This window comes from Choloepus didactylus, chromosome X (genome assembly GCF_015220235.1).
Source record: "Choloepus didactylus isolate mChoDid1 chromosome X, mChoDid1.pri, whole genome shotgun sequence".
NCBI lineage: Eukaryota > Metazoa > Chordata > Mammalia > Pilosa > Megalonychidae > Choloepus > Choloepus didactylus.
This window is the reverse complement of record NC_051334.1, coordinates 193,004,147-193,076,235: the sequence shown is the minus strand read 5'-3', so window position 1 is coordinate 193,076,235 and position 72,089 is coordinate 193,004,147. Positions and strand designations below refer to the sequence as shown.

Below are 72,089 nucleotides of genomic sequence, written 5' to 3'. Positions count from 1 at the left end.
ATTATGGGGTATGTACTTGGAAGATCTGAGAGCAGAGACATGAATGGACATTTGCACACTGGTGTTCATGGAGGCAGTATTCATGATTTGCAATGCATGGAGGTGGCCTAAGGGTACACCAACTGAGGAACAGAATGGTGAACTGTGGTTTATGCATACAATGGAATATTGAGCCACCACGAGAATGAGTGAAGCTATGAGACATGCAATGAGGTGCATGGATCCTGTAGATAGCATTTTGAGTGAAGTACACCAGAAATGAAGGCAAACACTATAAAGTCTCACCAATATGGACTAACTCCTATGTGTAAGCTCAGAATTGAATCTTAGAGCACAGCCTAACAGGGAAATGCTTATTGCAATGGTCCCTAGATTGTAAGCTCTTACAGCAGTCAAATCCATTCCTGAATTGTAATGGCTATCTCCAAACTCTGAGATGCTGACCCCTTTGTGTATAATCTGATTGATCTCTGGAACATTGGGCAACTGTGTGACACCTGAAACGCAGAGCTAGAGCTTGGCAGATATGAATGCCAGTATTAACGCACACAGCAACTGTTAAAAAAGCTGAAAAAGAGCCCAGACTTCAATCAGAGCTATGAATGAAGCAGATCTGGTTAAGACTAGGGCAAATCAGGCCAAAGGGTAAAGGTTGAAACTGTGTGTTAAAACTTTAAGTTCCATGTGAGACCAAGGGAAGAGATGTATATTTGGTGTAGGATCTATAGTTTCTAAACAATATAACTTCTACAGTCAGTTTGTTCAAACACCACAATTACACAGAACTTTGAATAGGAAGTGAGATATGGTAGGTTTGTATACGTTAGAGTGAAATAGCAACACATCCCAATGTAATTTGGGTGGAGAATAAAAATATATATGCAGAGTCCCCCTGAGGAGCTGGGGGAACATGCAGAGGTCTTGGGCTTCCTCATCTGGATTGTTGCTGATGTTCTCAAAAACATTGAGGACTGGTGGTTTGATGTGCCATACCCTCTGTCACGGGACTTGCCCTTATGAAGCTCATTACAGCAAAGGACAGGCTAAACCTGCTTATAATTTTGCCTAAGAGTCTCCCTCCAAGTACCTCTTTGTTATACAGATGTGGCCATCTCTCTCTAGCTAAGCCACCTAGGTGGGTGATCTCTCTGCCCCCCAATCCCCTACATGGGACATGACTCCCAAGGGCATAAATCTCCCTGGCAATGCAGGATATGACTCCCAGGGATGAACCTGGACCCAGCATCATGGGATTGAGAACATCTTCTTGACCAAAAGGGGGATGTGAAATGAAACAAAATAAAGCTTCAGTGGCTGAGAGATTTCCAATGGCATCGAGAGGTCATGCTGGTGGACACTCTTATGCACTACATAAATAACACTTTTTAGGTTTTAATGTATTGGAATAGCTAGAAGTAAATACCTGAAATTATCATACTCCAACCCAGTAGCCTTGACTCTTGAAGATGACTGTATAACAGTGTAGCTTACAAGGGGTGACAGTGTGATTGTGAAAACCTTGTGGATCTCACTCCCTTTATCCATTGTATGGATGGATGAGTAGAAGAATGGGGACAAAGACTGAATGAAAAATAGAGTGGGATGGGGGTCTGATTTGAGTGTTCTTTTTTACTTTTATTTCTTATTCTGATTCTGATTGTTTCTGGTATAAGGCAAGTGTTCAAAAATAGATTGGGGTGTTGAATGCATAAGTATATGATGGTACTGTGAACAGTTGATTGTACACCATAGATGATTGTATGGTATGTGAATATATCCCAATAAAACTGAATAAAAATGATGGAGACTTTAAAATATTTTCAGACAAACAGATACTGAGACAGTTGTGAACAACAGCCTGCTTTACAAGAAATACTAAAGAGAGTGCTACAGGCTGAAAAGAAAAGACAAGAGAGGTTTAGAGAAAAGTGTAGAAATGAAGACTATCCAGAAGGGTAAAAGGAGAGAGAGAAAAAAATAAGATATGACATGGAAAAAACAAAAGACAAAATGACAGAATAATGTAATGCACTTACAGTAATAATACTAAATGGTAATGGATTAAACTCCCCAATAAAAAGACCTAGACTGTCAGAATGGATTTAAAAACAGGACCCATCTATATGCTGTCTACAAGTGACTCACTTTAGACACAGGGACAAAAATAGGTTGAAAGTGAAAACCTACAAAAAGATATTTCATGCAAACAATAACCAGAGAAGACTGGGGGTAGCAGTACTATATTAGACAAATTAGACTTCAAACATAAAGCAATTAAAAGAGACAAAGAAGCACACTATATATTAATAAAAGGAACAATTCATCCAGAAGGCATAATAATCATAAATATTTATGAACTGAGCCAGAATGCCCCCAAATACATGTGGCACACATTGACAGCACTTAAGGAGGAAATAGACACCTCTACAGTAACAGCTGGAGACTTCAATACACCACTCCCATCAATGGATAGAACATATAGACAGGATCAATAAGGAAACAGAAATGTTGAATTGTACAATAAATATACTAGACTTAACTGGGATTTATAAAACACTACACCCCACAACAGCAGAATAAACCTTTTCCTCAAGTGCTCATGGAACATTCTCTAGGATAGACCACACATTGTGACACAATGGGAGTCTCAATAAATTTAAAAATATAGATATTACACAAAAACTTTCTTAGATCATAATGGAATGAAGTTGGATTTCAAAAACAGGCAGAAGCCTGGAAAATCCACAAATATATGGAGGCTGAGCAGCACATTCTTAAACACCTAGTGGGTCAGGGAAGAAATTATAAGAGAAATTGGTAAATATCTCAAGGCAAATGACAATGAAAACACAATATATCAAAACCTGTGGGGAAGAGGGTGGAGTGGTGACGTCTAGGTTGTAGTTACTCCTTCACGGCAGTTGGTAGAAAGCCAGGAACTGCTGAGAGCAGACACTGGAAAATCTGGGAGCAGTCAGCCCAGCAGAGGGGAGATAGGGCTAGCAAAACAGCAAAAAAAAAAAAAAAAAATAGAAAACAAAATAAAAACAGAGACTTATTGGAGTCAGGTGAACATCATATGGAGAAGAGCAGGGCTCAAACAGAATCAGACACATGTGCAAATCCAGGTAGGGAGAGCCCTTGTCTGAAAAGCCAGCTTTTCTGCTTTCTTGATTGCTCTGTAATCACCCTCAACTTCTGGTCTTTTAGCATTTCAATAGCCTATTAGATCTTCAAAGACTGTAGATAGCCTATACTGGGCCCTTCCTTTTTTCTCTCTCTCTCTTTTTTTAAAACAATTATTCTAAGGAGCCCACTACAGAAAGCCTCAAAGACTTGCAATTTGGGGCAAGGCAAGAGCAGAGCTAAGATAGCTCTGAGAGACAAAGCAATAAGTCTAGTGGCAGAGAAAATTCAGTAACCATTATAACTTCCCAGCCCTTTTGGGAACTGAGATCCCAGGGGCTGGAATTCACTAACTAGCTTCAGTCAGCCATGTCCCTGACAGGGACAGAGTCACCTGGAGAACTAAAGGCTTACACTGGTGGGGGAGCTGTGGGCTGGCAAGCGCCACCTGCTGGACAGCATAGGCGATGCACAGAGTCTAAAGGCCTCACAGGAGGGTCTCATTTTCAAGGAAACTCCATACCCTCCTCCAGAGACCTGGGCCTCTCTGGACTAGGAATACCTGACTGGGGCTGACAATATCTGAGGAGATCACCATACAAAAAGGCTACATAGAGGCAGGGCAAGAAACAGAAAAACAAGAGGTGAAAACTCTGATCAACTAAACAGAATCTAAGTTAAAGGTCTAGAATAAGATGAACTAAACACCAAAGGTTACAGAACAAAGCCAACCAACAAGAAAATCCTAGGTAAAAGAGTGAAGACAAGCTCCAGAATAAACTAATCAAGAAAGTCAGATGCCTAGACAGCTTAAGATCATAAGCCATACTAGGAAACATGAAAATATTGATCAGCCAAAGAAACAAACTAATAGTTCAACTGAGATACAGGTGTTGAAGCAATTATTGCTAAATCAATTCAATGAGCTGAAGGAAGAACTAATTGGAGATGTTCAAACAAATGTAAATCAATTCAAAAATCAAGTCAATGATCCAAGGGAAGATAAAGCAAAAGAGATGAAGGATATAAGAAGGACACTGGATGACCACAGGAAAGAATTCATAAACTTGAAAAAACAAATGACAGAACTTATGGGAATGAAGGGCATAACGGAGCAGATGAAAAAGACAATGGAGGGATACAACAGTAGATTTGAACAGGCAGAAGAAAGGATCAGTAAATTGGAAGACCAGACATCTGAATTCACACACATGAAAGGACAGATGGTGAAAAGAATGGAAAAATATGAGCACGGTCTTAGGGAGCTGAGTGACAAAATGAAACACACAAACATAGGTGTTATGGGTGTCCCAGAGGGAGAAGAGAGGGCAAAAGGGGCAGAAAGAATAATAGAAGAAATAATCACTGAAAATTTCCCAACTCTTATGAAAGACAGAAAATGAGGGATTCAAGAAGTACAGTGCACCCCAAACAGAATGGACCCCAATAGACATACTCCAAGACACTTACTGATCAGATTGTCCAATGTCAAAGACAAAGAGAGAATTCTGAAAGCAGCAAGAGAAAAGCAATCCATCACATACAAGGGATGCTCAGTAAGACTATGCACAGATTTATCCGCAGAAACCATGGAGGCAAGAAGATAGTGGTATGATCTATTTAACACACTGAAAGTGAAGAACTGCCAACCAGGAATTCTATATCCAGCAAAACTGTCCTTCAAAAATGAGGGAGAGATTAAAATTTTCAGACAAACAGACACTGAGAGAATTCATGCTACAAGAAATACTAAAGGGAGTGCTACAGGCTGATAGGAAAAGACAAGAGAAAGAGGTTTGGAGAAGAGTGTAGAAATGAAGATTATCAGGAAGGGTAAAAAGAGAGAGAAGAAGAAATAAGACATGACATATAAAATCCAAAAGACAAAATGACACAAGAAGGTACTGCCCTTACAGTAATAACACTAAATGTTAATGGATTAAACTCCCCAATAAAAAGACACAGACTGGCAGAATGGATTAAAAAAACAGGACCCATCTATATGTTGTCTACAAGAAACTCACCTTAGACACAAGGACAAAAATAGGCTGAAAGTGAAAGGTTGGAAAAAGATATTTCATGCAAACAGCAACCAGAAAAAAGTGGGAGTAGCTATATTAATACCAGACAAATTAGACTTCCAAAGTAAAACAATTAAAAGAGGCAAAGAAGGACACTATATATTAATAAAAGGGTCTATTCATCAAGAAAACATAACAATCATAAATATTTATGCATCAAGCCAGAATGCCCCAAAATTCATGAGGCAGACACTGAGAACACTGAAAGGAGAAGTAGATAACGCCACAATAATAGTTGGAGACTTCAATACACTGCTCTCATCAATGGATAGAACATCTAGACAGAGGATCAACAAGGAAATGATGTTGAATTGTGTGATAAATGAACTAGACTTGACAGACATTAATAGAACACTACACCCCACAACAGCAGGATACACATTCTTCTCAAGTGCTCATGGAAGATTTTCTAGGATAGACCACATGCTGGGTCACAAAGCAAGCCTCATCAAATTTAAAAATATTGATATTATAAAAAACACTATCTCAGATCATAACGGAATGAAGTTGGAAATAAATAACAAGCAGAAGATTGAAAAATTCACAAATATATGGAGAGTAAACAATGCACTCTTATAAAACCCATGGGTAAAGGTAGAAACTGCAAGAGAAATTAATAAATACCTCGAGGCAAATGACAATGAAAACACAACATATCAAAACTTATGGGATGCAATAAAGGCAGTGTTGAGAGCAAAACTTATTGCCTTAAATGCCTATATTAAAAGAGAAGAGAGAGCAAAAATTGAGGAATTAACTGTCCACCTGGAAGAACTAGAGAAAGAACAGCAAATAAACCCCAAAGCAAACAGAAGGAAAGATATAACAAAGATCAGGGCAGAAATAAATGAAACTGAGAAGAGGAAAACAATAGAGAGAATCAACAAAACCAGAAGCTAGTTCTTTGAGAAAATCAATAAAATTGATGGACCCTCAGCTAGGCTAACAAAAAGAAAAGTGAGGACACAAATAAAAAAAGTCAGAAATTGGAAATGGGACATAACAAAGGACTCTCCAGAAATAAAGGAGATAATGAAAGGATACTATGAGCAGTTATATACTAATAAACTAGACAATTTACATGAAATGGACAACATCCTAGAAAAGCAAGAACAACCAACATTGACAGGAGAGGAAATAGATGACTTCAACAAACCCATCACAAGTAAAGAGATTAAATCAGTCATCAAAATGCCCCCTCCCCCCAAAAAAAAAGTCCAGGACATGATGTCTTCACCTATGAATTCTACCAAGCATTCAAGAAAGAATTAGCACCAATCCTGCTCAAATTCTTCAAAAAAATTGAAGAGGAGGGAAAGCTACTGCACCAGTTTGTATGTATTATGTACCCCAAAATGCCATGTTCTTTGATGCAATCTTGTGGAGGCAAATGTATTAGTGTTGATTAGATTGGAATCCTTTGATTGAGTGTTTCCATGTAGATGTGACTCAATCAAATGTGAATGAAACGTTTCATTGCATAATTTCCATGGAGGTGTTACCCTGCCCATTCAGGGTGGGTGTTAATTGGATCACTGGAGTTGTATAAAGGAGTTCACAGACAGAAGGAACAGAGCAACTGAGAATGACATTTTGGAGAGAAGCTGCAGCTGGGAGACACATTTTGAAGATGGCCATTGGAAGCTGACACTGACATTTTGGAGCCAGTTTGAAGCCAGAATGAAGCCAGTTTGAAGCCAGAATGCTGAAGCAGACACCAGCCATGTGCCTTCCCAGCTAAGAGAGGTTTTCTGGACGCCATTGACCATCCTTCTGTGAAGGTACCTGATTGTTGATGCCTTACCTTGGACACCTATGGCCTTCAGATTGTAACTGTGTAACCAAATAAACCCCTTTTTTAAAAGCCATTTCTGGTATTTTGCATAATAACAGCATTAGTAAACCTGAACAGCTACCTAACTCATTATAAGAAGCCAACATCACCCTAAGAACCAAAGCCAGACAAAGATACTGCAAGAAAAGAAAATTAGAGACCAATCTATTGAATATAGATGCAAAAAAATCCTCAACAAAATACTCTGAAATTGAATCCAGCAGCAGATTAAAAGAATTATATCCCATGACCAAGTGGGATTTATACCAGGTATGGAAGCCTGGTTCAATGCAGGAAAATAAATTAATGTAATACACCACATCGATATATCAAAGAAGAAAAACAACATGATTGTCCCAATTGATACAGAAAAGTCATTTGACAAAATTCAACATCCTTTCTTGATAAAATACCCAAAAGGATAGGAATAGAAGGGGCCTTCCTCAGTATGATAAAGGCATATATGAAAAACCCACAGCCAACATAATACTCAATGGGGAGAGACTGAAAGCTTTCCCTCTAAGATCAGGAACAAGATAGGAATGCCCACTGTCACCACTGTTATTCAACAGTGTGCTGGATGTACTAGCAAGAGCAATAGGGCAAGAAAAAGATATAAAAGGCATCCAAATCAGAGAGGAAGAAATAAAACTTTCACTGTTTGCAGATGACGTGATCCTAGATGTAGAAAATTGGGAAAAATCTTCAGGAAAGCTACTAGAGCTAATAAATGAATACAGCAAAGTGGCAGGGTAAAAGTTCAACACGCAAAAATCAGTAGTGTTTCTATGCACAAGTAATGTGCAACAAGAGGAGGAAATCAAGAAAAAAATTCCATTTACATTAGCAACCAAAAGAATCAAGTATTTAAGAATAAACTTAACCAAGACCACAAAAGACCTATACACAGAAAACTACCAGAAACTGCTAAAAGAAATTGAACAGGACCAAAAAAAATGGAAGAACATACGTGTTCATGGATTGGAAGACCAAATATAGTCAAGATGACAATTCTACCTAAATTGATTTATAGATTCAATGCAATACCAATTAACATCCCAACAACTTACTTTGCAGAAATAGAAAAACCAATAACCAAATTTATTTGGAAGAGCAAGGTGCCCCGAATAGCCAAAAATATCTTGAGAAAGAGGAATGAAGTGAGACGTCTCACACTACCTGATTTTGAAACATATTACAAAGCTACAGTGCTCAAAACAGCATGGTACTGGCATAAGGACAGATATACCAACCAATGGAATCGAATTGAGTGTTCAGAAATAGACCCTTGCATCTATGGACAATTGAGCTTTGATAAGGCAGTCAAGCCAAAGCAAGTGGGACAGAGCAGCCTCTTCAATAATAGTGTTTGGAGAACTGGATGGCCATGTCCAAAAGAATCAAAGAGGACTGCTATCTCACAAATTATACAAAAATTAGCTCAAAACGGATCAAAGACCTAAACATGAGAGCTAAGACCATAAAACTTTTAGAAGAAAATGTAGGGAAATATCTTAAAGATCTTGTGATGGGGGTGGTTTCCTAGCCCTTACACCCAAAGTGCAAGTAGTGAAAGAAGAGATAGATAAATGGGATCACCTCAAAATTGAACAATTTTGTGCATCAAAGGACATTGACAGACAAGGAAAATGGAAGCCTACACAATGGGAGAAAATATGTGGAATCTACATATCAGATAAGAGTTTAATATCCAGAATATATAAAGGGACCCTACAACTGAACAACAAAAAGACAAACAACTCAATTTTAAAAAAATGGGCAAAAGACATGGACAGACACTTTTCTGAAGAGAAATTACAAATGGCTCGAAACCATATGAAAAGATGCTCAACTTCACTGGCTATTAGGGGAATGCAAATCAAAACCACAATGAGATATCATCTCACACCTACTAGGATGGCCATTATCAGAAAAATAGAAAATTACAAGTGCTGGAAAGAATGCACAGAAAGAGGCACACATTCACTTTTGGTGGGAATATAGAATAGTGAAATTACACAGGAAGGGTATACAAAAGAAAAAATTTTTAAAAAGGAAAAAATATGAAAAATAAAAAAGCAGGAGAAAAAGTAAAATAAAATGAAGTAAAATCAGACCATAACAACACCCCCAAGAAACCCATAGCCCTCCCTAATATCCCCTCTTATAGACATTTAGCATTGGTATATTGTCTTTGTTACTATTAGTGGAGGCATATGCAATGTTACTGCTAACTATAGCAGTGTGGTGGTTCCTCAGGAAGCTAAGAGTAGAATTGTTGTATGATCCAGCAATCCCCTTACTAGTTATATACTCAGAGGAACTGAAGGCAGGGACATGAATGGACATTTGCACACCAAGGTTTATAGCAGCATTATTCATGATTGCCAAGAGACGGAAACAACCCAAATGTCCATCAACAGGAGAGTGGATAAACAAACTGGTATATACACACGATGGAATATTACACAGCTGTAAGACAGAATAGTCAGGAAGCATATAACAATGTGGATGAACCTTGAAGATGTTATGTTGAGCGAAATCAGCCAGAAACAAAAGGACAAATACTGTATGGTCTCACTGATATGAACTAACATTCATGAGCAAACTTTGAGAGTTGCAGTTGAGAACACAGGTTATCAGGCGATAGAAAGAGGGTAGAGATTGGGCATTTGATGCTGAAGGGGTATAGAATGTTCAACAGGATTGATTGTATAGATCCAGAAATGGATAGCACAATACTGTGTGATGTTAGCACAATATTGTAAGTACACTTAACAAAGATGAGTGTGAGAATGGTTGAAAGAGGAAGGCTACAGGCATGTATGACACCAGAAGGAAAGATAGAAGATAAAGACTGGGAGTGTAAAACTTAGTGAAACCTAGAATGGTCAATGATGTTGATTAAATGTACAAATACAAGAATGTTTTTACATGAGGAAGAATAAATGAGTATCAGCTTGGTAAGGTGTTGAGGATGGGATGGTATTGGGGAAAAATACAATCAAGGCAAACTAGAGTCTATAGTTAGCAGTAACATTGCAATATGCCTCCACTAATAGTAACAAAGGCAATATGCCAAAGCTAAATGTCTATAAGAGGGGGATATTAGGGAGGGCTATGGGTTTCTTGGGGGTGTCATTATGGTCTGATTTTACTTCATTTTATTTTACTTTTTCTCCCACTTTTTTATTTTTCATGTTTTTCCCTTTTTTAAAAATTTTTCTTTGTCTACTCTTCTTCTTTCTTTGTAGAAGAAATGGAAATGTCCTCACATAGATTGTGGTAGTGAATGCATAACTATGTGATTATACCGGAAACCACTGAGTGTTTACATAGGATAGAATATTTAAAAAATAAACAGAGGCATACAAGTGCTGGAGAAAATGTGGAGAGAGGGCTGTATGTACCTAACCACTGTTGGTGCAAAAGTAGAATGGCACAGCCCATCTGGAGGGCAGTGTGCTGGTTCCACAGGAAACTGAGTATGGGGTTGCCATATGGTCCTGCAGCCCCGTTATTAGGTATATACTTGGAAGAACTGAGAGCAGGGACATGAATGGACATTTGCACACTGGTGCTTATCTCAGCTGTATTCACAATTTGCAATGGATGGAGGTGGTCTAAGGGTACATTGACTAATTAATAGAATGGTGAACTGTGGTGCATATTGAGTGGCTGCAAGAAGGAATGAAGTTGTGAGGCATGCAACTAGTGACTGGATCTTGAGGCCAGTAGGTTGAGTGAAATAAGCCAGAAATGAAATGACAGGCATTATACCTCTTCACTAATATGGACTAACTATAATGTGCAAACTCTGAGAATTGAATCTGAGAGCGTGGGTTATCAGGGGAAGGCTTATTGTAAAGGTTCCTAGATTGTAAGCTCTTACAGCAGTCACATCTATTCATGGGTTGTAATGGTTATCTCTAAATTCTGAGATGCTGAGCTCTTTGTGTATAACCTGCTCTGTCCCTGGAACTTTGGGTATTTGTGTGACACCTGAGACTCAGAACCAGAATTTTGCAGCTATGAAAGTCAACATTACCCCCATGAAGCAAATGTTAAAGAAGCTGAAAAAGAGATCAGACTTCACTTAGAGATATGAGCAAAATGGACTGGGTTAGGACTAAGGTAAATCAGACTACAGGATAAAGGATGATATTGACTTTTAAAATGTCAAGTTCTGTGTGAGACCAAAGGAAGAGATGTTTATTTGGTGCAAAAATCTATATTTTCTGCAGCACACTATATAATTTAACTTGTATGGTCAGTTTATTCAAACACCATAATTACATGGAACATTGAATAGGGAGAGAAATCTGGTTGGGTTTGTACAGGTTAGTGTGAAACCCCAAGATATCCCAGAGTAATTTGGACAGAGAATAAAAATGTGTTTGCAAAGCCCCCTTGAGGGACTGGGGGAAAATGTGGAAATATTAAACTTCCCCACCAGGGGAATTCCTGATAGTCTCACAAACATTGAGGACTAACAATTTGGTAGGATGAGCCTTCAATCTTGGGGCTTGCCCTTATGAAGCTTGTTACTGCAAAGGAGAGGCTAAGTCTACTTATAATTGTGCCTAATTATCACTCCCAGAGAACCTCTTTTGTTGCTCAGATTTGGCCTCTCTCTTTAAGCCAACTCTGCAGATACACTCACTTCCCTTCCCTCTATGTGGAACATGACTCCCAAGGGGAGGAAATCTCCCTGGCAATGTCGGACTTGACTCCCAGGGATGAATCTGGATTCAGTATCGTGGGATTGAGAAAGTATTCTTGACCAAAATTGGGGAAGTGAAATGAAAACAAAATAAAGTTTCAGTGGCTGAAAGATTTCAAATAAAGTCAAGAGGTCATTCTAGAGGTTATTCTTATGCCTTATATAGATATCCATTTTTAGTTTTTAGTGTATTGTAATAGCTAGAAGGAAATACCTGAAACTGTTGAATTGCAGCCCCATAGCCTTGAATCTTGAAGATGATTGTATAACTATATAGCTTATTTGGTGTGACCATATGAGTGTGAAATCCTTATGGCTCACAGTCCCTTTATCCAGTGTATGGACAGATGAGTATAAAAATGGGGACAAAGAAGTAAATGAATAATAGGGGGGATGAGGGAAATGGGATGTTTTTGGTGTTTTTTTTTCACTTTTATTTTTATTATTTTTTGGAGTAATGAAAATGTTCAAAAATAGATTGTTGTGATGAATGCACAACCATATGATGGTACTGTGAACAGTTGATTGTACACTATGGATGATTGCATGGTATGTGTTCTAGTTTGCTAATGCTGTGGAATGCAAAACACCAGAGATGGATTGGCTTTTATAAAAAGGGGGTTTATTTGGCTACACAGTTACAGTCTTAAGGCCATAAAGTGTCCAAGGTAACACATCAGTAATCAGGTACCTTCACTGGAGGATGGCCAATGGCATCCGGAAAACCTCTGTTAGCTGGGAAGGCACGTGGCTGGCGTCTGCTCCAAAGTTCTGGTTTCAAAATGGCTTTCTCCCAGGACGTTCCTCTCTAGCAAGCTTGCTCCTCTTCAAAACGTCACTCACAGCTGCACCGAGTTCCTTCTCTTTGAGTCAGCCCATTTATACGGCTCCACTGATCAAGGCCCACCCTGAATGGATGGGGCCATGCCTCTATGGGAATATCTCATCAGAGTCATCACCCACAGCTGGGTGGGGCACATTCCAAGCAAATCTAATCAGCACCAAAACATCTGCCCCACAAGACTACATCAAAGATAATGGCGTTTGGGGGACACAATACATTCAAACTGGCACAGTATGTGATTATATCTCAATAAAATTGCAGGAAAAATAAATCAAACATAAACAGCAAAGCCAAAAAAATGGAGAAATTAAGAAATTTACAGATAAAGAAAAGATTAAAGAGTTCATTACCAGAAGTCCTGCCCTACAAAAAAATGCTAAAGGTAGTCCTTCAGGCTGAAATAAAAGGACACTGGGCAGTAATTTGAAGCCATAAGAAGAAATAAAGAACATTGGTAAAGGTAACTATACAGGTTAATATAAAATCCTGAACTATTGTGCTTTTTATATTTAATTGCTTTTCCTCCCATATGACTTAACAGGCAAAAGAGTAAAATAACAGTATAAATATACATTAATGGGCAAAGTTTAAAGATGAAATCTGAGGCAATAACAATTTAATGGGGGAGGGATTGAGATATTTAGGAATAGAGAGTTTGTATGCTACTGAAACTAGGCTGGTACTACTTGAACTATGTTGATATGAGTTTGTGATGTTCATGGAAATTACAAATGTAGCCATTAAGAAAGCAAAAATATACAGAAAAAGAAAGAAGAAGGGATTCAAAATGGCACACTATGAAAAATAACTAAATTTTTACAAAGGCAGTAATGGAGTCATTGAGGAATAAAATACTAATGAAACATACAAAAGTTGCTTGTCCTTTTACCCTGCCCATCTCACAGAGTAGGCAATCACTGTCTTTGGAGTGAAGGAATAAATGAATGTAGTAAAACTACAGCCACACAAAGCATTCACCAGTTCCCAACAAACCAAAGGCAGTCCTAAGCTTGCCATCAAAGTCCAGCTCAGCAGATGTCCAACACAAATTCTCAGTCACTTTTAGGACCACTTGGGAAATCATCAGGTCTCAAGTCCTGAAGAACACCCAACTTCATACTGGCCACTCCTGGCAGGCAGGGTTTTGCAAGAGCCTCTTGTCCTGTAAATCTTTACATCAGGGCAATGGCAGGTACATGTATATCACTCATGAGCATGGGAGATGTTTGGTGGTGTTGTAGAAAGAGGGTCTTGGAGGTGCCCAACTGATGACCTCTGTTCAGTTTGGCTCCAAACAGGAAGTGTCTCTGCCCACCCAAGAGGTTTATTAATCCAGGCCCCTCCCTCCCCAGTCCTAGCAGGCAGAAAATACAACTGCTGGAAACACTGTGCTGGAAACACCGATATCTGCCATTTCCAGGGTTGAGAAGCAGAAATATAGAACTAACATGTGGTTCCTGATACAGACACTAAATAAGGAAGTGATCGGTTCCAGTTCACAAATCCCAGAAATAAAGAAGTAAGTGGGGCATGCAAAAGAAACCTCCAGATTCAACCACTCCAGCTAACACTCCCTGGTTATAGAAGAGAACTGAAATTTGCAACTTAGAAGGGAAATGTGACTGTGTGAGATTTAGAATTGGGGGTGGAGACATTCATTGAAGTACACTTTTTCCCCTCTTTTGACAGAATCATTTGATAAACATCCTTTTCAATGATAAAACTTAAGTCATTTCTGGTCTTTTTCCTGGAAGAGTTTTTTGCTGCTGTCAGTTTATAGGAACAGCAATAAGAGGTTCTTTTCTGGGCATGGAGCCCAGGAATTGAAGGGAGGCTCCAGAGAACATCTGGTTTGCTTGATATATAGAAGCCAGCACTGCATGTGTGTGTTTGTGTGTGTATGTGTTTCTCTGATGCTGACTCATGGCATTGAAACCTCTCTGGAAACACCCCCACCCATCTAGCTAGGCAGTTTACACACACCCCTTCGACTCCTCCTTGATTCAAACGTTAGGTCAAGAGGAAGAAGGAAAACGAATTCAAGAGCTGCTCTCAAGTGTCTAGAATTCTCTGTGTTCCACCCCTTGAGAAGAGAGACTGGCCCCAGCTCTGACTCAGTCCACTATAAACTGGACTTCTCTTAAAGCACCAACATTACTTCAGCCTTTGTATAAAACCAGAAGAAAAGAGTCTAGGAGCATTGTGTAGTGTGAAGGAAGCAGGAGGCTGACAACTGGCAGTAAAGACAAAAGATGGCAGGCCTGAGAACCAGCACTCAAGAAGACCCTGAAATTGAGCTTTTTGTGAAGGTAAGTTTTTCAGCCATAATAATGGTCTATGGACTATAGTATTTCTTGAAACTGGACTTCATCTTCTTAAAAAGGTCAACATTTGGGCTAATAATATAGGAAAGATTTTAAATTATTTTCCTACTCTGAGTTCTAGAAGGGTGTTTGGCTGCTCTGAGGTGACAACAGACAAAAATAAGTTGATATGATGGAAAGAGCATTAGGCAGATTGATAGAACACCTAATTGTATTTTCAGTGGCTTCCTTTTTAATCTTGGACAAATCCCTCCCTCTCTCTGAACCTTTATTTCTCCATCTGTATAATGAAGGTCTGACAAGGTAATCTAGTTTTTTTATGAAATAGGTCTTGAAATGCCTGGTTAGGTGAAGGGGAGAGCCAAGAATGACTTGAGAGCCCCCCTTTCCCACATCATAGCCCAGAAAGAACTTTCTATAATTCTACAATGGACAAATATCACAAGCAGCATCACACGGACACTATGGGAGAGAAAAGGCCAGGAGTCTGTGTGTCTGTTATGTGAAGAGGAGGCATTTTAGAATGCTGCTGCTTCCTCTTTATTGTTTGCCTTGGACTTTTTTTTCAGTATGTCTTAACTTTTCAGAAAAGCCCTTTGGAAAACCCCCAAAGCAGGAGAAAGGAGCACGTGTTTCTGAGTTCATCAAGAAAAAAGTTTTGTATGGGTTTTTCCAACTAGAAATTATGTATTTTCCTAAATCCATATTTATATTAACTTTATTTTTCCCTGTATTTTCATTGACTATTAGAAGTACTAACGATAATAATAATAACAAACTCTTATATTGTGCCTGGCCCTTTTCTAAACACACTCCTACAACTTAGGAGGTAGACTAATTATTATTATGATGTTGCCATGGTGGTAATATTATTTTAATCATTTTCTAGATAAGTAAAGTAAGGCAGATAAAGTTTAAGTAATTGCCTGTATAACTGTATAGTCTCTTGGTGGCTTACAAAGACATAAAATAAGGTATGCTTACCAAACATTAGGTTAGACACCTGTTGGCCAAAGTGATACTTTTACAGCCATTCAAAATTATTTAGCAACTGGCCACATATATATACCAAAGACATTATCAATCTGCCTTTCCAAAATAACAAGAGAGACACTGTCACATTCCTTTAGTATTTCTTTATAGCACAGTAAGCCAAATAAGTGTTTGCTGGACTATGGGACATAAGAGCTTCTTCTCTTATCTCTGGATTACAGCAAAACATGTGGCTGCTCAGACAGTATATAAATGAGCTTTCATCTCCTAAGGTGCCTTTTACATCTTCCAATTCCAAACCAGAGGTAATTCTATACATAAGGTAACTAAAGTTTGTTCATTCAATTCAATCAACTCCTCCAACCAGTTGTTGACATTGATTTGTTTGTTTATCTTGATAGACTTCCTATATTTGAGTGGTAATCTGGAAGGGAGAAGTTAGCAAATCACACAATGGGTGAGGAAATGTTGAATTAAAACAACTTTCAGTTAAAATAGTTAATCATTTATTGATATGGAAGGTACTGTGCTAAATGGTTTATTAATTGATCCATTTTGTAGATATAGAAACTAAAGCAAAGAGCAGTTAAAGTAACTTTGTCCAAGGTCACATAACTAGTGAATGGCAGAGTTAGGATTCCAATCCTTTAAATAACTGTCTAATTTTATGCAATTTTTTTTTCAATTGGGTGAACTTTTCATTAAAATTTCCATTCAGATGGAATCCTTTAGATATAAGTTTATCTAATGACATTGATACAGATTACATATTTTCTGGAAGAACCTTGAGTATCATCCTGTACAGGTTTTTGTTTTGCTTTGCTCTAATATGTGTTCTACAGATCTCTAGAAGTTTCATCGGAGATGCTTGGGGGAGGGGCATATGGGTTGAAAAGGTTGAAAAATGCTAATGAGTAGGTTACAGAAGCACTTCTCTTTACCAATGGTGTCTCTTTTATATACAATGTGATACCTTTCCAAAGATTAAATGAGTCTGTGATTTCCCTCAGCTTTCTCTGGCTGTGCCTCAAAAACTCTCCCACAACTTCTTCACCATACCACTGATGGGATCCCTACAAGAGATTAAGCACTTTCCTGTGACAATTAATCTATATAACTACATATAGCCAGTGAAAACATTGATTTTCAGCTCTGAATGATTTGGGCAATATTTATACCCAGTAACTAAGAACAAAGGATTTCATAACACACATTTTCTTTTATCTAAATGCAGAATTCATCTTATTGGTTTTTTGTTCATTATGAAATGGAATGATTAAGTTTTCTACCAAATACTCTACAATTAAGTTTTAGTCTATTCATATTACGGAATCTAACACTACAGACTCTCACATTTGGGCCAAAAATTCTGAATGTAAAATTTTGTCAAAAATTCTGTCTGTGTTTGAAAGATGGAAGAGATGGTACCCTTCTCTGAATGTTCAGACCATTTTCAAGCTCTCTTAGAACTATCATATAGAGTGTAATAAAAAAAAATCCAACAAAACTATTAGCTGGGAGAAAGCAGTGTTTAAGAGTATGGGTTCTCCGGTAGGCAGTCCATTGTATACTGAGAAGAGTATGTTTATCATCAACTCTACCACTGACTGAGTGTACTTGAGCAAATCACCAAGTCTCTCTAAGCCTCAGTTTCCTCATCTGTTAAACAAGGGTAATAATAGAACCTACCACATAGGATCATTGTGAGGATTAAATGAGACACTGTATGTAAAGCACAGTAGTTGGTAACATAGTAAACACTCAATAAATGTTAGATGTTATTATTTTTCATGTTTAGAAATTTAGATCACAAACACAAAGAGAAAAAAAAGTTGGTTTGTTGATGACCACATCCTGTCTTTGCAGCTAAAGATACTTAAGAGGTAGGTAATTAATCACTCAGGCTAGGGAATTTACATCCTAAAATTTTATGTGATGGCACTTTAAATGAACGTAACATAAATAAACAAAAAGCCTTCAGTTTTCCTGTAAAACTTTACTACATCCCCCCTCACTGTTTTGCCTTTCCTTTTGCCAAAGGCGATCCACCCTTCCTGCTGTATCTATTATCAGACTCCATTCTTCTTCCTGCCTCCCACCCCTAACTGTGTTTCCACCCACTAACCACAGTTCTGATTGGATCCCTAGCCTCACTTCAGTGCACAACTCTTATAAAAGAAACCTAACTGCCAAAGTTGGTTGCTTCGTCTCATACCTCTTCACTCCCTGACACCACAAAAAGGCAACAATAAAGAAACATTATTTCTTCTTACACCCACTGCCTGAGAAAGGAAAATTTGCCCCAAAATTTCTATTATGCCCAGGGTTTCTGGGATTTTAATATTGCCACAAATAACAGTCAGAGCAGCTATATGATGAGGTATCTTTTATTTCCTTCTACAGGAGTGGAAGTTAGTGGTTAAATGACTAAGGCATCAGATAAACATTGAATGAATGACCTAATAGCCATAGTAAAGGAGAGAAACAAACTTATTTGGAAGATATTTAGTAGGAAAAACTGACAAGGATTGGTGTTGGATTGAGTTTGGGGATTAGTCAGAGGAACGATTCCAAGTTTTCTAGCTTAGGCAACCGGGTGGATGGCAATGCCATTCACAGGATTGGGATCCCTAAAGAAAAAGCAGGTCAGTGTGCTGAGTAAAGACAAGGGGAGGAATTCACTTTGGGATATGTTAAGACTGAGGTGTTTAAAACCTGGATCTCTCATGAGGATACTACGTCAGCCATAGCCCTTTTCTTCCTCATTCTTCTTACCACTGAGCCTGGAGGTGGGTAGGTGTCCTTTAGGTGTCCTTGCTCCTCATGGCTATTTCCAGACCAATTTCTCTCCCCCATCCAGAGAAATACCTAGCTTGAGCTTTATAAAAGCAGACTAAAGCACCCACTACCTCTCCTTGTTACAGCAATCTTCCAAACCCCAGATCACTCTCCCTATTCCTTGAGGATTTTAGCTCCTGGATCACTGTTACTCCCTCCAATACTACTGCTGTCATAATGCTTGGTGATTTCAATATCTTACACTGATTACCTCTACAACACTCTGGACTTTCAGATCCTTGGCTTCCTCTCCTCCAGTGATCTTGTTCTCCACCGTCTCAGCCACCTCCTTCTAAAGTCATACTCTCATAACTCTCATTCCAACATCTGCAACCCTTGCATAATATCACAACATTTTGTTTTGCTCTGTTCTCCTTTTTAACCTGTTCTATTTTAATCAACTATATAATTATAATTATATAACTTATAATTTTATAATTTACATAAAATAAAATGCAACCATTTTAAGTGCATTGTTCAATGACTTTTAACAAATGTATGCATGCATTTAACCACCACCTCAACCAAATTATAGAATATTTCCATCACCTCAGAAAGTTCCCTTGTATCTCTTTGCAGTCAATCTTCCCCAACCCACCTCACTAACCTCCATGCACAGGCAACCACTGGTCCACTTTCTGCCATGATAGATTAATTTGTATTTTCTAGAATTTTCTATAGATGGACTCATACAGTATGCACACTTATTTATCTGGCTTCTTTCACTCAGCATCGTTATGTTGAGATTTGCCTATCTTTTGCGTAACAATAGCTCATCCTTTTTTATTGCTGAAGTACTCCCTTGTGTGGATGTACACTGTTTTTTTAATCCATTTACCATCCAAAGGACATTTGGATTGTTTCCAGTTTGGGGCTACCATGAATAAAGTTTCTATAAATACTCATGTTCAAGTCTTTGTATGGCCATATGCTTTCATTTCTCTAGGGCTGGAATTGCTGGGTCATAGGATAGATATGTTTAACTTTGTCAAACTTTCTTCCAAATCAGTTGTACCATTTTACACTCTCAAGAGCAGTGTTATGAGAGTTCCAGTTTCTCCACATTCCAGCCAACACTTGGTATGGTCGGTCTTTTTAATTCCAGCTATTCTAAGATGTGTGAAGTGGTATCTCATTGTGGTTTTGATTTGCATTTTCCAAATAAGTAATGAGGTTGAGCATTTTTTCATGTCCTTATTTACAATCTGTATATTTTCCTTTGTGGAGTACTTGTTCAAATCTTTTGCCTATTTTTAAAGTTGGGTAATTGGTTTTGTTATTGAGTTGTAAGTGTTCTTTATTTATATGTTTTACTTATTTGGGACCCAAGACCTTTTTCATTTTCTTAACAGTTCTTTTGAAAGCAGATTTTCACTTTGATATAGCACTATTCATCAAAAATTGTACTTCTCTCCCTCAATCCCTGAATCCCGGTCACATCAGCCTTCTTTCAGTTCCTTATACATGCCATGCACAAGCCTGTTGTTGCAAGGCATTTGCTATTCCTTCTGTTTAGAATTCCCTCTTAATCCCATTCACCTAGTTAATTTACTCATCCCTTGAATTTGGTTCAAATGCCATTTCCTTGGGAAAGGCTTTCCCTGTCCAACCCCACACAGATTAGTTTCCTCTTTGCACACTCTCATAACATACACTTCCTTCCTTCAAAGAATTTATCTTGGTTTAAAGCTGTAAGTTTATTTGAGGGAATAATTTTTTTATTTTAATATTGGGTTTTGTTCACTACCCTATTCCTAGTGCCTAACAAAATAAATGCCTAGTATATGCTAAACACTTAATAATTTTTCAGTAAAAATTTATTACATGAATGAATGGAGAGTCCACAAATGATAAACTCAAGTATATATAAAATTTCAAAGTGGAAAACTGTGTTGTTTTCAGTCAATGGGAGAAAGATGGATTTGTTTCAATTAATGGTGTTAAGACAACTACTAACTACTTGTAAAAAAAAAAGATATTAAAGGTGGAGTCCCAATACACCTCTTACACCAAAATAAATTCCACATAGTCTAAACAAATGCAAAAAATTAACCCATAAAGGTACTAGAAAAAAAACATGAGATTTTTATAATAAAGCAAAATAAGAAATTAGAATCAGAAATAAGTTTTTGTAATCTTGATGCTATAGGGCCTTTCTAAACATACCACGAAAACTAGACTGCATAGGGACAAAGAGTGGTAGATTTTATGTAAAATTTAAATTTTACACGACATGTTTTTAAAATTACATGGAATATGTATCACAAAGAGTTAATGTCTTCAATATACAAACAAGTTTTTCAAATCAATAAGGAAAAAATCAGCACCTTAATAGAAAAATGGAAAATTGACTTAAACAAACAATTCACAAAATAAGGAAATCAAATAGTCAATGAACATACAGAAAGATGCTCAACTTTCAGGAAGGAAATTTGGCAAGACTTATTAAAATAGTAAATGTACATACTCTTAGCATTCTCATTTCAAATAATAACCCTAAAGATATAATCTCAAAAGTGGGGTGAGTTACATGCCCAGAAATGTTTGTTGCAGATGTATTTACAGTGTTAAAAATTTTGGAATAACCTAAATGTCCATCAACTGGTAATATAAAGTCTGGTAATATATAAAATTAATTATTATTATGTACTCATCACCCTTGCAATTTTTCATATAATGAAATTATTTGATTCATTATCTCTTTCTGGTAGATGGTAGAATCCGTGAGAATAAGGATGTCCCACTGTGTCCCTAGTGACTAGTTCAGTTACCAGTAGGCACTCAATGCACAGTTGTTGAATGAATGAATGAACTAATGCATTTCTTTTTCTTAATAGGCTGGGAGTGATGGGGAGAGTATTGGAAACTGTCCCTTTTGCCAACGCCTTTTCATGGTCCTCTGGCTTAAAGGAGTTAAATTCAATGTTACTACTGTTGACATGACCAGGTAAGAGAAATCGGGAGACGTTTAATTCTGGAGATTGAGATCACTAGACACCAATACAATCTTGGTGTTTGCATAATGTATAGCTATCTATAGGCCTAACTTTGCCTATTTTCATTAATTACAGAAAGCCTGAAGAGCTGAAGGACTTAGCCCCAGGTACCAATCCTCCCTTCCTGGTGTATAACAAGGAGTTGAAAACAGACTTCATCAAAATTGAGGAGTTTCTAGAGCAGACACTGGCTCCTCCAAGGTATGGCATTTTACAGGATTCTATTGTACTTGAGATCATCTATTTTATTGGCCTGTTCATTGCAGATGGAGGATTCTTCCTTCTAGGCATCTAACAGCATTTTCACTACCAGACATCTCTTTTTCTATCTTTCTAAATAAGTTTTGCAAAGATCTCCCTTGATCACTCCAATTATGATTAGAAAACTTTACCACCAAATTATTTATTTAATTTAGTTATGTAATATACTAGAAAATGGCCAGGATGGACTTGGAAACCTGAGAAAGGCAGATAAATTTGGGCCACATTTAAATTCAACCCCATACTCTGATCCATAATGAAGTTTGGGGATATTTATACTGATAGAAATCAGACTTACTTTACTGTAGAACCCTCAGAAGGTCTTCAACTTCAAAAGAGCCTTTAATTCAGTCTGATGTCTTAGGTATGCTGGTTGGGAAACATAATTTTAAAGTGCTTTGAGATTTCTGGGCTCACATGTCAAAGCACATGTATAAATCTCCCCTTTCAACTTCAAATACACAAAAAATATAGGTAAAATATTTCAAATTATTTTTTACATAGCATTCTTTAAAACAAGAAAGTAAATTTTCTGTGGTCTAGACACGGAGAGGGAATCCACAGTGGGGTGGGAGTGAGTGGGGAATTCCTTATATTCTCACAAACACTGGGGACTGCCAATTTAGTAGGCCAAGCCCTCGATCTTGGAGTTTACCCTTAGGAAGCTTGTTTCTGCAAAGGAGAGGCCAAGCCTACTTATAACTGTGCCTAAGAGTCACCTCCAGGGAACCTCTTTTGTTGCTCAGATGCGGCCTCTCTCTCTAAGCCAAGTCTGCAGGTGAACTCACTACCCTCCCCCATTACATGGGAGAATTTGACCAAACATTCCAAGAAGACTTAACTTGAATTCTGCTCAAACTCTTCCCAAAAATTGAGGAGGAGGAAACACTCCCCAACTCATTCTATGAGGCCAACATCACCCTCATTTCCAGCCAGATAAATGTACCACAAGAAGAGAAAACTAGAGACCAACATCTCTTATGAATATAGATGCAAAAATCTTCAACATATTACTAGCAAACCAATCCAATGGCATATTAAAAAAATTATACACCATGATCAAGTGGGATTTATCCCTGATATGCAAGGTTGGTTCAACATAAGAAAATCAATTAAATGTAATATACCAAAATAACAGAATGAAGGAAAAAACTATTGACCATCTCCATTAACACAGAAAAGGCATTTGACAAGTACGGCACCCTGTCTTGATAAAAACACTTAGAACATGAGGAATAGACGGAAATTTCCTCAACATGATAAAGGGCATTTTTTTTTAATTTTCACATACCACACATTCAAAGTGTACAATCAATTTTTCACAGTATCATCATATAGTTGTGCATTCATCACCGCAAATCAATTTTTTGAATATTTTCATGACTGTAAGAAATAAAAATGAAAATAAAAATAAAAATAAAAATAAAAGTGAAAAAGAACACCCAAAATATCTCATATTCCTTCCTCCCCCATTATTCATTTACTTTTTGTCCCCCTTTTTTCTACTCATCTGTCCATACACTGGATAAAGTGAATGTGTCATAAGGTTTGCACAATCACACAGTCACACCATATAAGCTATATAGTTATACAATCATCTTCAAGAATCAAGGATACTGGAATGCAGTTCAACAGTTTCAGATATTTTGTTTTAGCTATTCTAATACACTAATAACTAAAAAGGGATAAATATATAATGCATAAGAATAACCTCCAGAATGACCTCTCGACCCAATTTGAAATCTCTCAGCCACTGAAACTTTATTTTGTTTGATTTCTCTTCTTCCTTTTAGTCAAGAAGTCTTTCTCAATCCCAGCATGCTGGGTCCAGGTTTATCCCTGGTAGTCATATCCCACATTTCCAGACAGGTTTACACCCCTGGGAGTCATGTCCCACACAGTGGGGAGGGCAGCAAGTTTACCTACAGAGTTGGCTTAGAGAGAGAGGCCACATCTGAGCAATGAAAGAGGTTCTCTGGGGGTGACTCTTAGGCACAATTATAAGTATGCTTAGCCTCTCCTTTGCAGTAACAAGCTTCATAAGGGCAAGCCCCAAGATTGAGGCTCAGCCTTCAAAATAGGTAGTCCCCAGTGCTTGTGAGAAAATCAGGAATTCTCCAAGTGGAGAAGTTTAATATTTCCACATTTCCCCCCAGTCCCTCGAGGGGGCTTTGCAAATATATTTTTATTCTCTACCCAAATTACTCTGAGATGTATTGGGGCTTCGCTCTAACCCATCAAACCAACCAGATTTCACTTCCTATTCAAAGTTCCATGTAATTATGGTGTTTGAAAAAACTGATCATACAAGTTAAATTATATAGTTTGCTACAGTAAATATAGATTTTCCACCAAATAAACATCTCTTCCTTTGTTCTCACATAGAAGTTGAAGTTTTAAAACACAGACAATATCATCTTTTTCCCTTTAGTCTGGTTTACCTTAGTTCTAACCAAGTCCATTTTGTTCATATCTCTAATTGAAGTCTGATCTCTTTTTCAGCTTCTTTAACATTTGCTGTATGGGGTAATGCTGACATTCATAGCTGCCAAACTCTGGCTCTGAGTCTCAGGTGTTCCACAGATACCCAAAGTTCCAGGGACTAATCATGTTATACACAAAGAGCTCAAAATTTAGAGATAACCATTACAACTCAGGAATAGATGTGACTGCTCTATGAGCTTATAATCTAGGAACCTTTACCATAAGCCTTCCCCTGATAACCTATGCTCTCAGATTCAATTCTCAGAGTTTGTACATTACACTTAGTCCATATTAGTGAGGCATTATAATGTATATGTTTTCATTTCTTGTTTCACTCAACATACTGTCCTCAAGGTCCATTCACTTAGTTGCGTGCCTCACAACTTCATTTACTCTTGCTGCTACTCAATATTACATTGAATGTATACACCACAGTTCATCATTCCATTTATCAGTCAATGTACCTTTAGGTCACCACCATCTGTGGTGAACCATGAATACTGTCGCCATAAACACCAATGTGCAATGTCCATTCATGTCCCTGCTCTCAGTTGTCCCAAGTATATACCCAAACACAGGGTTGCAGGATCATACAGCAACCCCATGCTTAGCTTCCTGTGGAACCACCACACTGCCCCCAGCTGGGCTGTGCCATTCTACCTCCCCACCAACTGTGAATAGGTACATCCCTCACTCCACATTTTCTCCAGTGCTTGTATCCCTCTGTTTATTTTTTAAACAGCTTTATTTACACACCATACAATCCATTCTAAGTAAACGATCAATGATTCCTGATATAGACACATAGTTATTATGCATTCACCACAACAATCGATATGAGGACATTTCCATTTCTTTTGCAAAGAAAGAGGAAGAGGACAAAAAATGAAGAAAAAGATATAAAAGATAGAAGAAAAATGAAAATAATGTAAAATACAATGAAAAGGTTAGACAACAACAACACCAAGAATCCTATATCACTCCCTTATAACCCTGTCTGATAGACATTTAGGATTGGTATATTGTCTTTGTTACAATTAATGAAAGCATCTTACAATGTTACCATTAACCATAGACTCTAGCTTGCATTGTTTGTATTTTTCCCCTGTACCATCCAATTTTCAACACCTTCCAATGTTGACATTCATTTGTTCTCCTCTTTTAAAAACATGCTTATTTTGTACATTTAATCACCATCATTAACCACTCCAGGTTTCACTAAGTTATACAATCTGTCTTTATCTGCTTTCCTTCTGGTGTCATACATGCCCCTAGCCTTCTTCTTTCAACCACACTCACACTCATCTTTGTTCAGAATACTTACAATATTGTGCTACCATCACACAGTATTATGCTATCCATTTATGGATCTACACAATCAATCCTGTTTACCCTTATGCACTCCTTCAGCATCATAAGCCCAGTTTCTAACCTTTTTCTATCCCCTGATAACCTGTGTTCTCAACTCTCAAATTTCACTCATCAATGTTAGTTCATATTAGTGAGTCCATAGAGTATCTGTCCTTTTGTTTCTGGCTAATTGCACTCAATGTAATGTCTACTGTCTACATTTTGACTTTTGGATTTTATATGTCATATCTTATTTTATCTTATTTTCTTTTATTTTCTTTCTCTCTCTTTACTCTCACTGATAGTCTTCATTCCTACACTCTTCTCCAAACATCTCTCTCCTGTCTTTTCCTTTCTGCCTGTAGTGTTCCCTTTACTATTTCTTGTAGAGCAGGTCTCTTATTCACAAACTATCTCATTGTCTGTTTGTCAGAGAATATTTTAAACTCTCCCTCATTTTTGAAGGACAGTTTTGCCAGATATAGGAATCTTGGTTGGCAGTTTTTCTCTTTCAGTATCTTAACTATATCACACCACTTCCTTCTTGCCTCTGTGATTTCTGCTGAGAGATTCACACTTAGTCTTATAGAGCTTCCCTTGTATGTGATGGATTGCTTTTCTCTTGCTGCTTTCAGGATTCTCTGTCTTTGTCATTTGATAATCTGAGTATTAAGTGTCTTGGCATAAGTCTATTTGGATATATTCTGTTTGGAGTATGCTGCACTTCTTGGCTCTGTAATTTTATGTCTTTCACAAGAGATGGGAAATTTTCAGTGAGTATTTCCTCCATTGTTGTTTCTGCCCCTTATCGCTTCTCTTTTCCTTCTGGGACACCTATGACACATATATTCATGCACTTTATATTGTCATTCAGTTCCTTGAGACCCTGCTCATATTTTTTCCATTTTTTCCCCTATCTGTTCTTTTGTGTGTAGGATTTCAGATGTCCTGTTCTCTAGTTCCTGAATCCTTTCTTCTGCCTCTTCAAATCTGCTGTTGTATGTCTCCATTGTGTTTTTTCATCTCTTCTATTGTGCCTTTCATTCCCTTAAGTTCTGCCAATTGTTTTTTCAAACTTTGAAGTTCTTCCTTATGTTAGCCCAATGTCTTCTTTATGTCCTTCATCTCTTTTGCCATATCTTCCCTCAACTTGATTTGATTTTTGAATTGATTTAGCATATTTGTTTGAAGATTTTTAATTAGTTGTTTCAACTCCTTTGACGTGTATGTAAGTTTGTTCCTTACACTGGGCCATATAGTCATTTTTTCTAGTGTGATTCATAATTTTTTGTTGTCTATTCATCTGGTTTCCTTGATTACCCCAGATTTTCCCAGACCATACAGGCCCAGGTCTCAGGAAGAGGGTGTAATCAGCATCATGTTTCCCTGGGGGTGAGATCCAGATAATTGTCAGACTTTCCTGTGAGGCTTCTAGAGGCTGAGCTTTTCCTATCCTACCCAGCAGGTGGCACTTGTTGGCTGACAGCTCCCCCCTGGCATAAACAGGTGTGTTGCCTTTAATTCTCAGTAGACCCTGTCCCAGCCAGGAGCTGAGAGTGTCAGAAGCCAAGCTTAAGTCTTTCTGTTGTTTTTTCCCCCGGGCTATAGGGTCTGAGTTCTCTGAGGGAGGGTAGATACTTGAGCTGTGCCCCATTCCCCTTTTCTTAGGGATGATAAGCTCATTTATCTCCTACACTTGTCTTCTTCCTTTGTTTCTCTATCTTAACTCCGCCCTTGCCTAGATCAGCCATGACAATTGAAAATGCCTGAGGCTTTCTCTAATGAGTTACTTAGAATGGGAGGGAAAAAAAGGAAAAAAGAAAGAAATCCCCTTTCTAGAGCCAGTCCCAAGCCCCCCCCCCCCCAGTTACAAGTCAAGAACCAGAGTTGGTGCCCAGTTCTATGTGCCTCTTTTCTTGGGACACAGCCCTTTTCTGGTATTCTGAGCTCAGCTGACTCCAAAAGCCTCTGTTTTTAATTTATGCATTTTTTTCCTTCAGCCCCGCTGCCTCACTGTTGCAACAGACCTCAGTGTTCCTTTCCTGCTTGCTCTGGGTTAATCTGTGCTCATAGCTTGTATTCAGCAGCCCAAATTCATTAAAACCACAGTTGGAGCTTGGTTGAGCTACCTTCCCTTCCTCCTAGTAGACTTCTTCTTTTTCCCACAGGGAAGTGTTCCAACTCTGCCTGCCATGCCAGTGGGGGAGGGTCACAAGCTCCACAGTTCGGGGAACTTTCCTTACAGTTCTATGCTGTGGTATCAGCCATTTCACCCATTCTGGGTTAGTGTAGGGTGTGTGTCCAGTCACAGATGTCCTACAACAATTGTTCCAGGCTATTTACTAGTCTTTCCTGGATACATGTTAGCTGTTCTAGAAGACTAACTAAATTCCACACCTCCCTATGCTGCCATCTTGCCTTGCTTCCTAAAAGGCATATTTGAAGAAGCCACAGGTAACATCCTACTTAATGGTAAAAGACTAAAACTTTCCTTTTAAGATCAGGAACAAGTCAAAGATGCCTACCATCACCACTGTTATTCAACATTGTACTGAAAGATCATGTCAGAGCAATTAGGCAAAAAAAAGAAACAAAAGGCATTCAAATTGGAAAGGAAGAAGTAAACCTTCCCTATCTGCAGAAGACATGATCATGTATACAGAAAATCCTGAAACATCCACAACAAAGTTCCTAGAGGTAATGAAGGAATTCATTAAAGAGGCAAGGCACTAGAGCAATACCCCCAAATCAGTAATGTTTCTATACACAAGCAATGAACAATTGAAACAAGAAATAAAAAATTCTATTCACAATAGCAAGTAAAAGAATCAACTGTCTAGGAATAATTTTAACCAAAGATGTAAATGACCTGTACACAGAAAACTTCAAAACATTGTTAAAAGAAATTAAATACCTAAAGAAATGGAAGGATAGTCCATGTTCATGGATTGGAAGGCTAAATATCATTAAGATGTTGATACTGCCCAAATCAATTTATAGATTCAATGCAATTCCAATCAAAATTCCAACAGCCAAGAGGTGGGGAAAGATGGCAGAGTGGTGAGGTGTGGGTTTTAGTTACTCCTCCAGGGCAGTAGGTAGAAAGCCAGGAACTGCATGGACCAGACACTGCAGAGCAACTTGACCTTGGGCAAAATTCATACAACACTCATGAACATGTGGAACAGCTGAGATCAGCAAAATCTGTAAGTTCTTGCAGCCAGGGGACCTGGGCCCCTCCATGCCAGGCTCAGTCCCGTGGGAGGAGGGGCCATCAGTGCTGAGAAGAAGGAGGGAGAACTGCAGTTGCAGCTCTGATTGAAAACTCAGACTGCTGATCAAAACTTCAAACATAGATAGACTGAGACCAGACACCAGAGAATCTGGGAGCAGTCAGCCTGGCAGAGAGGAGATAGGGCTAGAAAAAACAGCAAAAAAAACACAAAAAAACAAAAATAAAAACAGAGACTTTTAGGAGTTCCAGTGAACATAAAACAAAGAGAAGGGCAGGGCTCAAACAGAATCAGGTGCATATGCAAATTCAGAGGGTTAGGACCCTTGTCTGAAGAGCCAGTTTCTCTGCTTTCTTGATTGTTCCTTAATGGCTCTAATCTCCTTGTCTCTTAGCATTTCAATAGCCCATTAGATCTGCAAGGAGGGCCCTTCTTTTTCTTTTTCTTTTTTCTCTTTTTCTAAAACTACTCTAAGAAGCCCATTACAGAAAGCCTCAAAGACTTGCAATTTGGGCCCAGGCAAGAGCAGAGCTAAGATAGCTCTGAGGGACAAAGCAGTAAGTCTAGTGGTGGAGAAAATTTGCTAAACATTATAACTTTCCAAGAAAGGGGGGTGTCTTCTTACAGCCATCTTCCCAGCGGGATGGGAATGCTCCTGCCCGGCACCAGCACTACAGCCCAGAGCTGTGCCAAACAACCCAGTGTGACAGGAAGTGTTTCCAACAACACATGCACATGCCACAATATCTGGCATGGACAATAGCCTTTTGCACACCTGCAGCTAATTGTCTCAGAACTGGGAAGGTGGAGCAGTGTGAAAAAGGGGAAATTAACACACCCCATTCAGCCATCCTTTCAGCAGGCTGGGAATGCCCCTACATGGCCCTGTAGCCCAGAACTTCCCTTGGGGGATGGCACTCACTTGTGATGTAGCACAGTCTTCCTGCAACAGAGGCCCTAGGAGGGCTCGGCTTGGAAGAGGGACCCACTCGCAAGTCCCAGGGACCATATGCCAATACCAAGGACTTGTGGGTCAGCAGCAGAGACAAACTGTGGTGAGATTGAACTGAAGGATTAGACTATTGCAACAGCTTTAAACCTCCAGGAACACTGGGGAGATTTGATTATTAAAGCCACCCTCCATCCCTGACTGCTCAGACACATGCCCCACATTCAGGGCGAGCAGCACCAACTACACACACAAGCTTGGTGCACCAACTGGACACCAACAAGACTCACACCCCCACTCACTACAAAGACAAAGTTGGGGAGAACTGGCTTGAGGGGAATAGGTGGCTCACGGATGCCACCTGCTGGTTAAAGTCTACTTCACCAAGCTGCAGATCTGAAAAATTAGAGATAAGTGTTTGAATCAGTCTACATTTTCTAAAAGAACCCTATCAAGTTAAGCAAATGCCAAGAAGCCAAAAACAACAGAAAATTTTAATGCATATGAAAAAAACAGATGATATGGATGACCCAAACCCAAACACCCAAATCAAAAGATCAGAGGAGACACAGTACTTGGAGCAATTAATCAAAGAACTAAAGACAAACAACGAGAGCATGGCACAGGATATAAAGGACATGAAGAAGAGCATGGCACAGGATATAAAGGATATGAAGAAGACCCTAGAAGAGCATAAAGAAGAAATTGCAAGAGTAAAAAAAAAAAAATAGATGATCTTATGGAAATAAAACAAACTGTCAACCAAATTAAAAAGATTCTGGATACTCATAGATCAAGACTAGAGGAAGCTGAACAGCGAATCAGTGACATCAAGGATGACAGAATGGAAAATGAAAGAACAAAAGAAAGAATGGGGAAAAAATTGAAAAAATCAAAATGGACCATAGGGATATGATAGATAATATAAAACATCCAAATATAAGACTCATTGGTGTTCCTGAAGGGGAAGAGCACGGTAAAGGTCTAGGAAGAGTATTCAAAGAAATTGTTGGGGAAAACGTCCCAAATCTTCTAAACACCATAAATGCACAAATCATAAATGCCCAGCGAACTCCAAATAGAATCAATCCAAATAAACCCACCGAGACATATTCTGATCAGATTGCCAGACTGAAGAGAAGGAATAAGTTCTGAAAACAGCAAGAGAAAAGCAATTCACCACATAAAAAGGAAACAACATAAGACTAAGTAGTGACTACTCAGCAGCCACCATGGAGGCAAGAAGGCAGTGGCATGACATGTTTAAACTTCTGAGAGAGAAAAATTGCCAACAAAGAATTCTTCATTCAGCAAAGATCTCCTTCAAATTTGAGGGATAGCTTCAATTTTTCACAAACAAATGCTGAGAGAATTTGCTAACAAGAGACCTGCCCTACTTCAGATACTAAAGGGAGCCCTACTGACAGAGACACAAAGAAAGGAGAGAGAGATATGGAGAAAGGTTCAGTACTAAAGAGATTCAGTGTGGGTATGTTAAAGGACAATAAGAGAGAGAGGGAAAAATATATCCAACAAACATAAACCAAAGGATAGGATGGCTGAGTCAAGAAATGCCTTCACAGTAATAATGTTGAATGTAAATGGATTTAACTCCCCAATTAAAAGATATAGATTGGCAGAATGGATCAAAAAATATGAACCATCAATATGTTGCATACAAGAGACTCATCTTAGACATGGGGACACAAAGAAATTGAAAGGAATGGGTGGAATAAATATTTCATGCAAGCTACAGCCAAAAGAAAGCAGGTGTAGCAATATTAATCTCAGATAAAATAGACTTTAAATGCAAGGATGTTATGAGAGACAAAGAAGGCCACTACATACTAATAAAAGGGACAATTCAACAAGAAGAAATAACAATCATAAATGTTTATGCACCCAATCAAGGTGCCACAAAATACATGAGACAAACACTGGCAAAACTAAAGGAAGCAATGGATGTTTCCACAATAACTGTGGGAGACTTCAACACATCACTCTCTCCTATAGATACATCAACCAGATAGAAGGCCAATAAGGAAATTGAAAACCTAAACAATCTGATAAATGAAGTGGATTTAACAGACATATATAGAACATTACATCCCAAATCACCAGGATACACATTCTTCTCTAGTGCTCATGGAACTTTCTCCAGAATTGATCATATGCTGGGACATAAAACAAGCCTCAATAAATTTAAAAAAAAAATGAAATTATTCAAAGCACATTCTCTGACCACAATGGAATACAATTAGAAGTCAATAACCATCAGAGACTTAGAAAATTTATGAATACCTGGAGGTTAAACAACATGTTCCTAAACAATCAGTGGGTTAAAGAAGAAATAGCAAGAGAAATTGCTAAATATATAGAGACGAATGAAAATGAGAACACAACATATCAAAACCTATGGGATGCAGCAAAAGTGGTACCGAGGGGGAAATTTATAGCACCAAATGCATACATCAAAAAGGAAGAAAGAAAGAGCTAAAATCAAAGAATGAATGGAGAAACTGAAGAAGCTAGAAAATGAACAGCAAACCAATCTAAACCAGGTAAAAGAAAAGAAATAACAAGGATTAAAGCAGAAATAAATGACAGAGAACAAAAAAACAATAGAGAGGATAAATAACACCAAAAGCTGGTTCTTTGAGAAGATCAACAAGATTGACAAGTCCCTAGCTAGAATGACAAAATCAAAAAGAGAGAAGACCCATATAAACAAAATAATGAATAAGAAATGTGATATTACTGCAGATCCCAAAGAAATTAAAATTCCAACAGCCTTCTTTGTGGAAATGGAAAAACAAATCATCAAATTTATATGGAAGGGTAAGTGGCCCCAAATAGCTAAACCCATCTTGGAAAAGAAGAATGAAGTTGGAGGACTCACACGTTCTGATATTAAAACTTATTACAAATCTGCAGTAATAAAAACAGCATGGTACTGGCACAAAGATAGAAATATAGATGACTGGAATCAAATTGAGAGCTCAGAAATCAACCCTCACATTTATGGCCAACTGATTTTTGACAAGGTGGCAAAGACCACTGAATTGGGAAAGAATAGTTTCGTCAACAAATGATTCTGGGAATATGGGATCTCCATTTGAAAAAAATTAAAAAAAGGAAGGAAGAACCTTACCTCACACCTTAAACAAAATCAACTCAAAATGGATCAAAGATCTAAATATAAGAGCTAGAACTACCAAACTCTTAGAAGGAAACATAGGGAAGCATCCTCAAGACCTTGTATCAGGTTTATTAGACTTTACACCCAAAGCACAAGCAATAAAAGAAAAAATAGATAAATGGGACCCCATCAAAACAAAAACTTTTGTGCATCAAAGGACTTTATCATGAAAGTAAAAAGACAACCTACACAATGGGAGAAAATATTTGGAAACCACATAGTCGATAAAGGATTAACATATATATATATATATATAAAGAAATCCTTCAGCTTAACTACAAAAAGACAAACAATCCAATTTTTAAAAATGGCCAAAATACTTGAACAGACATTTCTCCAAAAAAGATCTATGAATGGCTAGAAAATGCATGAAAAGATGCTCAACATCATTAGCTATCAGGGAAATGCAAATCAAAACCACAGTGAGATACCATTTCACACCCATTAAAATGGCTGCTATTAAAAAACTGAAAATACCAAGTGTTGGAGAGGATGCAGGGAAATAGGAGCACTCATTAAGTATTGGTGGGAATGTAAAATGGTGCAGCCACTGTGGAAGACTGTTTGGCAGTTCCTCAGTAAGCTAAGTATAGAATTACTATTTGACCCAGCAATCCTACTACTAGGTATATACCCAAAAGAATTAAAAGCAGAGACTTGAACAGATATTTGCACACAGATGTTCATAGCTGCATTATTCATAATCTCCAAAAGGTGGAAGCAAACCAAGTGTCCATCAACCAATATATGGTAAATAAAATGTGGTATATACATAGAATGGAATATTATTCAGCTGTAAACAGGAATAAAGCCCTGATATATATGACAACATGGAATAACCTTGAAGACATCATGTTGAGTGAAAAAGACCTACACAAAAGGACAAATATTGCATGACCTCACTGATTTGAAACAATTAGAATAAGCAAACTCATAGAGTTAGAATCTGGAATATAAGTTACCAAGGTACAAGGTAGGGCTAGGGAATGGGACATTAAGGCTTAAGATGTAAAGTGTTCTTATTCAGAATAATGGAAAGGTTTGGTGATGGCAGCACTATATTGTGAGTGCAATTATCAGTACCAAAATACATATCTGAATATGATTAAAAGGAGAAATGTTAGATTATATATAAGGTAACATAATAAATATTTTTTTAAAAATCCATGGAACTATACTACACAAACAGGGAACCCTAAGGTAAATCATGGACTTTAATAGTACAATTATTAAAATGTGCTATCATTAATTTCAGTGTTTCTTTTTAAGGTATCCTCACCTGAGTCCTAAGTACAAGGAGTCCTTTGATGTGGGCTGTAACCTCTTTGCCAAGTTTTCTGCATACATTAAGAATACACAAAAGGAGGCAAATAAGAGTAAGATACTTTTCTTAAAATCTATTTTTCTTCACTGCATCACTCTCACAGTCTCACTCAGCTAAAATAGGATTTTTCTGACGATATAGTATATGTTGGGAATGGCCTACTTTTCCTCTTAATTCTCTGTTCTCTTCTCTGAAATTCCCTTGCATGAAGTTTTACTAGACTTTAGAACCCACAATTCAATATAGCAATTACTAACTTAGTTCAATTAGAACACTGACATACCAGGTGTGAACTAACTGCAGGACTGTATTTTTCTTTTTCTTTTTCTTTTTCTTTTGGTAAAAGCTTTATTGAGATGTAATTCAAATGCCATGGAATTCCCCCATTTAAAGTATACAATCCAGTGGTTTTTAGTATATCTACAGAGTCGTCCATCTATCACCTCAAATCAATTTTAGAACATTTTCATAGCTGTCAAAAACACCCCATAGCATTAGCAGTCACTTCCCATTTCTTCCAATCCTCCAGCCCTAGGGAATCACTAATCTACTTCCTGTCTCTATATTTGCCTATTCTAGATATTTCATATAAATAGAATCATACAATATGTGGTCTTTTGTGACTGGATTTTTTTTTCATGCAACATGATGTTTTCAAACGTCATCCATGTTGTAGCAATATTGGTATTTCTATCCTTTTTAATCCTGAAAATTGCTCCACTGTTTGGATATATCACAATTTATCTATTTATCAGTTAATGGGCATTTGGATTGTTTCCAGTTTTTGACTATTCTGAATAATGCTGCTATCATCATTTATGTACAAGTTTTTGTGTGTACATATTTTTAATGCAATTTTATTGAGATATATTCATATAGCATAGAAGCCATCAGAAATATACAATCACTGGTTCACGGTATCATCACATGGTTGTGCATACAGTTCCATGGAGGACTGTATTTCTTAGTCCCCTAACTTTCCCAGTCTTGTGTACCTTTAGAGTTCCTTAAACTGTAGCACTTAACATCTCCGCAAATATCCTTGAATAGGTTTACTATCCTCTAAAATAAGTCATGAGAGCTATCACTTTTATTTCTTTCTTTGACTCTCCTCCCAATGCACCTCCCCAAGAAAATTCCAAATACGTTTCCACTTACCATTTGTCTAACCATCTTACTCTGTCTCATCAGTGAGCATTTGAGTATTTTAAATGGTTAACTAGATGTTGAAGAGCCAATGTAAGCAACATGTATAGACAGAGCTATCTAAATGTGTGAAAAGCATATTGAGAATATATTTAGTCATAAAGACAATCTGTTAATAAGTAACCCTATGACTTCATTGCCTCAGATTTTGAAAAATCTCTGCTCAGAGAATTTAAGCGTCTGGATGACTACTTAAACACCCCACTTCTGGATGAAATTGATCCAGACAGTGCTGAGGAAATCACAGTTTCCAGAAGATTGTTCTTGGATGGGGATCATCTGACACTCGCTGACTGCAACTTGTTACCAAAACTGAACATTATTAAAGTAAGTCTTTATAGGGTAGGTTGAATGGTTTTGAGAGGAGTTTGTGACTTAACAGCATAAAGTGCAGTGACCTTCCAGTGTGAGGTTGCTATGTAATAACTCTGTATCATAATCATGAATAAATAGTGAATATCTCCTTTTTCTCATAAGAGGAAATATCCATAATAGCCTCCTTCTGGAAAGCATAAAAACCTTTTTTTCCTTCCTAAATATGCAGGGGTTTTCCACTGTCTTGAATGTAAAACAATGATAAAAATTACTTATTTCACTGAATTGTTAAGAGAATTAAGTAAATTAAAGCATGTTAAATGCTTAGAAAAGTGCCTGGATCATAATATGTGATAAACAATGTGGGTTATTAATATTATTATGACTATTCAATCATTATTTCAACAAATATTTATTGAACAGAACTTACTCTGTCCCAGGACTTGTGGCAGACACAGAGAATACATACAGAAATAAGATGTGGTCAGAATCCTAAATAAGCTCTTGGTGTAGTGGGGGAGATACGTGCTTATTTTCTGTGCTCATTTTCTCTAAATATATTCATAATTAAATACAGTATCAATTGTAAACATATGATTGAAAGCATATAGCTTTGCTTATATTTGTAGACAAAACATTAAAGAAGTAAATCCAAGATTCTTCAAGTAAAATGCACTTTATTTGGTAGTACTTTTTCAGTAGATAAGATGTCCTCAATGATCTTGACTTTCAAGATATGTTTCTGCATAGTAGACATTTTAATGGTTCCTTTTACTACCAACTGCATTTCCCTGTTTCTTCCAAAACCCTAGGTTGCTGCCAAGAAATACCGTGACTTTGACATTCCAACAGAATTCTCAGGAGTCTGGCGCTATCTCAACAATGCCTATGCCCGTGAAGAATTTACCCACACGTGTCCCGAAGTCAAAGAAATTGAAAATACCTATGCAAGTGTGGCTGTGGCTAAACAGAAGTGTTAGGACAGCTCTTCCTGTAGAGAAAGCTCTCTTTGTTATCAGATTCAAATTGTTACCATATCAGAAAAGTTTTTGGAAGCAAGAATATGGTAATAATGTGTTTCCTCCATCCAACTCTCTTCTGAAAAAAAAAAAAAAAACAGCTGTGTATTGTCTGTATCTAGTTAGTCACAAATAATGTGTATTTTACAGATCTTCATATTTTCACTTCATTTCCTTTTTTCACATGGCATAACCACTGTAATCTTGAATGGCATGAAAAGCATCAAGATCTTTTGCTTTTTGCTTGAATTCACAGAATGCATTGTGTGTAAGCCAGACATGTCTGAAGTTATAAATAAGTAGAGCCACAATCTTGGACTGCTCCTTAGAAATATTTCCAACTAAATCATTAAAACAATTTTATGTTTTTGCTAGTTTAATACATACATGAGTTTATTTCTGATATGAATAATGAAACCAGAGAATGAAAACATCAGAGAAGCAAATCCTAAATGAATGACTAAAATATCAGCTCTAGGAAGAGAACAAGACCAATTGGTCCTATAAAATCCAACATCTAGAAATATTACCTCATACTCAGAGATAAGTAGATGGCCTTTGTGACCAGAATATATTGTTAAACTAGCAAACATTAATTAGATAAAACATAATGAGAAACAAAATTGGAAGCAAATATATGGCAAAGGTGCAAAGTCAATTGGATCTTTTATTCATAAGAATAAGATGGGAGCTGAGAAATTTGGTTGCCAAAAGGTCTTGTTGCCTTCCATAAAAGGATAAGGCACACAGTCCTTAGAGGATAATCACTATGCTTTCTACAGAATTTAAAATGTTCCATTACTATACCTACTGAAATTCACATTAAAGTAATCTCACATCATTCAAATATGAGAAACAAAACCTGAACTTAACTCTTGTTCACTCAAAGGAGAAACACAAGCAGAAAATGCAGTTTCAATAAAGGAAGACACCAGGTTACTACAGGATTTGAGGGGAGGGTGGAGTTTATATGAAACTTAAATGAAGCAGTGTTTTAATAGGTTCAAAGAAAAGGGTGGCAATGAGTTGAGTTAAGCCTGGGCTGAGAGGGCCCAGAGTCCTGTCCTTGGAAACCACATTCAAGATAAATGTAGAATGTGTTACACCATCTTTCCTGGAAGACCCTTGATCTTAGAAAGTGCACTTTGGCTGGATGGTGGGGTTGGGCTTCTTTGAACAGTTCATATCCTCCCATTCTCACTGGTATGATTTCAAGGAGTAAAGTTTCTCAAGATCTATGTTTTTAAAAAAGAAAGCTCATTAGCAGAAACAGTTTTTATAGGTTTGCACAATTCTTAAAGTATGATCATTTCACCACTAAGCCTCATGCATTTAGCAATCAGGGCAGTTTGGACAATTAAGTGGTTATCCAACTCTATAGGTACTTACAGGGCCCACAGCAATTACCCTCTTAGACAAAAAGAGTGTTATCTTCTTAGACAACATCAATACATTTCAATTCAATAACCACTTATTATTTATTGTTATTATTATGTAATTATTCAATATTCACATTATGATATATGTAAAAGCACAATTCTCAGTGTTATTTATTTTTAAGCAAGAACCAGCAGGAAGACCCAATAGCTGTTTTGAAGAGTATTAGAATGCATTTATATAATCAGTCAGGAAAGGAATGCTGACACATGTTTACTAAGTTAACGGGTTAACTTTCTGCAGGGCAATAAATCCCATCTTTGGGGTTAAGTTCTCTAAGGAGCTATAAAATCACAAGACAAATTTCTGCAGGCTTACAGCTCTAACCTTATAGGGCTATAAATCATCTATACCTATCAGTTTGGGGTTGTTAGTCAAATATACTGGAACAGCAAAATTACATTCCCCAGGGAGCATCAGATGAGGTAAATCGGGCTTGTTAGAAAATGCTGTAATATAATATGAAAAAAATCAAGCAATCATTGCTTCATTTTTCTAGGTTAGGGACAATTGTTTTGTTTCACAAGTAGTTACAATAATTATCCACAGTCTACATATAAGAAAACAGAGATCCAGAGTGGTTCAGTTATTAAATTCCTTTATACTAGTGAGGAAACTAAAGTTCAAGGAGGTTAAATATCCAGCCCAATCTCACTCACTTACTGAGTGGTAGAGTTGTGATTTGAATACATCCTTTTAGCAATAGGATATTCTGTCTCACCCCAAAGGGATGGTTGTTCTTACAAAACACACTGTTCAATAATGGAGACAGGTAATTATAATGACATGAAATTATAATACTGTGGTGGTTAGGTTCATGTGTCAACTTGGCCAGGTGATGGTGCCCAGCTGTCTGGTCAAGCAATCTCTGGCCTATCTATTGCTGTGAGGACATTTCCTGGACTTAAGACATCAGAACGTTGATTGCATCTATGGCTGATTACATTTGCTTTTGAGGGGGGAGATGATTCCCTCAGCGGTCAGAAGAGAGAACTTTAATCTCTACTTCAACCAGCCAGCCTCTCCTGGTGTATTCATTGAAGATCTTCTTCTGAGTGCCAGTTTGCTACCTGCCCTATGGAATTTGGACTCATGCATGAGACACCTTTATAAAATCTCATACTATTTACAGATGTCTCCTGTTGGTTCTGTTTCCCTAGAGGACCCTGACTAATACAAATACATAAACACAAGTTTATATAACAGAAGTACAGCATTATGTGGGCCTCTAGCCTGACCTCAAATAAATTTCACATGGTCATGTAACATAGCACAACCTCGGGGAAAATTCTGAGAGATGTATTTTCATGAGCATGTAAGTGTAGGTCTTAGACACATTTTGTCCAACCTGGGAAGACACATGACTCCAAGGTGAGGTCCTGGATGAGCCTAGCACCAGTAACCTCTTCCCCCACTGAAGTGAATTACCCAGTATGAGAAATTACCCTTAAGATCACCTTTTTTAAAAAAGTAAAAATGTTCTTATTACAAAAATCATTACATGTTGGTACAAATGCAGTTGGTAAAAGAATAGAGATTCCAAACAGAGATATATATTAAAATTTACTACGTGTTAAGGTGGTATTTCAAATCATTATGGAAAAGATTGATTTGTGGGTTTTTTTTTTTTGTTTTTTTGTTGTTTTTTTTTTTTTTTTGCATTTGGACAACTACCAGTCACTTGGAAAAAATAGAGCCAGTTTCTCACCTCACTCTTTACAGAAAAATAAACTCCAGAAAAATAAAATAATTAAATGTAACAATTGAAGCCATAAAGGTTTCCTGATAGAGTATTTATATTACCAGGGATAGAAACACAGCCTTTGTAACCATATCACAAAAAGTAGAAAGCACAGAGGAAAAGATTAGGAAACTTGGCAATGTAAAAATTATATCTTCTTTTCTTTATCAGAGAAGTAGGTTTACAGAAAAAGCATGCAGAAAACACATGCATTAACAACTTGCATTAGTGTGGTACATTTCTTACAATTGATGAATGAATATTAATATAATTGTACTATTAACTATAGTCTATGATTTACATTAGGGTTGCCTGTTTGTGTTTCAGAGTACTATGGTTTTTTTATTTAATTTTTATTCCATTAACATATATACAATGTAAAATTTCTCCCTTTAACCACATTCAAATGTATAATTGAGTGTTGTTGCATTGATAATGCTGTGCTACCATCACCACCATCATAGCCAAAATATTCCCATCATCCCAGATAGAAACTCTGTACAGTTTAAGCATTGATTCCCCACTGCCTGCCCTCACCCTGGCCCCTGGTAACCTATATTCTAGTCTCTGACTCTATGTATTTGTGTATTCTGATTATTTCATATCTTTGTTTAATAATAAAGGATTTTTCTTGAGAAACATTCACACACCATACAATCCATCCAAAGTGGACAATCAATGGCTCTAAATATAATCATAAAGTTGTGCTTTCACCACCACAATCAATTTTAGAACATTTTCATTACTCCAAAAAGGAAAACCCCATACCTCTTTTACCTCCTGTGCTGGTTTGAATGTATTATGTCCCCCAGAAAAAGCCATATTCTTTGATGCAATCGTGTGGGGCAGGCATATTAGTGGGGATTAAGTTGGAATGTTTGGATTAGGTTGTTTGCATGGAAATGTGCCCCACCCAACTGTAGTTGATAACTCTGATGAGATATTTCCATGGAGGTATGGCCCCACCCATTCAGGGTGGGCCTTGATCAGTGGAGCCATATAAATGAGCTGACAAACAGAAGGAACTCAGTGCAGCTGTGAGTGACATTTTGAAGAGGAGCTACAGCCAAGAGGGACATTTTGAAGAAAGCACAGGAGCTGAGAGAGGAGCTTCAGCTTACAGAGACATTTTGAAGATGGCGGTTGAAAGCAGACTCTTGCTCCGGAGAAGCTAAGAGAGGACAGATGCCCCAAGAGCAACTAAGAGTGACATTTTTGAGGAGCTGAAGCCTAGAGAGGAACGTCCTGGGAGAAAGCCATTTTGAAACCAGAACTTTGGAGCAGACACCAGCCACATGCCTTCCCAGCTAACAGAGGTTTTCTGGACACCATTGGCCATTCTCCAGTGAAGGTACCTGATTGCTGATGTGTTACCTTGGACACTTTATGACCTTAAGACTGTAACTGTGTAACCAAATAAACCCCCCTTTATAAAAGCCAATCCATCTCTGGTGTTTTGCATTCTGGCAGCATTAGCAAACTGGAACACCTCCCTATTCTTGACACTTAGCATTGGTGTGGTAACTTTATTACAACTGATAAAAGAATATTAAAACATAACTGTTAACTCTAGTCCATAGTTTGTATTAGATATATTTTCCCCATATACCACCCTATTATTAACACCTGTAATAGTGACAAACATTTGTTATAGTTCATGAAAGAACATTCTTATATTTGTACTATTAACCACAATCATCCACCACAAGGTTCATTGTGTTATACAGTTCCATATTTTTTTAATTCAGTTTTATTGAGATATATTCACATACCATACAATCACATCCATGGTGTACAATCAACTGTTCATGGCACCATCATATAGTTGTGCATTCATCACCTCAATCTATTTTTGAACATTTTCCTTATACCAGAAACAATCAGAACAAGAATAAAAAATAAAAGTGAAAAAAGAACACCCAAACAATCCCCCCATCCCACTCCATTTGTCCTTTAGTTTTTATCCTCATTTTTCTACTCATCCATACACTAGATAAAGGGGGTGTGATCCACAAGGTCTTCACAATCACACTGTCACCCTTTGTAATCTACATTGTTGTACAATCATCTTCAAGAGTGAAGGCTACTGGGTTGGAGTTTGGTAGTTTCAGGTATTTACTTCTAGCTATTCCAATGCATTAAAACCTAAAAAGTATTATCTATATAGTGCATAAGAATGTCCACCAGAGTGACCCCTCAACCCCATTTGAAATCTCTCAGCTGCTGAAGCTTTATTTCGCTTCATTTCACATCCCCCTTTTGGTCAAGAAGATGTTCTCAATCCCATGATGCTGGGTCCAGATTCATCCCCAGGAGTCATATCCTGCATTGCCAGGGAGATTTACACCCCTTGGAGTCATGTCCCACGTAGGGGGGAGGGCAGTGAGATCACCTGCCAAGGTGGCTTAGAGAGAGAGGCCACATCTGAGCAACAAAGAGGCACTCAGGGGGAGACTCTTAGGTGCAATTATAAGCATGTTTAGCCTCTCCTTTGCAGTAACAAGCTTCCTAGGGGCAAAGCCCAAGACGTAGGGCTCAGCATGTCAAGCTGTCCCCAGTGTTTGTGAGAACATCAGCAACAATCCAGGTGAGGAAGTCCAACACCTCTGCATCCTCCCCCAGCTCCTCAGGGGGGCCCTGAATATATATTTTTATTCTCTGCCCAAATTACATTGGGATGTGTTGCTATTTCCCTCTAACCTATACATATCTCACTTCCTATTCAAAGTTTCATGCAATTGTTGTGTTTGAACAAATTGTACAGTCCCATATTTTATCCTCTAGCTCCCTTCTAGTGACATACACAAGCCTAAACTTCCGCTTTCAACCACATCCATGTGCACAATTCAGCACTGCTAATTATACTCACAATAATGTGCTTCCATCATCTCTATCCATTTCCAAACATTTACAATCAACCTAATTAGAAATTCTGAACAAATTAAGTATCAGCTCCCCATTCTCTACCCTCATTCTATCTTCTGGTAAACTAAATTCTAGATTCTAACTCTATGAGTTTGCTTATTACAATTATTTAATATTAGTGAGCTCATACAATAATTGTCCTTTTGTGTCTGGCTATTTCACTTAACTTGATGTCTTCAAGGTTGCCACATGCATCAGGACTTCATTCCTTCTTACAGTTGAATAATCCACCATATGTATAAACCACCTTTGTTCATGCCATCAGTTGATGGACACTGGGCTGCTTCCATCTTTTGGCAATTGCGAATAATGCCACCATGAACATTGGTGTGCAAATATCTGTTTGAGTCCCTACTTTCAATTCTTTGGGTATATACCCAGAAGTTGGATTGCCAGGCCAAATGGTAATTCTTCACTTAACTTTCTGAGGAACTTCCAAACTGTCTTCCACAGCAGCTGCATCATTTTACATCCCCACCAGCAATAAATGAGTTTTCTTATTTCTACTCATCCTCTCTACCACTTATAATTTTCCATATTTTTAATAGTAGCAATTCTAATGGGTGTGAAATGTTATCTCATTGTGGTTTTGATTTGCATTTCCTAATGGCTAATGATGCTGAGCATTTTCTCCTTCGCTTTTTAGCCATTTGTATATCTTCTTTGGAGAAATGTCTATTCAAGTCTTTTGCTCATTTTTAATTGTTTTTTTTTTTTTTTTGTCTTTTTGTTGTTGAGTTGTAGGATTTATTTGTATATTATGGTTTATAACCCTTTTAGGATATGTGATTTCTAAATATTTTCACATTCTGTAGGTTTTACCTTTATGATAAAGTCCTTGATACACAAGAGTTTTTTATTTTGATGAGATCCCATTTATCTATTGTTTTCTTCGGTGCTCATGCTTTGGATGTAAAGTGTAAGAAGCCATTGCCTAACACAAGATCCTGAAAATGCATCCCTATGTTTTCTTCTAGGAGTTTTATACTACTGGTTCTTAGAGTTAGGTCTTTGATTCATTTTGATTTGGTTTTTGTATATGATGTGAGGTAGGGATTCACCTTCATTCTTTTGCATATGGGCATCCAGTTTTCCCAGCATCATTTCTTGAAGAGACTATTCTTTCCCAGTTGAGGGGACTTGACATCCTTGTAAAAACTCACTGGGATATAGATGTGAGGTTTATTTCTGAGCCCTCAATTTGATTTCATTGGTCTATATGTCTGTCTGTCCCTGTGCTAATACCATGCTGTTTTGATTGCTGTGGCTTTGTCATAAGTTTTTAAATCAGAGAGTGTGAATCCTCCAAATTCATACTTCTTTTCCAAGGTGGTTTTGGCTATTTGGGGTCCTTTACTTTTCCATATAATTTGATGATTTGTTTTCCCATTTCTGCAAAGAAGGCTGTTGGAATTTTGATTGGGATTGCATTGAATCTATAAATTCCTTTGGGCAGTATCAACATCTTAATGATATTTAGCCTTCCAATCCATGAACATAGAATGTTCTTCCATTAATTTAGGTCTTATTTGATTTCTTTTAGCAGTGTTTTGTAGTGATCTGTGTATAAATCCTTTACATTCTTGGTTAGATTCATTCCTAAGTATTTGATTCTTTAACTGATACTGTAAATGAAATTTTTTCTTGCTTTCCCCTTCAGAATGTTTTTGCTAGTGAATAGAAACACTATTGATTTCTGGATGTTGATCTTCTACCCCACCTCTTAGCTGGATCATTTGTTAGCTCGAGGAGATTTGTTGTAGATTTTTCAGGATTTTCTGGATGAGGATCATGTCATTTGCAATATAACAAAAGTTTTACTTCTTCCTTTCCAATTGGGATGATTTTATTTCTTTTCCTTGCCTAATTGTTCTGACAAGAACTTCCAGAACAATGTTGGATAACAGTGGTGACAGTGGGCATCCTTGTCTTGTTCCTGATCTTAGAGGAAAAGCTTTCAGTCTTTCACCATTAAATATGATGTTAGCTGTGGGTTTTTCATATATACCCTTTACCAGTTTGAGGAAGTTTCCTTCTATTCCTATTTTTCTAAATGTTTTTATTATGACAGAATGCTTGGTTTTGTCAAATGTCTTTTTTTCCTGCATCAATTGAGATGATTGTTTTTTCCCTTCATTCCATTAATGTGGTATGTTACATTAATTGACTCTTATGTTGAACTACCATTGCATAACTAAGATAAATCAATTGATAGTGCATAATTCTTTTAATGTGCTGCTGCATTCAGTTTTCTAGTATTTTGCTGAGGATTTTCCACCTATATTTAAAGGGGCTACTGGTCTGTAGCTCTCTTTCCTTATTGTATCCTTATCTAGTTTGGTATTGAGGTGATGTTAGTCTCATAGAATTAATTAGGGAGTGTTCCCTCAACTTCAATTTTTTGGAAGCATTTGAGCAGAATTGCTATTAATTCTTCTTTTAATGTTTGGAAAAATCCAACAGTGAAGACGTGGTCTTGGGCTTTGCTTTGTTGGAAAGTTTTTTGATGATTGATTCAATCTCTTTACTTCTTATTGGTCTGTTGAGATCTTCTATTTCTTCTTGAGTCACTATAGGTAGTTTTCATGTTTCTAGTAATTTGTCCCTTTCATCTAGGTTATATAATTTATTGTCATACATTTGTTCAGAGTATCCTCTTATAATTGTTTTTATTTCTGTGGGGTCAGTGGAAATGTCCCCCTTTTCATTTCTGATTTTAGTTATTTGTGTCACCTCTCTTTTTTTTCTTTATAATTCTAGCTAAAGATTTGTCAATTTTATTCATCTTTTCAAAGAACCAATTTTGGTTTTGTTGATTATATTGTTCTTTACCTCTATTTTAATTATCTCCATTCTAATATTTGTAATTTCCTTCCTTTGACTTGCTTTGGGTTTAGTTTGCTCTTCTTTTTCTAGATCTTCCAGTTGTGAGGTTAGGTCTCTGATATCTTTCTCCTTTTTTAATGTAAGCATTTAGAGCTATAAATTTCCATCTGGACATTGCCCTGCTGTATCCCATAAGTTTTGATATGTTGTGTTTTCATTTTTACGTGCCTGAAGACATTTCCTAATTTCCCTTATGATTTATTCCTTGACCCATTAGTTTTTAAGAGTATGTTGTTTTATTTACACATATTTGTGAATTTTCCATTCCTCCCTCTGTTATTGATTTCTCGCTCCATTCCACTATGATCACATTGCATCATTTCAATATTTTTAAATTTATTGAGTCTTTTTTTGTGGCCTAACATGTGGGCTATCCTGGAGAATGATTGATGTGCACTAGAGAAGAATGTGTATTCTGCTGCTGTTCGGTGAAGTGTTCTATATATGTCTGTTAGGACTAGTTGGTTTAGAGTGTGATTCATGTCTTCTATTTCCTTATTGATCTTCTGTTTAGATGTTCTATCCATTATTGAATGTGATGAATGATGTCTCCTACTATTAATGTGGAACTGTCTATATATTCCCTCAAATCTGTCAATCTTTGCTTCATATATCTTAGGACTCTGCCATTAGGTGAATATATATTTTAAATGGTTATGTCTTCTTGTTGAATTAACCACTTTATCAGTATATAGTGATCTTGTTTGCCTCTTTTTGTTGCTACTTTCAGGGTATAGTTTTTCTATCTTTTCACGTTAAATCTACTTGTGTCTTTGAATTTAAGGTCAATCTCTTGTAAACAGCATATACTTGCCATTCCACTATTTTGTCTTTGTAAGTCTTATACCTTATTTGATCCCTAATTCTTCTATTAATGCCTACTTCCACATTTATTTAATTTTCTGTATTGTACCATTTTGAGTCCCTTCTCATTTCTTTCTGAATATGTTTCTCATATATTTCTTTTTGGTTACCAAGGGTTTATCACCCTAAATCTATAACAATCATGTTTGATTTGATACCAATTTTAACTTCAATAGCATACACACACACTGTTCTTGTATGTCTCCATCCATGCAACTTTTTGTTTTATTTGTTACAAATTATATCTTTATACACTGTATGTCCAAAACAACAGATTTCTTATTACTTTTTAGGCCTTGCATTTTGGAACCTTTAAGAATTAAAAAGTGAAGTTACATATTAAAAATACATTAAAATGTTTACCTGGGAATGTATTCATCTCTCCCTCATGTTTGAAAGAAAATCTTGCCAGATATAAAATGCTTGGTTGACGACTGTTTTCTTTCAGCACTTTAAATATTTCTTCCCACTATCTTCTCGCCTTCATGGTTTCTCATGAGAAATCAACATTTAATATTATTGGGATTCCCTTGGCCATAACTCATTGCTTTTCTCTTATAGCTCTCAGAACTCTTTTCTTGTCCATGGCATTGGACAGTTTGATTACTATGTGACTGGGCATGTTCTCTTGGGCTCCTTGAATGTGCATATTCATGTCTTTTGTTAAATTTGAGAAGTTTTCTGCCATTATTTCTTTGAGTATTCCTTCTTCCCCTTTCTTTCTTCTCCATCTGGGAATCCCATGATATACATGATCATGTTCTCCAGTTATCTTAGGCTCTATTTGCTTTTTTAATTCATTTTTCTTTCTATTCCTCAGCTTGAATCATTTCAATTGTCTTGTCTTCAAGATCACTGATGCTTTCTTCTGCCAGCTCTTATTGGTTGTTGAAACCCTCTAGGGAATTTTTCATTTCAGTTATTGTGGTCTTCAACTACAGTATTTATACTTGATTCCCATTGAGAATCTCAGTGTGATTCTCATACTTTTCATTCATTTTTTTCCTCATATCCTTTGGTTCTTTCTCTATGTTTTCCTTTATCTCCTTGATCATATTAAGGATCATTTTTTAGACTTCATCTGTTAAGTCCAAAGTTTGTTCCTCTTTGTTGATGGTTTCTGGATTTTTCTCTTATTCCTTTGGATGGGCCACCATTTCCTGTTTCTTCATTTGCCTCATAATTTTTTGTTGCACACTGTACATTTTAATATTTTAAAGTGTTAACTCTGGGATTTAGTCCCTGACCTGTTTGTCCCTTAAGTTTGTATCCAGATAGTGACATGACAGACATTCCTTTGAGTGCCAAGAGCTAACAAAAACAAACAATTTCATAGTCTTTTCAAATTGGCTTTGTTTTGGCTGGGGGTTTCTTTCAGAGCTTAGCCCTCCTATCAAGAAGATCAGCCCAAGGCAAATGTGAATTGCAAGGACATCTCTGTGTTATCTGAACCTGCTTGAAGCCTTGGAGCCTGCTTCTTTTCCATGACTTGTACTTTCTTGTGCCCTAAGAATCCCCCCATTTTCAGTCTACAGGAGTGTGAATACCCTCTCTACTCCTTTGAAATAGCCTTTCACACACACACACATACACACACACACACAGGTGCTCTATTATATGACTTAATGGAGGTAGCCCTTTGCCCCAGACCACTTCCACTTAATTGTTTCTTATACTACATTAGCTGTCTGCAAGCTGCTTCTCTGACTTCAGGACAAACTCGGTGAGAGCAAGCCTGACACAAGTTTCCTGGATCAGTGTTTAGGCTTCCACTGGATAGATTGGCACTGACATACAGGCACTCCAGTAAGCACATAGGGATTACTCTGCTCCCTTTGCAACAGGTTGGCTCCAAACAGCCCCAGGAAGGGGTAGGGAAGGGGCTAGCAAGGGCACCATGGGCTTCACCTACTGTTTTTTCAGGCTACCTTTCCTTGATTTTTCACTGGCCCAGTTACTGAAATTCTTTAACTGTTTTTTGGAGTTTTGAGGAATATTTTCTGCAAGTTTTTGCTAGTTGCTCAAAGAGTCTGTTGGGGAACACCACCCTGGATTGTCTTATGTAGCCATATTAATCAGCAGGAAATGAAAAATTATATCTTCTGACAGAATTCCCACTTCTGGTCATGAAGTGACCCCACTATCACAACTATAATAAACAACAAAAATCCTGGACAAAATATGGGAAACAACTGTTTTCTGACACTGAACAATAGGTAGCACAGGGCTTTTATCCATGAGAGAAGAGAAACAAAAAGGATACTATCAACACAGCATTCTGCCAAGAGGCACTTACCGTGGTACAAGGAGAGGGAACCCAAGCAGAGAACATCAGTCTCACTGAGATGAGAAAAGACAACTGAGTAGAGTTTGGAAAGGCTGAAATAAATGAAGTTTGTATGACATAGTTCCAGAAAGGAGGGAGCTTTGCAGAGAAAGAGCCATGGGAATGTGTGTAAAGGTCATCTTAAGTCTTTGCATATCAAGTTGCATAAACACAGGATGATATTCCATGGGCTGGATGAAGAATGACTGCTTGGAGAAGAACAGCTAAAAGGAATCTATAAAGTGAACAACTACTAGAGTTTGCATAGGATTGGAAGACATTTGAGTTTTGACCAAGAAGAGTGGAGCAACCTTGTTTTCCACCCATGGCACTTAGCAGTGACCCTAGAAAGACCACTGTTGAAAACCAAGCTTTATCAATTTTGACACTATTGACATTTGTGGCCAGATAATTATTTATTGTGGAGGGCTATCCTGTTCACTGTAGGACTTTAGCAGCATCCTCTGCTCTACCCACTAGATGCCAGTAGCACCTCCGCAGCTGTGAAAGCCAAAAATGTCTCCAGCCATTGTCAAATATCCTCTGTGGGCCAAAATTGCCTCCAGTTGATAACCATTATTCTAGGCCTACCGAAACATAGCTTAAGAATAAGCTGTGAAAGGATTAAGTTGATATACAAGTGATATTAACTGCCAGCCAAAATACAACTCACTGCTCTTTAAAAAAAGACAATAAAATCCAGACAGTCAGCAATGCAATATTCACAATATCCAACAACCAATAAAAACTTATTATACCCATAAAGAAGTTGGAAAATGTAATCACTAACCAATAAAAAAAATTAGTCAGTAGAAACAGTCAGAAATAACAGAGGTGATGGAGTGAGCAGAAAAGAATTTTAAAACAGTTATTATAAATATGCTCAAGGATTTCAAGGAAAATATGAATACCATAAGAAAATAAATGGAAAATATAAAAAAGAACCAAATTGAACTTCTGAAAAAATACAATTTATGAAAAGACAAAAAATCACTAGGTGTGATTAACAGCAAATTAGACACTTTAGAAAAAAGATCAGTGAAATTGAAGACATAATAAAAATTATCCATACTGAAGCTCAGAGAGTAAAAAATACTGAAAATAGTGAATAGAGCTTCAGTGAGCTAAGGGACAATATCAAGTGGCCTAGCAAATGTGTATTGGAGTTCCTGAAGGAGGGAGGTGCAAAAAAATTTTTGAAAGAATAATAGCCAATAGGTTCAACTTCTGGTATGGAGGGAAAAGCCCTGAATAGACCAATTCTCTCACAGATAATAATAAAGTAAATAAAATACAAAAAAACAACTACCTGAGATATTTGGAGAGTGAACAAAAGCAGGCAGATTTTGGAGGGGAGTAAAAACATTGAAGGAAAGTAATAGCATGTGATTTTCTCATCTTTTCATCTTTGGCATGCAGGCAAGCTTCAGTCATAGTGGCTATGAGGCAGCAGAAACTGACTGAAAGCTCACTGTCTTTCTGACTTGAAGAATCAGGGACCTAGCCTGGGAAACCTTGGCCCCTGGGAGGGAATCCCAGAAAGGGGTGAGTTAGAAAACAGGAGCACCAAATTCTATACATAAGAATGCTCAAGTCTCTGGGTGGCCCTTAAACCACAAATATGTGGTGTAGACCCCAAGTAGCCTAAGAAAACTGAAATAGCATTTGAGCTGAAGCCCCCTGCAAGCAAGACAGAGCTTACAGTTTTTTGCTTGCTAAAACAAAAACATTAACACTCTCTAAAATATACCAAAACTAGAGACTCCACAATGTAAATTTCACAATACCCAGGTTACAATAAAAAAATTCCTGACATATGGAGAACCAGGAAATGTGAACCATTCTCAAGGAAAGGGGCAATAAACAGAGATCCACACCAGGATGATCCAGATGTCATAATTATTGGAAAAGAACTTTAAATTAGCTCAATGAAGCAAAGGAAAAATACTTTCAAAAAAGAAAAGAGAAGGAATTTTCAGCAGAGAAATATATATTATGAAAAAAATCACATGAAAAAATTTTAACTGAAATGAAATGAAAAATTCACTGAATGTGATAAATAGCAGAGTAAAGATGACAGAAAAAAAATTCAGTGAACTTAAAAACAAATCAACAGTTTGGCAATGCCTCAGAAAGTTGTACATAGAACTACCATGGGACCTAGCAATCCCACTTTTAGGTAAATATCTAAAATAATTGAAACCTGGGACTTGAAGAGATATGTGTACACCAATGTTAATAGCAGCGTTACTCAAATAGCCAAAAGTTGGAAGCAACCCAAGTCTCCATCCACAAATGAATGGATAAACAAAATGTGGATTATTCAGCCATAAAATGGAATGAAGTGCTGATGTATGTCTCAACATAGATAAACCTTGACGACATCATGTTGACAGATATAAGCCAGACACAGAAGGACAAATATTGTATGATTTCTCTTACATGAATTACTCAGAATAAGCAAATTCATAGAGACAAAAAGGGAAATAGTGATTGCCAGGGGCTACAGGGAGGGGGAAATGAGGAAATATTGCTTAATGGGTACAAGTTTCTGTCTGAGATGATGAAAATATTCCAGAAAGTTTCACAACATTGTCAAAGCACTTAATGCCACAAAATTGTACACTTAAAATGGTTAAAATAATTTCAGCTATTTAAATGTTGCCACAATAAGAAATGGAAAAAAGCACATTTAAGCAGAAAAAAAGAAAAATCAATGGAAATTATGAAATCTAAAGAACAGAGAGGTAAAAACATAGAAATTATAAGAGTCTCAAGGATTTGTGAAACAATATCAAAAAATCTAACATAGAAATTCTTTGAGTCCCAGAAATAAAGACAAAATGGGAAAGAAAATGTATTTGAAGAAATAATTTCTGAACACTTCCCAAATTTAGTGAAAGACAAAAATTTACAGATTCTAGAAGCTCAACAGAGCCCAAGGAGAAAAAATATGAAGAAATTCACACCTAGAACCTTTGTAGTTAAAGGGCTTGAAATAAAAAATAAAGATAAAATCTTGAAAGCACCCATTATGGGAAAATGATGTGAATGACTTCAGACTAAACTACAGAGATTAGAAGACAGTAAAACAACATTTTTAAATGCTAAAAGGAAAAAAGTGTTAGCCTAGTTTTCTATATCCAACAAAAAACAATCTTCAAGAAAGAAGTAAAATAGACATTTTCATATAAAAGAAAAGTCATCACCAGCATATCTGCACTACAAGAAATGCTAAAGTTCTTTACATCGAAAGGAAATGATGCCAGAAGGAAACATGCATCTTTGGGAACAAATGAGGAGCATCAGAAATTTAAATATATTGATACATATTAAATTGCATTTTTTCCTTTTAATTTTTTCAAAATACATGATTCTTTAAAGCAAAAATACATTATCTTGTGGAGTTTATCATGTACAGAGATGTAATAGATATGTTGACTATAGCATAAAGGACAGCAGAAAAGGGATAAATGAATTTATATGTTTGCAAGTTTTCTGCATTTTATATGAAATGGTACATTATCTTTACATAGAGTGTGAAAAATTAAGACTGTATACTGTAAATCTTAAAGCAACCACTAAAATAACAATTCAAAGATACATAGCTAAAAGATATATACATTAAAATAAAATTTTAACTTACATTAATATTTCCAAAAGAAAGCAGCAAAAGAGGAACAGCAGAACAAAAATAGGTGGGGCAAACAAATAATAAAATGGTAGCCCCAAATCCAACCTTATCAATAATACATTAAATGTTAAACTAAATATACCAATTGGTAGGCAGAAATTGTGAGAATGGATAATAAAAGGAAGCACCAACTATATGCTGCCTATAAAAGATGCAATTCAAATATAAAGGCAAAGATAGGTTGAAAATAACTGAAAGGAAAAAGATATCCATGCAAACAGTAAGCATAAAAAGGCTGGTGTGACTATATTAATACCAAATAAAATAGACCTCAAGAAAAAAGATATTAACAGAGATAACGATGGGCATTTTATTATGATTAAAGGCTCAATTCATCAGGAAGATATAACAATCATAAATGTGCATGTATCTAATAATAGAGCCTCAAAATATGTGAACCAAATATTAACAGAGTTAAAGGGAGAAATAAAAAGATGTCCCATCTTAGCTGGAGACTTTAGGACCTGCTTCTCAACAAGTGATATATCAATTAAACAAAAACTTCAGTAACAATATAGATGGTCTGAGCAACACTATCAACCACTTTGCCTAATAGATATTTAGAGCACTTTACACTCAACAACTACAGAATACACATTCTTTTCATGTACACATGGCAGATTCACCAAAATAGACCATATCCTGGATCATAAAACAAATCTTAATAAATTTTAAAGGGATTGAAATTATACAAAATATGTTTTCTGACCATAATGAAATTAAATTAGAAATCAATAATGAAAAGATATCAAAGAAAACCCCAAGTATTTGAAAATTAAACAGAACACCCAAATTTTTAATGGGTCAAAGAAGTTATCACAAGGGAAATTAAAAGGTATTTTTAACTTGAAGATAATGGAAATATGAAATACCAAAATTTGTGGGACATAGCTAAAGATGTGCTTGGAAGAAAACATTTAGATTTAAATGCTTATATTAGGAAAAAAACTAAAGACTAATCTAAAAGTCTACTTTAAGAAGTTAGTAAAAGAAGAGCAAAGTAAGTAGAAGAAAGGAAATTAAAAAGAGAAAAATGAAATTGAAAAAAAGAAAAACAATGTAAAAAATTGTAAATGAACATTAGTACTTTGAAAAGATCAATGAAATTGATAAACCTGTATCTAGACCAAAAAAACAAAAAGAAAAAAGACAAGAGAGAGAAGACACAAATTACCAATATCAGGAATTAAGCAAGGGACACCACTATAGATACTGCAGACATCAAAAGTATAAGAAAAGAATACTACAAATAATTCTACACACCTACATTTGACATCTGAAGTGAAATGGAGCAATTGTTTGAATAACACAAATTGCCACAACTCTCCCAATAAAAGATAAATCACTTAACTAGCCCAATAGCTATCAAAGAAATTGAATTTGTAATTTAAACACCCCAGGAAAGAAATCTCCAGGCCCAGATGGCTTCACCAGAGAATTCTACTAAGCATTTAAAGAAGAATTAACACAAATTCTTCACATGCTCTTTCATGAAATAGGAGAGGGAACACTTCCCAATTCGTTTTGTGATGCTGACACCCAAATCAGACAAAGACAATACAAGAAAAGAAAACTATAGATCAACATTCTTCATGAATATAGATGCAAAACTTCTTAACAAGATATTAGCAAATAGAATTTAGGTTTACATAAAAAGAATTATACATTATGATCAAGCAGGGTTTATCCCAGGAATGTTAAGCTTATTCAATATTTGAAAATCAATCAATACAATCCCCCATACTAACAGTCTAAAAAATAAAAATCACATGACCACATCGATAGATGTCACAGAATCATTTGAAAAAAAATTCAACATCAGTTCCTGGTAAAAATATTCAGAAAAAATAGGATTGGAGAGTAATTTCTTGATAAAGAACATCTATTAAAAAGATCTAAATTTCTCTAATAAAAAATTTTTAAATGACCTACAAGTCATGCTTAATGCTGAAAGACTGAATGCTTTCCCCCCTAAGATCAGGAGTAAGGCAAGGATGTCTGCTCTCATCACTCTTGTTCAACACAGTGCTGGAAGTTCTAGCCAGCACAATAAGCAAAGAAAAAAGAAAATAAAAGGCATACAAATCAGGAAGGAAAGAATAAAACTGTCCCTGTTTGCAGATGACAGGTTGATATACATAGAAAATCTCATGGAATCTACAAAAATCTTCTAGAACTAATAAGGGGGTTCATCAAGTTTGCAGGATACAAGATGAACATACAAAATTCAATTGCATTTCTCTGTGTATTTCTAGGAATGAACATGTGGAACCCAAAATAAAAAATATAATACCATTTACAGTGGTTCTACAAAATGAAATTTTTAACTATACATCAAAGAAAAACATATACAGGACTAGTATGTGAAAATATATAACCGTAATGAGAGAAATCAAAGGAAATTGAAATAAATGGAGAGACTCTTTACATGTCTTAATTTTTATTTATTTTTGACATTGTTTATAAAATAACTTTAGTGACTGAAGATGATGTTATTTTTCTTCTGAGAGATTTTCCACTTTCCCCTATTAGACAGATAGGATGAGAGATTCTTCACCCCAACTAATCAGGAATTAAGCTGTGTTGAGACATGATTTCAGTTTTAATTACATTCAATCCACCTCAGGTTTCCAGTGTCTCAAAGTAAGAACCTATTATTCTTTACTTTGGGCCCTCTTTCAAGTGGTAGTCTTTTAAGTAGTCTCTTAAGCACCATGAGACTATAGAATATTTCATTCAGCCTTTTTGCCACTCACCAGATGTCCCTTTGGGAAAATTGGCTGTGGGTTTGGTGCTCTCCTAGATTCTAATCCCTAGTGCCAGGCCACCTGCCATCAGTAGCTTGGCTTGTTTCTCTTTCCTTTAATAGAGTTTTCTTGCCTATGATAACCCTGATTCTCAGTCTATGTCTAGTCACAGCAAATGCCCCAGGGATTAAAAAAAAGTAGTGATCTAAGCTTACCTATAAAGGGATTTCCCTCTCTGTAATTTTGTCCTTTTGCCTCCTACACATACTGGCTATATTTTTAAAGTATGGCATATTTAACATTTGTTTTTTTTTTTCTAATTACTGCAGTAGGAGGAATGGCTTGCAGCAGGAAAGAAGGTTGTTTTCTATTAAAGATGGAAGATTTCGTATTTGTTCATTAATTCATTCATAGATACAACAAATATTTATTGAGAATCTTTTATGTGTTAGACCCTGTTCTAAGTGTGGAAATACAAAGTGAACAAATCATCCCTCAGGGAATTTACATTCTAGAGGGGTATACAGGCAATAAACATAATAAATAGTTGAACTATACAACAATATATATAGCAAAAAGTGCTATGAACTAAAAAATGAAGTGTAAAGGGGCATAAGAAGTGTTTGGGACATGGGGTTGGAATTTTAGATGGGGAAGGCCTCATGAATAAGGTGATATTTAATTAAGTGCTTGAAGGGAATTCTCCTCTAAGGAATGAATATTTCAGACAGATGGAGGAGCAAGCACAAACACCTTGAGGTACATTTGAGGAATAGCCAGGATGCCAGAGTGCTGATATAGAAGAGGTCAAAGAGGTGATCTTACAGGTCACATTAAATACTTTGAAAGTTTTTAGATGGGTGTGACATGAACTGACTTAGAATTTTAAAGGTTCAGTCCAGCCCTTGGGTTTAGAAGAGATTTCAGTGTGTAAGAAGAAGCAGGGAGATCAGTAAATAGGCTTTTTCAGTAATATAAGATGATAACAGTGGCACAGACAAGAGCTCTAGCTGTGGCAGTTCTGAGAAGGGGACTCATGCTGAATATAAATGTTTTTAATTTTTTATTTTAAAATAAATACAGACTCATAAGAAGTTGCAAAAATAGTACAGAGAGGTGTGTATTTTTCTCCCAGTTTCTCCCAATGATTACATCCTATGTAACTATAGAACAATACAAAAACCAGGAAATTGACATTGGTACAAGGTGTGTGTATAATTCTATGCCATTTTATCACAAGTGTAGATTTTATCACCGCCACAACCAAGATAGAGTTATTCCATTACCACAAACTCTCTTGTTACCCCTTTATAGTCAACAACCACTACCAATCCCTAACCACTAACCTGATCTCACACTCTATAATTTTGTTATTTTCAGAATGTTATATAAATGTATAATAAAATATGTGATCTTTTGAGATTGGTACTTTTTTTAACAGCATAATGCTGAAAAATGAGAATCAGGCTTATCATAGGCAAAAGAACAAAAGGAAATAAACAATCCAAATTCTTCAGTGTATCAATAGTTTATTTCTTTTTGCTGTTGAGTAGTATTCCATAGTGTACATGTGCCACAATTTGTTTAACCATTTGCCCATTGAAAGGCATCTAGGTTGGGTCCAGTTTTGGGCTACTACAAATAAATTTATGAACATTCCTGAATAGGTTTTTCTGTAATCATAAGTTTTCATTTCTCTGCAAAAATGTTCAAGAGTACACCTGTTGGGTCATATGGTAATATAAAGCTTAGTTTTGTATGCATCTGCCTATTTTCCAGAGTAGTTGCATCATTTTACATTCCGACCACCAATGTATGAGAGATCCAGTGTCTCTGCATCTTTGCCAGCATTTGATATTGTAATATTTTTTTAGCTGTTCTAATAGGTGTGTAGTGATATGTCTTCTGCTCTTAATTTGCATTTCCCTAATGACTAATGATGTTGAACAATTTTTCATGTGCTTATTTACCAACTGTTTCTCTTCTTTGGTAGAATATCTGTTCATATCCTTTGCCTATCTTCTAAGAGGATTGTTTGATCTTTACTGTTGAGTTTAGAATTCTTCATATATTCTACATAAAAGTTCCTTGAAAGATATGTGATTTGCAAATATTTTTCCCAGTAGGTAGCTTGTGTTAGCCTCCTAACAAGTTCTTTTGCAGAGCAAAAGTTTTTAATTTTCATGAAGTGCAATCTATTGATTTTTAATTTTAGGGTTCATGCTTTTGGTTTCTACAAACTCTTCACCAAGCCCTAGGTCCTGAAGATTTTCTGCCATGTTTTCCAAAAATTTTATAGTTTTACATTCTACATTTAAATCTGTGATCCATTTTTAATTAATTTTTGTATAAGGTTTCAGGTTTAGGCTGAGCTTTTTTTTTTTTTTTTTGCCTATAGGTATCCAATTACGCTAGCACCATTTGTTGAAAAGACTTCTTTGTATTGCTTTTGCACCTTTATATCCAGCATATAAAGTCACTTATCAATTCTAATAGTTTGGGGTACCCTATGCAATGGCCATGTCATCTGTGAAAAAAAGGTAGTTTTTTGTCTTCTTTTTTCAATTTTTATTCTTTTACTTTCCTTTTCTTGCCTTATTGTATTTGCCAGGAACTCCTATATACAATGTTTGATAGCAGTGGTGACAGTGGATATCTTTGTCTTGTCCCAACTTCAGGGACAAAGTTTTCAATATTACACAGTTAAATATGATGTTAGTTGTATGTATTTTGTAGACATCCTTTTCCACATTTAGGATAGCTCATATTACAATGCATACAATTTTCAAAAATTGTATATATTACAATTCTATACATTATAGTATAATGAAAAGCTCTGAATTAGTCATATGTTCTAGATTATTGTGTTGTGTCATTATAAAACATAATGAGATATTTCAAAAATTTTAACAATATCTTATTCAATGAAAGGGAAAGCTAACTGATCATGTATTATCATTATAAACTGTGATTTTACAGCAGAAGGCCATATAAATATTTAAAGAATGGGCAAAGAAGTCAATGAAAGAGAGAGATAGTGAATGATTTATCATTCAAAGCAAATACATGGGTGACTTGAGAGATTTATGAAGCATTTGATTCTAAATTTTAAAAATGAGAGGAGCAGCATTTGGTAACTCCGAAGAAAAAGAAAATTATGACATGGATCTGGTGCTGATATTAAATGCCTGCCTTAAATTTGGTATACTGACTCTCACCAGCTTCTAAAAAATGATTCCCACCCACTATAAAGTCGTTTCTTCCTCCTATAATAAGTACAGTAAACCTTCATAACATTTTATTTACAAACTGCATTTATTTCTTTGTAATATTTTTGTTAGTATAAACCTTTCAGTAATAAAAACTACTTTGTTGAGAAAGAAAAAATAGATAAATGGGACCTCCTCAAAATTAAAAACTTTTGCACTTCAAAGGACTTTGTCAAGAAAGTAAAAAGGCAGCCTACTCAATGGTAGAAAATATTTGGAAACCACATATAAGAATTCAATATGCAGAATATATAAAGAGATCCTACAATTCAACAATAAAAAGACAAACATCCCAATTTAAAATGGGCAAAAGACTTGAATAGACATTTTTCCAAAGAGGAAATACAAATGACCAAAAAGCACAAGAAAAGATGCTCAAAATCATTAGCCATTAGGGAAATGAAAATTAAACCACATGGGATATCATTTCCCACCTACTAGAATGGCCACTATTTTAAAAAAACTACAAGTATTGGAGAGGATGTAGAGAAATAGGAACACTTACTCACTTATTCACTGCTGGTGGGAATGTAAAATGGTGCAGCCACTGTATAGCATTGCCATATGATCTGCAATCCTGCTACTAGTTATATACTCAGAAGAAATGAAAGCAGGGACTCAAACAGACATTTGTACATTGATGTTCATAGCAGCATTATTCACAATTGACAAAAGAGAGAAACAACCCAAGTGTCCATCAATCAATGAATGGATAAACAAAATATCGTCTATACATATGATGGAAAATTATTCAGCTGCAAGAAGGAATGAAGTCCTGAATCATGTGGCAACATGGATGAAACTTGAGGGCATTATGTTGCGTGAAATAGCCAGACAGAAAAGGACAAATATTGTATGATCTCACTAATGTGATCTAACTGTAATGAGCAAATTAATGGAGTTAAAATCTGAGTATTGGTTACCAGGAGATAGAATGAGAGTAGAGAATGGGGGAGCTGGTGCTTAATTTGTGTAGAATTTTTAATAAGATTGATTGCAAAGCTTTGGAAATGGGTAGAGGTGATGGTAGTACATTATTGTGACTAATTAACAGCACTGAATTATGGGTGTGATTGTGGTTGAAAGGGGGAGTTTAGGGACACATTTGTCAGTAGGAAGGAAGCTGGAGGTTAAAACATGGGAATGTATAACACAGTGAACCTTGTGGTGTATGGTGACTGTGGTTAATAGTACAAATATAAGAATGTTCTTTCATGAACTAGCACAAATGTATGCCACTATTAAAAGGTGCTAATAATATTAATAGGTGCTAATAATAAAAAAATACACCTAATGCCATCTATGGACTATAGTTAACAGCAGTATTATAATATTCTTCCATAAATTGTAACAAAGGTACCATACCAATGTTAAGTGTCAATAATAGGGGACTATAGGGGGTATGGAATTTTTCTTTTTGGTGCAATGAAAATGTTCTCAAATTGATTGTGGTGATTAATGCACAATTCTATGATTTTACTGAGAGCCATTGATTGTACACTTTGTATGGATTGTATGGTGTATGAATAAAACTGGCTTTGAAAACATAACTACATTGTTGAATTGATACTTTTATTCTTTGTTAATATTGCTTAAGTATCTTGAGTAGGTGATACTGCAATACTCTGCAAACAATCCCTCTGAACAATCCCTCTGATACATGGTACAAAATGGATGGACCTTGAAAACATTATGCTGAGTGAAATAAGTTAGACACATAAGGACAAATACTGTATGATTCCACTTATACAAAACATCTAGAATAAAAAAATTCATAGAGACAGAAAGTAGATTAGAGCTTACCAGGGGCCTGGAGGAAGGGGAATGGGGAATTATTGCTTAATAGATACAGAGTTTCTGTTTGGAGCAATGAAAAAATATTGGCAATGGATGGTGATTATGGTAGCACAACATTGTGAAGGTAATTAATACTAATGAATTGTACACTTAAAATGATTAGAATGAGGGGGGATGATAATCTAATAAGAACATATAAGCTATTGAGGGTAATCTCTATATTAAGGGAATGCTCAGGAATGATGGTTTGCAAACTTTCTTGGGTATGGTAGGAACATGTTGGAAGCAATGTAGTTATTTTAGGTTATTTGTTTTTCTTTATCCTTTGCTTTGTTTTGTTTGAAATTTTGTATTTGTTTGTTTGTTTTAATTTTTTGATACATAAAGTTAAAAAAAAATTTTAATGATTAGAATGGGAAAATTTATATTTTTAAAAATTCACTACATTATTTTTAATAAAAACTAAAGAAAGTAGTAATTGATGAATATATTCTTGGCATAATAAACTATATATATGTACTTTAGTCCTAAAACCAGCATCTTACTTAATAGGGAGTTACTAGAAACATTTCTACTAAAATGAGCAATGAGGTAAGGATGCCCTTTATTTATACCACCATTAAACATTTTACTAGAGGTATTAGTTGATGAAATTACACAAGACAGAAAAATTAGAAGCATAAGAATTGGAAAAGAAATAAAGCTATATTTACAGATTATATAATGTTATACCATTAAAACCTTAGGGCAAGGGTTGGCAAAATATGGCACACAGCCCAAATCAGACCAACTGCCTAATTTTGTACAGCCCATGAGCTAAGAATTGTTTTGCATTTTTAAATGGTTGGAAAAAATCAAAAGAAAATAATATTTTGTGAAACATGAAGATGATATGAAATTAAAATTTGTGTCCATAAATAAAATTTTATCAGAGCACAGTCACACTGATTTGTTTACATATTCTGCATGGATGTTTTCATGCTACAATGGCAGAGTTGACTAGTTGCAACAGAGACCACATATGGTGCTCTCATCACTTTGCACTGAGTAGCAGTGCACTAGAAATCACAGTAACACAGTTATAACTTGACAGCATTTTAAGTGCCATGCTGTACATATTGCTTGCTGTACTACATTTTATTTTATTTTATTTTATTATTACCAGTACATACCCATATGTCAAAAAATAACCAAAGAGCTCAGGAAAACTTGATACTGATTACACCTTCTTCCTGAGATCTGGGCCCATCTGGTCTGGGAAAATCTGATCAGGGTAATCAAAGAAACCAGATGCCTAGACAACAAAAATTTATGAGTCACACTAGGAAAAATGAAGATATGGCACAAAGGAACAAACTTACAGTTCAAGTGAGATACAGGAGTTGAAACAACTAATTAAAATGGTCAAACAAATATGCTAAATCAATCCAAAAATCAAATCAACAAGCTGAGGAAAGATATGGCAAAAGAGATGAAGGACATAAAGAAGACATTGGACAAACATAAGGAAGAACCTGAAAGTTTGAAAAAACAATTGGCAGAACTTATGGGGATGAAAGGCACAATAGAAGAGATGAGAAACACAATAGAGACATACAACAGCAGGTTTGAAGTGGCAGAAGAAAGGATTTATGAACTAAAGGATATGACATCTGAAATCCTAAACACAAAAGAACAGATAGGGAAAAAAAATAGAAAAATATGAACAGGTTCTCAGGGAATTGAAGGACAACATGAGGTGCACAAGTATACATATCATGGGTGTCCCAGAAGGTGAAGAGAAGGGAAAGGGGACAGAAAGAATAATGGAGGAAATAACCACTGAAAATGTCCCATCTCTTATGAAAGATGTAAAATTACAGATCCAAGGAGCACAGCATACCCCAAACAGAATAGACCTGAATAGACCTACACCAAGACACATAACAGTCAGACTACCAAATGTCAAAGACACAGAGAGAATTCTGAAAGCAGCAAAAGTGATCCATCACATACAAGGGAAGCTTGATAAGACTATGTGCAGATTTCTTGGTAGAAACCATGGAGGCAAGAAGGCAGTGGTATGCTATATTTCAGATACTGAAAGAGAAAAATTACCAAAAAAGAATTCTTTATCTGGCAAAACTGTCCTTCAAAAATGAGGGAGAGTTTAAAATATTTTCAGACAAACAGACACTGAGAGTTTGTGAATAAGAGACCTGCTCTACAAGAAATACTAAAAGGAGAACTACAGGCAAATAGGAAAAGCAAGGAGAGATTTACAGAAGAGTGTAGAAATGAAGACTATCTGTAAGTGTAAAAAAAGAGACAGAGGGAAAAATATGACACATAAAATCCAAAAGACAAAATGGTAGACAGTAGACATTACGTTGAGTGACATCAGCCAGAAACAAAAGGAGAAATACTGTATGGTCTCACTAATATGAACTAATATTGATGAGCAAACTTTGAGAGTTAAAGTTGAGGACACAGGTTATCAGGAGATAGAAAGAGGGTAGAGGTCAGGCATTTGATGTTGAAGAAGTACAGAAGGTTCAACAAGATTGATTGTATAGATCCAGAAATGGATAGCACAATAGGGTATGATGGTAGCACAATATTGTAAGTATAATGAACAATGCTGAGTGTGAGTATGGTTGAGAGAGGAAGGCTAGGGGAATGTATAACACCAGAAAGAAAGATAGAACATAAAGACTTGGATTATATAACTTAGCAAAACCTAGAGTGTTAATGGTGCTGATTAAATATAAAAATATAAGAATGTTTTTACATGAGGGAGAACAAATGAATGTCAACATTGAAAGGTGATGAAAACTGGATGATACAAGGGAAAATATAAGAAATGCAAACTAGAGTCTATAGTTAACAGTAACATTGTGAAATGTTTCCATTGATTGTAACAAAGGCAATATACCAAAGCTAAATGTCTATAAGAAGGGGATATAAGGGAGTGTTACAGGATTCTTGGCATTGTTGTTGTCTGACTTTCCATTGTATTTTATTACATTTTATTTTTATTTTCCTTCTATCTTTTAGTTTTTATTCTTCATGTTTTCCTCCTCTTCCTCTTTCTTTGCATAAGAAATAGAAATATCCTCATATACATTGTGGTGGTGAATGCATATCTATGGGATTATAGCAGGAATCATTGATTGTTTACTTATGATGGTTTGTATTGTATGTGAATCAAACTGCTTAAAAAATAAACAGAGGGTTACAAGTGCTATAGAAAAATGTGGAAAGAGGTATGTACCTATTCCCTGTTGGTGTAGAAGTAGAATGGTGCAGCCCATCCAGAAAGCAATGTGGTGATTCCAAAGGAAGCTAAGAATGGGGTTGCCATAAGGTCCTGAAACCCTGTCATTGGATACATACTTGGAAGATCTGAGAGCAGAGATATAAATGGAAATTTGCACACTGCTCTTTATGGAGGCAGTATGCATGATTATTGATGGATGGAGGTGACCTAAGTGTACCTCAACAGATAAACAGAATGGTGAACTGTGGTGTAAAACATAGAATGGAATATTAAGTAGCAGCAAGAAGGAATGAAGTTGTGAAGTATGCAACTAGGTGAATGGACCTTGAGGAGAGAATGTTGAGTGAAATAAGCTAGAATCAAAAAGACAAACATTATATTGCCTCACTAATATGGACTAACTCTAATGTGCAAACTCTGAGAATTGAATCTGAGAGCATAGGTTATCAAGGGAAGGCTTATTGTAAAGGTTCCTAGATTGTAAGCTCTTACAGAAGTCACATCCATTCATGAGTTTTAATACTTATTTCTAAATTCTGAGGTGCTAAGCTGTTTTTGTAAAACCTGGTCAGTCCCTGGAACTTTGGGCATCTGTGTGACACCTGAGACTCAGAGCCAGAGTTTAGCAGCTAGGAATGTCAGCATTACCCCAAACAGCAACTGTTTTAAAAAGCTGAAAAATAGACAAGTCCTCAATTAGAGATATGAATGAAATGGGCTTGATTGGGACTAAGGTAAATCATACTAAAGAGTAAAGGATAATATTGGCTATGTTTTAAAACTTCAACTTCTATATGAGACCAAGGAAGAGATGTTTATTTGCTGCAAAATCTATATTTTCTGTAGCATGCTATATAATTTAACTTGTATTCTCAGTTTACTCAAACACCATAATTACATGGAACCTGGAATAGGGAGTGAGATCTGGTTGGTTTGTGCAGGTTAACATGAAGCCCTGATATATCCCAAAGCAATTTGGGCAGAGAATAAAATGTATTTGCAAAGCCCCCTTGAGGGACTGTGGGAAAATATGGAAATATTAAACTTCCCCACCTGGGGAATTCCTGATATTCTCACAAGCATTGAGGACTAACAATTTAGAAGGCTGATCCCTCAATTTTGGGGCTTGCCCTTATGAAGCTTGTTACTGCAAAGGAGAGGCTAAGCCTACTTATAATTTTGCCTGAGAGCCACCCCCAGGGAACCTCTTTTGTTGCCCAGATGTGGCCTTTCTCTCTAAGCCAACTATGCAGGTAAACTCATTGCCCTCCCCCCTACGTAGGACATGACTCCCAGAGGTGTAAATCTCCCTGACAATGCTGGGCATGACTCCCAAGGATGAGCCTGGCCCTGGCATCACGGGATTGAGAAAGCCTTCTTGGACCAAAAAGGGGAAGAGAAATGAAACAAAGTAAAGTTTCAGTGGCTGAGATATTTCAAATGGAGTCCAGAGGTTATTCTTTCACGTATTAGAATAGCTATAAGGAAATACCTGAAACTGTTGAATTGCAACCCAGTAGCCTTGATTCTTAAAGATGGATGTATAACTATATAGCTTATATGGCATGAGCATGTGATTGTGAAAACCTTGTGACTCACACTCCCTTTATCTAGTATATGGAGAGGTGATTAGAAAAATGAGGAAAAAAGTAAATGAATAATGGGGGGAGGGAGGGCATGGGATGTTCTGGGTGTTCTTTTTTACTCTTATTTTTATTCTTATTTTTTTTTATTTTTTGGAGTAATAAAAATGTTCAAAAATTTATTGTGGTGAGGAGTGCACAACTATATGATGATACTGTGAACAATTGATTGTACACTTCAGATGGCTATATGGTATGTGAATATATCTCAATAAAATTGCATGTAAAAAATTAACCAAAAGAGAAAATAAAAGGAGACATTGAATGTTACACTTCTAACACAGAGTGGAGTAGATTACTTCATTATCAAATGTGATGGTAAGGTGTTGTGTTTATTTTGCAATGACGCTATAGCTGTGCTAAAAGAATACAATATACATTGGCATTACCAGACTAAGCACTCATTACAGTGCTCTTAACTCATAAGAAAGCAATGGTCAGAAAAATTAGAAAATTTAAACAGGAATATATCATAACAATTTCATCACAAAAATTAAAAATGAAAAGAGGCTGTGACCAAAATAAGCTGTCAACTGGCTAATTTGTTAGCCTACCAAGGACAGTCATTTACTGATTGCAAGTTAATTAAATGATATTTGATTACAGCAGCCAAAGAAATGTATCCAAGGAAAATAGACATGTTTAAGTTTATTAGAAAGAATTTTTGCTTGAAGAAATGAGTATATTGGAAACAATATCAATAATCAAAGACAAGGCAAATGATTTTGAGTGGTTTTCCTTGGTTCATGATGAGCTGACAGTTCTTTATTCAAGGAGTCGATGGAATGTTTGAGGTGACTAAAGAATCAGTCTCTATGAAAAGTGTTATGGTCCCCTATAGAGGAAGATGGACCCCCATCCAAAGTTTGGTTCAGACCAATGATGCCACACACACATTAAGAAGGAATGAAATGGTTTATTACTAATATAATTGAGGTTTCTGGGGAGAGCAGGGCAGGCCTCTTAAGCATGTACAAAATGGCTGAAGAGAGCAAAGAAAGGAGACCGGCCTGGATTTTTATTGGCATTATGGGGCGGGACAAGTTGAGAGTTCACATGTGGTTAGGAACTTGTGTGGTTTGAATCTTCATCCAGTGCCAAAGAGGGGCCACCAAGATATAGGGTACAAGGGGAAGAGAGAGGGGTTAGGCCTAAAATCTGTAAGCAGTCCTACATTAAAAAAAAATTGAATCAGACTCCTCGTTGTAAATAGTCAGCATGGAACAACTACAAGCAATAATATTTTTAAAGAAGTTGAGAAAACACTAATTAGGTACAACCTGAAGTGGAATCTACAACTGATGGTGGTAAAAATATGTATGGAACAGAAAAAAATTTAGTTGGACAAACTTACAAAATGTGTAAAAAATTTAATTTGCTTAAAGTCTATGGTTATTCATTCTTAGTCATCAGCAGGTACTTTGCAGGAAATATTTTAATCTACCATGCATTATTGAACCAGAAATGTCAACAGTGAACTTCATCCCATCTCATGGACTTAATCATCATCAGTAACATGAGTGTTTGTCAGAAATAGAAGGTAAATATCCTGAATTGCCTTACCACACAGCATTTCAATACCTTAGCAATGATAAAGTTGTATTGCAGTTTTCTTAGCTCAGGGCCAAGATTGAAGTTTTTCTGAATGAGAAGAATCACCCTCTGCTACTATTATTGAACACTGAATGGTTTTTAAAATTAGCATTAATTACAGATTTTATAATGTTTCTTTTTTAATGCAATTTTATCAAAATATATTCACATATGATACAATCATCCAAAGTGTATAAATTGTTCACAGTATCATCATATAGTTGTGCATTCATCACTACAATCCATTTTTTAACATTTTCATTACTCCAAAAAATAAATGTAAAAATAAAAGTAAAAAAGAACATCCAAAACACCCCATACCCCTCCTACTCCATTATTATTCATTTACTTTTTTTCCCCATTTTCCTACTCATCTGTCCATACACTGGATAAAGGAACTGTGAGCCATAAGGTTTTCACAGTCACACAGTCACACCATACAAGCTATATAGTTATACATTCATCTTCAAGAATCAAGGATACTGGATTGCAATTCAACTGTTTCAGGTATTTCCTTCTAGCTCTTCTAATACACTAAAAACTAAAAAGGGGTATCTATATAATGCATAAGAGTAACATCCAAAATGAACTCTCAACTCCATTTAAAATCTCTCAGCCACTGAAACTTTATTTTGCTTGATTTCTCTTCCCTCTTTTGGTCAAGAAGGCTTTCTCAATCCCATGATGCCAGGTCCAGGCTCATCCCCAATAGTCATGCCCCATTTTGCTAGGGAGACCTACCCCTCTGGGAGTCATGACCCATGTAGTGGGTAAGGCAGCAAGTCCACAGGCTGAGTTGGTTTAGACAGAGAGGCCACATCTGAGCAATGAAAGAGGCTCTCTGGGGGTGACTCTCAGGCACAATTATAAGTAGGCTTAGCCTCTCCTTTGCAATAATGAGCCTAATAAGAGCAAGCACCAAGATTGAGGGCTCAGCCTGCTAAACTGGTTGCCCCCAATGCTTGGGAGAATATCAAGAGTTCCCCAGGTAGGGAAGTTTAATATTTCCACATTTTTATCAAGTCCTTCAAGGGGGCTTTGAAAATACTTTTTATTCTCTGCCCAAATTACTCTGGGATGTATCAGGCTTCACACTAACCTATACAAACCAACTAGATCTCACTCCATTTTCGAGGTTCCATGTAATTATGGCATTTGAGTAAACTAACAGTACAAGTTAAACTATATAGTGCACTACAGATAGTATCATTTTGCACCAAATAAACATCTCTTCCTTTGGTCCCACACAGATGCTGAAGTTTGAAAACATAGTCAATATCATCCTCTACCCTTTAGTCTGATCTACCCCAATCTCAACGAAGTGCATTTTGTTCATATCTCTAATTGAAGTCTGATCTCCTTTTCAGCCTCTTTAACAGTTGCTGCATGGGGCAATGCTGACATTCACAGCTGCTGAACTCTGGCTCTGAGTCCAAGGTGCCAGACAGAAACCCAAAGCTTCAGGGACTGACCAGGTCACACACAAATAGCTCTGCATCTCAGAATTTAGAAATAACCATTTCAACTCATGAATACATGTGACTGCTGTAAGAGCTTACAATCTAGGGACCTTTACAATAAGCCTTCACTTGATAACACATGCGCCCAGATTCAATTCTCAGATTTGCTCATTATTGTTAGTCCATATTAGTGAGGCATTATAATGTTTGCCTTTTCATTTCTGGCTTATTTCACTCAATATACTGTCCTCAAGGTCCATTCGCCTAGTTGCATACCTCACAACTTCATTTCACCTTGCCACTGCTCAATATTCCATTGTATGTATACACCAGAATTCACCATTCCATTAAGCAGTTGATGTACCCTTAGGTCACTTCCATCCATTGTGAATTGTGAATACTGCCATCAAAAATACCAGTGTGCAATGTCCATTCATGTCCCTGCTCTCAGCTCTTCCAAGTACAATACCCAATAACAGGGTTACAAGACCATATGGCAACCCCATACTTAGCTTCCTGTGGGACCACTACACTGCCCTCCAGATGGGCTGCACCATTCTACTTCCCCACCAACAGGGAATAGGTACGTGTGTCACTCCACATTTTCTCTAGCACTTGTATTCCTCTGTTTATTTTTTAAGCAGTTTGATTCACACACCACACAATCCACCATAAGTAAACAATGATTTCTGGTAAAATCACATAATTATGCATTTAGCAACACAATCTATATGAGGACATTTCCATTTCTACCACAAGATGAAGAGGAGAAAAAAATGAGGAATAAAAATATAAAAGAAGAAAAAATTTAAAATAAAATAAAGTACATTGAAAAGGTCATACAACAACAACACCAAGAATCTCATACCACTCCTTTATAGCCCCCTCTTATAGACATTTGGCTTTGGTATATTCACTTTGCTACAATTAATGGAAGCATATTACAATGTTACTGTTAACTATAGACTCTAGCTTGCATTGATTGTATTTTTCTCCTATACTGTCCAATTCTCAACTTGCAAAGTTGACATCCATTTGTCCTCCCTCATGTAAAAACATGCATATATTAGTACATTTAATCACCATCATTGAACACTCTAGGTTTTACTAAGTTTTACAATCCAAGTCATTATCTTCTGCCTTTCTTTCTGGTGTCACTCATGCCCCTAGTCTTCCAAACCTCTCTCTCCTGTCTTTTCCTTTCTGCCTGTAGTGCTCCCTTTAGTATTTCTTGTAGAGCAGGTATCTTGCTCACAAACTCTCTCAGTGTGTGTTTGTCTGAAAGGACTTTAAACTCCCCCTAATTTTTGAAGGACAGTTTTGCCAGACATAGGATTCTTGGTTGGCAGTTTTTCTCTTTCAGTATCTTAAATATATCACACCACTTCCTTCTTGCCTCCATGGTTTCTACTGAGAAATCTGCACATAGTTTTATCAAGCTTCCTTTGTATGTGATGGATTGCTTTTCTCTTGATGCTTTCAGGATTCTCTCTTCATCTTTGATGCTTGATAATCTGATTATTAAGTGTCTTGGTGTAGGTTTATTCAGATCTATTCTGTTTGGAGTATGCTATGTTTCTTGGATCTGTAATTTTATGTCTTTCATAAGAGATAGGAAATATTCATTGATTATTTTCTCTGTTATTGCTTCTGCCACTTTTGCCTTCTCTTCTCCTTCTGGAACACACATGACACATATATTTGTGTGCTTCATGTTGTCATTCAATTCCCTGAGACTCTGCTCACATTTTTCCATTCTTTTCCCTATCTGTTCTTTTATGTTTAGGATTTCAGATATCCTGTCCTCTAGTTCATGAATCCTTTCTTCTGCCTCTTCAAATCTGCTGTTGTATGTCTCCATTGTACTTTTCATCTCTTCTATTGTACCTCTCATTCACAAAGTTCTGTCATTTATTTTTTCAAGCTTACAAATTCTTCTTTATGGTCACCCAGTGTCTTCTTTATATCCTTCATCTCTTTTGCCACATTTTCCTTCAGTTCATTGATTTGATTTATCATATTTGTTTGAACATCTTTAATTAGTTGTTTCAACTCCTGTATCTCAGTTGGAGTGTAAGTTTGTTCCTTTGGGGCATATCTTCATTTTCCCTAGTGTGACTCATAATTTTTTGTTGTCTAGGCATCTTGTTTCCTTGATTACCCCAATCAGATTTTCTGAGACCAGGTGGGCACAGGTCTCAGGAGGAGGCTGTATTCAGTATCAGGTTTCCTGAGGGTGAGACCCAGAAGATTGTCAGACTTTCCCATGAGGCCTCTAGACTCTATGCTTTTCCTATCCTGCCCAGCAGAGAGTGCTTATCAGCCCGCACTTCCCCACAGGTGTAAAGAGATGTGGTGCCTTTTTTTCTAGGCAGACCCTGTCCCTGCTCAGGAGGATGTTAGTCAGAAGCCAAGTTCAAGATGTTTCTGCCCCCTCCCACTGGCCTTCGGTTCTGAATTCTCTGAGGAGTGCATCCACTTGAGCTGGGCCCTGACCCCCTTTTCAAAGGGAAGATATGCCCCTTAGGGAATTATCTCCTTCACTTGAGTTCCTCTTTTGTCTCTCTGATTATCTTAACTCCACCCTTGCCTGGGTCATCACTGACAATTGAAAATGCCTTAGGCTTTCTCCTATGATCTGCTTAGAGTGACCAAGAAAAAAAAGAAAGAAATCCACTTTTCAGACCCAAACCCCAGATCCCCAGTTTCTCTTGTCAAGTGCCTGAGTTGGTACCTGGTTCTATAGGCCCCTTTTCTTGAGACACAGCCATTTCCAGTATTCTGAGCTCAGATGTCTCCAAAAGCTTCTTTTTATTTATTATATTTTTCCATCAGCTCTGCCTCCTCTCTGCCAGGAGAGACCTCAGGGTTCTTTTCCTGCTTGTTCTGGGTTTATCTGTGCTTATAGCTTGTATCCAGTAGTCCATAATTGTTAACTAAAACTGCAGTTGGAGCTTGGTTGAGCTACCTTCCCTTGCTCCCAGCAGAGACCGCTTCTTTTTCCCACAGGGAAGTGTTCCAACTCACCCTGCCATTCAACTGGGGGAGGGGAACTGCCTCCACAGTTTGGGGGACTTTATTTACAGTTCTATGCTGTGGTCTTGGTCCTTTCACCCATTCCACACTGGTGTACCATGTATGTCCAGTCACAGATATCCCCCAAACAGATGTTCCAGACTATTTACTAGTTGTTCCTGGCTATTTATTAGTTGCTCCAGAGGACTAACTAAATTCCACACCTCCCTGTGTTGCCATCTTGCCCCATCTCCATAATGTTTCTTAATTAATTCAAACTAAAATTTCAAGGCAAACATTGCTTATTGTGAAACATACTGCTGTAAAATCAATT

General features: G+C 36.6%; 1 protein-coding gene across 1 annotated transcript; it reads left to right on the top strand.

Moving 5' to 3' along the window:
• The first annotated feature begins 14,542 nt into the window (after nt 1–14,542).
• CLIC2 (chloride intracellular channel 2) lies at nt 14,543–37,479 on the top strand. Its single transcript, XM_037821422.1, has 6 exons — nt 14,543–14,917; nt 21,601–21,710; nt 21,835–21,960; nt 34,505–34,611; nt 35,911–36,092; nt 36,893–37,479. The coding sequence occupies exons 1-6, from the start codon at nt 14,861–14,863 to the stop codon at nt 37,058–37,060; spliced, it is 750 nt and encodes a 249-aa protein (XP_037677350.1). The 5' UTR covers nt 14,543–14,860; the 3' UTR covers nt 37,061–37,479.
• The last annotated feature ends 34,610 nt before the right edge of the window (nt 37,480–72,089 follow it).

Excerpts from the sequence above, each read along its gene's own strand:
- CLIC2 (XM_037821422.1), top strand. The coding sequence starts at position 14,861 with ATGGCAGGCCTGAGAACCAGCACTCAAGAAGACCCTGAAATTGAGCTT. Across the intron at positions 21,711-21,834 it reads ACTACTGTTGACATGACCAG|AAAGCCTGAAGAGCTGAAGG; the intron begins GTAAGAGAAATC and ends CATTAATTACAG. Across the intron at positions 34,612-35,910 it reads ACAAAAGGAGGCAAATAAGA|ATTTTGAAAAATCTCTGCTC; the intron begins GTAAGATACTTT and ends TCATTGCCTCAG.